Raw genomic sequence first — 72,089 nt, 5'->3', positions numbered from 1 at the left:
TTTAACTTTGTGAATAGTTAAAGTAAATTTATATGAGTGACTAGATTGGCTTGAGTCTGAAGGAGTTATTTAGTTTAATTGTCTGGAGGTCTACTTAATGTTGTTGTTGTTTCTGTACCTGTTTTACAAGACTCTCCACACTAATTCAAGTTTTAAAATAAATCTCTGATTCAACTCCTTTCCTTTGGGTTGTATGTTAAAGGCTTATAATAAAGGTTTAAAGCTAATTTAGGAAGACATCTAAACAAATAAAAACATAAATCTACCCTGAATATTACCACTGTAACAAACAGCATTGTAAGATTTATACTATTACACATGTATTTAAAGAAAATAAAATATAAAATCACTTAAATTCTTATAGCTAGCAATCGTTTGTAAAATCACTTTCTTTTCCAATACATTTAGGTGGTCACATGTTTCTTTCACTTCACTAGATTAGACATAGCTTATCTTATTCATTATTTTCAAGAGAAAACAATCTTGGTTCTCTTTTGCTATTTATATAGTTTGCTTTCGATAGTACAAGGTTGAAATAATGGTGGTTTCTCCTTTTGCTTATCCAAACAGAATGCAAGGATGTATGGACTATGTTGCACTCGCATATGGACGTCACATAAAGAGGAATGAGACAATGTCAAAGGTAGACTCATAAATGAGACCTTTTTGCATGAACACCCAGGAGCCTCTGCTATCCTTTCATTATCTTACCTAGAAAAAAAAATTAAATCTTTTGTAAGTTTATCTGTTTTCCTTTTTTAAATTTTCTCCATGAAATATTTTGTTTAGTGCTTGATATGGTGCCAACAACTTTAAATTTCTTAGGCTTTATGAATAATTAGACCTCAGGTAAGAATGGATAGTCAAGATTTATAATATGCATATATAATATATGCCTGGCAATGTTATAATAATTTCACACTCACTTAATCATAATGACCCCAACAGGGTTGTAGATGCAGTAATTATCCCTATTTTTGATGAGAAAACTGAAACATACAACAGTTAACTAACTTGATTAAGGTTGCATACCAGGGAAGCTGAATATTTGGAGTAAAAACTAGGTAGTTTTTCTTCAGACTCCTGGTCTTTATCCTAAAAGCCCTCAGGGTAGATGGAATTCTGTCACTACTGTTTCCTGGCCTTTGAAAAGTTACAAAATTTTTCTCTGACTTTCTTTTTGTTTATACTGGTAATATTAATATTTGACCATTGAGTTGTTCATGTTTGTGGATTTTTAAAAACGTGTCTGTGAATTGGAGGAAATATTTAAACAATCCACTTCCTGCCCTGACCCAAAGCAATGGGACTGGTTTGAATGGAAAGAAGTGCTGATATGTTCTGCTGACTGTATGACGTCCTGTTATTCCTACAGGGCATAATCACTTTATAAGTTACTTTATGAAAACCAGCGGAAAATCATTTTCTTACATAGTTTCACATTTAGTAGACATTTGTCTGATTCTAAACTGGGAGTGCTGAATTCTTACAAGACAAAGAACCTGTAGCTAAGTATTCTCTCTTCCTGATATAGCTTTCCCACCTACAGCAGCATGTTTGAAAATGCATGTTTTCTGATTAGCTTTATATAATTTAACATGCATTATTCAAAAAAATTAAAAACTAAGCTTTATATAAATCATACATAATTATAATCAAGTTTTATATCTTTTAGGGAGATAAAGTGAAAACAATGTTTTGGACTGTCACCTACTCAAAAAATAAAACTGATCCAATTATTTAGATTTTAAAAAAAATTAATGAGGATGCACTGAGAATGTGTGTTTACATGAAGAGATAATCTTAAGATGCAAAATTAACTGCATTCTAGTGTCAGATTCCCAGGGGATCTTTGACACCATGTCACCATTTATTTTTTGGTTTGTTTCTTTCCTTTTCTTTGTCTTTTTATAAAGAATGAATTATGGATAAGGATAAACAGCACAGGGATATAAAAAAAAAAAACAGCAGGCATAACTTTGATGACAACTTTTATGGCATATGTAGCTACCTTCCAATGTTTTTTTAGGCAGCTTTCAGATAGAAGAAAAAAAAAAAATCACGTTAAAAAAAAAAAAAAAGATGAAAAAGAAAAAGTAAAAAGAAATCCACATAATTATCTCAAGCAAAAACATCTGTGAAAGTTCTCTGGTACCTTGCCTGCATCTAATACTTAAGAACTTTTTTTTCTTTAAATTAAAAGTTCTTTCCATCTTCTATCTAAATAACATGAAGTAGAGAAAATGAAATAGTGTTCATTCTGCAGCAGGGATCAGACAACTTCCTTATTCTGAAATTCAGGCATAAATTGATGTTCAATCAGCCTAGAGCTGAGCCTAAAAGGAAATTCCTGTGCAGCAAATGTTTCACCATTATATAATTAATTATATATATATGTGTGTGTGTGCGCGCACATTTGTGTACATATATGGTTATATAATTAGTAACCTAGTTTCTAAAATAAAATCCAATCCAAATACAAAAATAATTAAAATAATTAAAATTATAATTAATAATTAAGTTAAAATAGGTTGAAACATCTATTGTATGCAAGCAGTTTACAGAAAGGGATACGGCCTAATGCTCTCTATTACCTCACACTTAAAAATTACAAAACTCAAAATATTGTAAAAGATGAGTAAGCAAAATGAGATGAGTAAGTTACCTGTATGCATATGTGTGTAATTGATAGAGAGTGAGTGGTGGGAGTGGTTAAAGTTCAGTGTAAATAATAGAGAAATATCCATGGAGTAGAAAGCATGGTGCTGGTCCTTTACAAGTATGTAGGATTTCTAAATGTAGACATAATAGCTATCTACAATGTGTGCTGAATGCATAGGGCAGAGATAACTGTTTACCTCTTCAATCACATTTGTTTTTCCTTTTTCAATAGCCAACAAGATCTTGATGTCCATAAGGCAAATTTAAACATTTAAGGAAGTTTATAGTCAAAGTAAGATCCAAACAATTTTCCCCATGAAGCAAGTAAGTAGCCAATAATACCTAATTGAGAGAAACATGATATTATATCACAGTCTAATTAGCTATCTTATTTGCCATCTTTATTCCATATAGGATTCCTACATACAGAGGTAACTATAAAGTCATTATTATTTAACATTTTCTTAATTGTATTGGCCATTTCATGTGTAAGCTTAATGTGCTTTCAATAATGGAAAATATGAAGAAATATTTTTTAAATTGATTTATTATTTAACCTCAGTCGTGACATCTTTTTTGATTACAGATTAAATTATTGCCCAGAGAGACTGGGCGCTGTGACTCATGCCTCTAATCCCAGAACATTGGGAGGCCGAGGCGGGCGGATCACAAGGTCAGGAGTTCGATACCAGTCTGACCAACATGGTGAAACCCTGTCTCTACTAAAAATACAAAAAATTATACAGTAATGGTGGTAGGTGCCTGTGATATCAGCTACTTGGGAGACTGAGGCAGGAGAGTTGCTTGAACCAGTAGACAGAGGTTGCAATGAGCCAAGATCATACCACTGCACTCCAGCCTGGGTGACAGAGCGAGACTCCATCTCAAAAAAAAAACAAACAAAAACAAACAAACAAACAAACAAAACTTACTGCCCAGAGAATAATTCACTTACAGATTTCCTTATGACTACTATAAGAATACTTGAGCAGTTAAGTTACATTTCATGGAAGAAAGAGGCAGAGAAAGAGGCAGACAGGAGAGTCACTTTGATGTAAGGAATACTGAATCACAGTTCATGATAACTCAACAACTAAACTAACACCTATGCAAAACACAAAAAACACTGTTTTCAAGTAGTTGAAATCATATGATTCTGAGATTAATACAAAATTTAAATAATAAAATTCATTATGAAACATTATTGGTGTGTTACCACTTCTGGAAAATTTGTCTCACTTAAATGGATAGGTTACAGTATTTATATTATACACACCACATTTGCAAGTTGTGTTTGGAAATCAAGTTTAAAATAAACATAAAATTTGTTGATTAATATTTTTTTAACTATCTTGCAGAGCAAATAGTTTAAAAATCATATAATCAAGCTTGCAAATACTATTGTGCTGGACAACTTTAGAAGTAGGATAAGGTAATAGATACTCTGTTTTACAAAGTTTATAACTAAAAATGTAGGTAAGATGGCTAAATATGAAAAAAATAAAAACATTAGAATTATATTAAAGTACACGAACTATAAATGGTACGGGAATTATTAAATTGATTAGAAAATTTCTAGCCAAAATCCTTAAATGGCGTTGGAACTGGACCTTGATAGATATTTGGTACAAGAATAATAGTTTAGGGGCTGGATGCGGTGGCTCATGTCTCTAATCCCAGGCTTTGGGAGGACGAGGTGGGTGGATCACGAGGTCAGGAGTTCAAGACTATTCTGACCAACATGGCGAAACCCCGACTCTACTAAAAATACAAAAATTAGCCAGGTGTGGTGTCGGGTGCCTGTAATCCCAGCTACTTGGGAGGTTGAGGCAGGAGAATTGCTTGAACCCGGGAGGCGGAGCTTGGAGTGAGCTGAGATCATGCCACTGCACTCTACCATGGGCGACAGAGCAAGACTCTGTTTCAAAAATATAAAAATAAAAAAGAATAACAGTTTAAAAATACAAATATTTAATTAGGCATATATAGTAAAATATTTTATTCTGTTATTCTCCTTTATGTCTGAAATGGTCCAAATAATGGTAGCAGATAAATGGAAACTAGAAACAAAACTCAAAAAAAAAAAAAAAAAAAAAAAAAAAGCAGAATCCTGGTGACTTTAATGGAAAAAATAACATTCAGAGAAGTGTTAGGAGGACCAACTTGTTAGTGTCTGGTTGTTCGACCTACAAAATTCATTCTAAATGTATTTTGTACCCCTAGCCAACCAGAGTGGACAGTACTGAGAATTAATGAATAGAAATCAATAAATTAAAAGTGAAGAAAAAAGAAAAAATAATCTCTAGGGTGCAAAAGAAAAATAGTTACACAAGGAACCTCAAAATGAGAGAAGAAAGAGGGTAAGGTTATAACCTAACACTTAATCATGGATTGTAAAGATAAAGACAAAATGGTTTGCATTATTAAGGTACTAGCTCTTTTAATCAGAGATAATTCTTTAAGCGATAACGTACATTCCACTTTACAGTTAACTCTACTTGGGATAGAAGATATGACTATGGCAAGAAGTGTGTGCTCTGCAGATAAGTTTGTTTCATACTGGAACTATTAAATGCCACGAAAGACCTGTGGAAGTGCATTAAGTAAGGAAGCAGTTACACAATTTCTAGAGAGAGGCAGTAATGAAATGGGCTATATTGGACTGGGTGGTAACAACTGATACATTATGGGAAGTCTACTTCTCCATCTTATCACCCACATGAAGCCACATTGATACCTGTGTCTTTAGTATCATAATGAATTTGGAGAAAATTAAAAGTACTTCAATCAAATTTGAAAGTACTAGGTGGTAAAATCAGTGAGTTTTAAGAATAGTTTTAATCTGCCAAAATAAATGGCATTCACATTTTTTGTCTTATCAAAAAATAATGCCAGACTTTCTTTAAGCCTTAACCATTTATTAAAGAGGAACTGGTAAAACAGGTTTTAACTTAGATTTTAATGGCATCTCTACTGCTTTTATTCAGTTATTCAGATAAATTCCATTTATATGTAATATATAAATACGTAAATTTATATATTAAATGTGTATTATATATTCATATGTTTATAAATATATATTGTATATTATATATATTTTAAAGCTCTGTTCTTGAGAAATGGGAAAGCTAATAAGCTAAACTAATTCCCTCAATATTCCCTTTTATGATAGAGATATTGGGAAATAAAACTAAATACAGTAGATTGTCTTGGAGCTGAAAGTTTGATTACATCAATTAAATGAATTTGCAGGTCTCTGATTTGCAAATGAATCCTATGAAGCAGGAGGCAGAGAATTGCATAGATCGTTGTGGGGGACTACTACACTCTTAATGGTTAGCAAGATCTTGGGGATTGCTGTATTGGAGAATGTTAGCATATATTATGAATTTATCTACCCACTAAGTATGCTCACTGCTATGGTTTGAATGGCTGTCTAAAACTCAAGATGAAATCTCCAATGTGACAATGTTGACAGGTGGGTCTTTAAGGTGGGGTGGTGATTGGGTCATAAGGGCTTTGCCCTCATGAATGATTAATCCATTCATGGATGAATGGACTAGTGGATTAATACGTAATCACAAAAGTGGGGCTGGTAGCTCTCTAAGAAGAGGAAGAGAAACCTGAGCTAGCACACTCAGCCTCTTCTCCATGTGATGCCCTGCACTGGGACTCTGCAGTTTCTACCAACAAGAACACTTTCAGATGAGGCCCCTTGACCTTGCATTTCTCAGCCTCCATAACTTTAAGAAATAATGTGTTTCTATATAAATTACACAGTTTTATGTATTTTGTCATAAGGAACAGAAAACAAACTAAGACATCCACTAACATGGCTGTGAGGCTAACTGCTTTACAAAGCCACTAAGAATGTCATTGGTAAAGGGAGCATTTGCACCCTACAATGTGCTGTTGATGGCTGTCTTCTGTGGGCAGAGGATAAGAACAAGATGCTTCTGTTGACATACATTCCCCAATGTCAGTGTTAATAATGGTATTTTCATGATTGCACTTGCAAAAATGCAGCAATTAATGACAATTAACCATAGAGGTGGTGATTATTGAACAACATAGCAGATAAAATATAATCAGAATGCTCTTACCTACAGAGATTTTGTTAGTAGCTAGTAGATTATATAATACCTAAGAGAATATATCAGTCCATTAAGATGGCACTTTATTTACCTAACCAAATATTTCTTCTATGTCTGGGGAAGAGAGAGCCCTGAATTGAATTATGAGATGGAACTTTCTTATACCTCACCAAATTCCCACACTTTAATTACTTTTAAAAATAGACTTATTTGAATCAAGGAAAAGTTGCATAGCTGGTTAAAGGATTCCACACAGACATCTGAAGTACACAGTACATCTTTTTTCCCAATCTTCTGCTAGGAAATCTATTTTGATTTACTGGAGCAAATTACACTAGAAAAAGAAAATTATATAGACTTCAGTGGAGTGATTCAACACTGGCTCTAAACTAACTCGGTTCTCTTGAATCTACAATGTCACACTATTTCATTGATCAGACAGAGGGCTTATGGGGGTCAGATGATAAATAGAGTTAACTCTGTTTATGCCCCCCCACTATAGTTATTTCCTCAGTTCGTGAGTGTATGGTTAGACTATAAATACTCAGACACTGGCAAACTTCCCACAATGCTTCTCTGTCGAGTGGGAGACATTGGTTGGCAAACTAATTGGAAGCTTTTGGAGCCTCCCTTTCCTTACTAAAATAGCAAATCAAAAGCAATAATGAATCCCTGGAGGCTTCATAGAATACAGGGTTATTATCAAAGACATCAAAGAGAGAGAAGAAATGGCCTCTGACACACCCCTGTTTTTTTTTAATCTTTTGATCTGTGCAGAAGAAAAATAACTCTTAGAAAATAATAAAGGATTATTCCAAACTTAGGTAGTGACCATTCGTATTTATTTTCATTTTTATTGTAACAAATTAACATGGTTCCTAATATTTATTATGTAGTAATGATTTGTTAAATGTTATATTTTTTTCTATATCCCAATAATCAGAAAATCATAGAATGCATTATGCTTTTCTCAAAGAGGTACAATGTTAAATCTTTATTGAAATCCTTAGGGCAATGCAAACACTCTGCTTCATGGCTGTAATTTAGTCTGTAGACCTTAAATGCTTCACCACATCATAGGACATAGCACGCTCCTGCCAAGGTGTCCTATTGCTGATAGTACCTGATCAGGAAGTAGTATTCTGGATGCCAAAATACAGTATTCAGGCATCCTATAGTTTCTGACATCTATAGTTCTATGTATTAGATCACCTCCTCCAGAAAGATAAGTTGCTTCAGTTTACTTTCTCTACCACTGAGAACCAGGCATAATTGTGGACCTCTTTGAAGCCTGGAGGAAACAGATATCATATTTAATTGTATTGCTCTGACACATTTACTAAGTGGCTCATCAGACTGCCAGTTTTTAGTTGGACTGAAAGCAAGAAAAGGCTTTCCAGCTGGCTCAGACTTGATCTACTAAAAGACAGTTTCCACCCAGCCCTTATTAGCCGCCGAATGTGATGATGCTTAAAACGCCTGCCTGATCAGGATGATTCATGATGCCTATCACAGGCTTAGTAGATAAGTGAGAGGAGCGGCTTCTTAGATTTCAGAGCAATGCTAAACTTTCTTTCAAGTGACCAGAAATTATTCTTCACTTGTTATGGTGTGAAGTGGATTCTGAACACTAGACAATGGAACAAATGACAAGTCTGGAACTTTCCATTATAAATTTGGTGTAAGTCAGGAACAGGAAACCAAACACCTCATGTTCTCACTCATAAATGAGAATTGAACAATGACAATACATGGACACAGGGAGGGGAACATCACACACGGAGGCCTGTCGGAAGGTGGGGCCAAGGGGATGGAGAGCATTAGGACACATACATAATGCACGCGGGGATTAAAACCTAGATGACAGATTGATAGGTGCAGGAAACCACCATGGCACATGTATACCTATGTAACAAACCTGCACGTTTTGCACATGGATCCCAGAACTTAAAGTAAAACAATACATAAATACATAAATTTGGTGTTAGTTCTTCTGAAAGTTATAAAGTCATTCACTCCTAGAAGAACTGTACGGGAACTGAGTGTGCTATATTCAAGACTCAGCTTGAACAGTTTTTAACGTTCCTGTGTGCTTACTTTTGCCACTTCTTGCCGAACCCGTATTTATAGTCTCATGGGGATTTGCCCATAAAATTTTTTAGCTATACTTAGAATGTTGCAGTCGAACAGGATAGATGAGAAGAGATTGGGAAAGAGAAATCTTGGCAGTAAGTAAAACTGTTACAAATTGTTTTCTACTTATCCTGGACTTAGGGACTACTGCAGGTACAGATACATGGTGAGTCATGGGCAGTAGCTCATGGTTTATATGAATAATGAGGAATTTGGGAAGAACAAGATTGAAGTATTAATGACAAGACAGCTTGTGAAAGAGGAATGTGGATAGACCTCACTGAATGGGCCTAATGAGTGAGAATACTTACTGCTGACATGAATGTTCTATAGAGGACACTCTCAATAATTGGATAAATGTGGTACCCTAACTTAAGGATGTCAGTCACCTTCTTTCCACATCCATCCTAGCTTTTGGTTAATGGGTTTATACACAGTGTGACCATGGTTTCAAGGACAGATTTGCATGGGCTCAATAGCATCAACTTGTTCACATTAAAGCATATCGAATACTAGCAATTAAAAATGCCAATCAAGAAATTGCAGAGAACTATCACTATGGTGCTATATCCTAGAGGATTCAGTCGACCACCTAATAGCAGAATTACTACATTTGACTTTTCAGGGAGAGTGCAGTAATTCTTCCTGACTCTCATAAACATTTGCTTAGAAAAAATAATATATCTTTTCTGTGTATCATGTTACTGCAAACACATCTTTAATTGATTTATTAAATACTTCTTGTTTTTAAAACTTCTTTCATTGAAATGTGAGAATTACATCCCTTTACCTTGAAACCACCTTTTAGAGACTGTTGAGACTAATAGAATATGTCAGAAGTGATGATGTGTAATTTCTGATACTATTTTGTAAAAAACAATGGAGCGTCTTCCTTGCACACTATAGCAATTGTGCCTTGAGTCCTGTGCTGCCACACAGTGAGGAAGCCAGGCCATATAAAGAAACCACTTTAGGACTTTTAGTCTACAACAGAGGTTCCAAAACCAGCCATATGAATAGGCCTTCTGAGTTATCCATCTCAGCAGAGTTTTCAGATGACTACAGCTCTAGTCAATATATGAACGAAAATGCATAAAGACCCAAGGCAGAACAATGAGAAAAACAAAATGGCTGTGTGAAGATGCTAAGCTTTGGGATGATTTGTTTGTCTGCCATAGTTACTGGAACAGGATCTTCACTGGTGCTGAGTATCCAAAGAGGTGGTGAAGGGAGGAGACTGGCGGATACACGTGACACCTCTTCCAATGCCCTCTCCAACCTACTTTAAGCATATGGATTCTGGACTCTATTTGTATTTCCTATATTACCTTACAGCAAGGGCACCAAACATGATTTGGGTTTTCTGTAATTAGATACACTTGTCATGAGTTTGTTTAATAATTGACTAATACAACCAGAATAGTAAGACTCAAGACTGTTGACTATTGTGATGACTTTTTAAGTTTTTTCAAAGAGCTTCCCAATTTTCGTAGTTGTTGGATTGTCACAGAAAGGAAGTTATTCCAGAGTTTGCATCTCTATGAGCTGCCTCCTGTTTTGAAAGTTCCTGACTTTGTTTATGCAGTGGATTGTCTACGATCCTGGAACGTGAGCCTAGCATCTCTTAACCCCTCCTAGTGACTTAGGGACTCTCCACCTCTTAATAAATCCCTTTCTACTTAAACTATTTTTGATTCTGTCTCCTAAAACAGAATATTTGAACTGTTAAAACAGTTATTTGAGCTGTGTTAAAATAGTTCAAATACTATTTTGAATTCTTCTTCAGTTTCCTGAAAAGATAAAATGAAAAAAAAAGAAAGTCAGCTGTCTGTAATACACGGCTCACAAAAGATTAATTTTTCTTATCTCCTATTATTTAACTCCTTGGAAGTTTTAGTAATTTTCCATTAATATGTTAGTTTATTTCTGATAAAATATTTATATTTTAAATAAGAAAAGTAGAATTTCTATTATACATTTTAGAAAACAGAAGAATCACAATGCACTAGTTTTGAAAGTTCTACTCTTTAGAAAGTATAATTTATGAGAATAAGACTTATGAATAAATATGCCTATTTCCTCTACTTCTAATAATGTTCTAATAATGCTGCTAACTATAAGATTAGAATCAGAAGAAGTTTACTTTTCTGTTTAATAAGAATGTCATAACCTCTTTTCATCTTTTATTACTAAGGTTTATCTTTCATAATCATGTTCAATCCTATGGGTACAGGATAAAAAGATTTGAAGTAGCTAGCACAGGAAAAAGTTCATTATAGAAGGGAACTGATTGTCAATATTGGAAAAATAATCTAACAATAGATTATCATCTTGCATTTTAATTTAACTTGGCTAAGTAGACAAACAGGTCTAAGGATCTGCAAATATCTTTAATATTTGAGGAGGAAAAAGAATTTGAAGGTAAAATCATGTCAGCTTTTTGAAGCTGTACACATCCTTTGCCTGTTAAATTTCAGTGATAAAAATCTCCCTTTTATAATAGAAGTTTACTTCTAACTATCCAAAAGAAAGACAAGTGTTACTGGATCTCTTATAAGAATCAAATCTGTCTTTCAATATTCTACATTTTCCCTTTGTTTTTTGAGAATGCAATAAGGAAATGTAATAAAAAGTTCCTGAAATACTTTTTTGACTTTTTAAATATATGCTATAAAAACATAAGTATATTTAAGCTATTCATATTACTAGTATTTCTACAGTTTGAAATAATGTTAGTCTCACACTTAGAGTAAGATTACTAATTGTGTTTTGTAAAATTGTACACCAGGTCTAATTTTTTAATGATAATTTATTTTGTAATAAGGGAATTTCTTTTTTAATGTGGAGATATATTATTGAATCTAATTATATTTCTTATATAATGGATCTGTTTATCCCTAAAGAGAAGCAATATTTCCAACTGCTTTCTAAACTTTTATTTGTTTAATATATACACAATCACACAGAGAGACCTCTGTAAAAACCTAAATATGTCAGCATTATAGAACTATGCAAAATAATATAGCATCTGATGTCAGATGCTATAAGTCACTGCTTGATAAGAAAATAAGATATTTGCAAGAAAATTAATATTGTATATAAATATTTTATGTGAATAAACCACCCAGTGTTCAGTGATGGAAACAGAATATTTTATTCCTTTTTATTGCTGAAATATGAATAACTTTAATTTTTTTCATATTTGCTTTGCTGAAATAAAAGCTGGCTTTCTGGAAAGCAATGCTGGGTAATAGTACCCTAAGCCTCCAAGACTGGTAACCATCAAATCAGCAGTAAACTAAATCTTTTTTTCTGAAGAAAGAAAAATGTTATTTCAGATATAAATTTGGCCATCATATCAAAAACTGAAAGTGTTCAATAAATTCATAAATGCTGTCACATTGGCAGTACAATTGGCAGGGGACAAGGAAAAGCCAACGTGGGCAAGAGTGGAATACATCCATAAAAAGGGCCAGCCAGCACTAATTGCAATTACTATATTATACTTAACAAGTTGCTTGTATTGTTATATTTCAAAAATTTTAATGTATCTTACTAGTTTATTAAAAATAATTTAGTACATACCAATAGCTACTTAGGTACAATTTTTTAATGAAGCATAAAAATAAGTTTTTATATATACAAAATTGTCATATTCATTAATTCACTTGCAATAAGCTGGCTTATCAATCTTGTGTTTGCTATTGTTGGATAGAAAAATCCTAGAGGCAATTCCATTAAAATGAGGATGAAAATAACACTGCCATCTGTAATGGTTTTAAAAGATGTCAGCCAATTATTTGACAGTCTTTCCATTAAAAACTAGAGTCTCATATCTCTCTCCTTGAATATGAACCAGGCTTAGTCACATGTTTTGATGAATAGAATGGGACAGAAGTGACACTGCATGGCTTCTGAGACCATATGATAAAATGCAGCATACCTTTTTACTGTCTGCCTCTTTTCTCTATTGTAAGTATCTTAGTTGGAACCCTGGCATCATACTGTACTTAAGCCAAGCAGTGCCATGATATGGGCATATGTATGTATTCTTCCCTCAAACCAAGCTAATGTCCAAGTTGACAACTAATACCAACAGCCAGAGACACGAGATGTGCCTTTAGACTGCCCCAGCCCCTGGGATATAAGCTGCCTCAGCTGATGCCAGGTAGGGTAGAGATGACCTTTCTGGGTCCTGCCCAAATTCCTGATTTGTAATGTTTTAAGCCACTAGGTTTTCGTGGCTTTGGTTATATAGCAATAAATAATAAACACAAGCTATTACTAGTATTATTAAATGTTGTTCAGGACATTTTCATCAGTTCATTCTTGCATTAGTTTATTCATTCAACAAATACTTGTTGAATATCTACCCTATACAAGGTGTAGTTTTAAGCATTCCAGAGGGTACAGCAGTGAACATTAAAAAAAAATACTATCCCCATGGAAGTCATGTCTTAGAGGCAGAGACAGAAAATATATAATGTTTAGCAGAGGTAAGTATTATCAGAAAAAATAAAGATGAGTAAGTAGGGAGAGAGTGTGACAGAGTGATGCTTTTCAAAAATATTTTTAAAGGCATATCTTTTTTGTAATGCTGTTTTAGATCAATGTTCAAAAAAGTCATCTCTCAGGCTATGACATTTCAGAGGAGACAAGGAAAAAAGGAGGAAGCAAGTGATTTTAATATCTGGAGTAAAACATTGCAGGTAGAGGAAAGAGAGAATATGAACAAATAAGGAAACCAGAGTGGCTGGAACAGAGTGAACAAGTGGTCAGAGACAAGGTCTTGACCAGATAACATAGGGCTTTATTGATTATCTTAATGGATAATCTACATCCAAATTAATATATAAATTTGTACTTATAAGTTTAAAGGAAAGACATTAGAAAGTTTTGAGAAAGCACCTTATATATTATTACACATTTGAAAATTAAAACTCTCCTCTCTGTGCGAAAAAGAGACTCAGAGTGCAGGAATGAAAGTACAGACCCATAGTGAGATGACTGTAATACCACAGGCAAGAGAGAGCAGTAGGTAGGGAGGATGGTAGCTAACTATGCAGGTGGGGATAGTCAATGAAAGAAAGACATTTTTTTATTTGTGACAGTGTCTCACTCTGTTGTCCAGGCTGAAGTGTAGTGGTATAAACACAGAGCACTACAGCCTCAAACTCCTGGAATAAAGGGATCCTCCCATCTCAGCCTCTCAGGTAGCTAGGATCGCAGGTGTGTGCCAACATGCCTGGCTACTTTTTTAGATCTCATCATCTTGTCCAGGCCTGTCTACAACTCCTGGGCTCAAGCAATCGTCTCTCCTCAGCTCCTCAAAGTTTTGGGATTACAGGAATGAGCCACACTGCCTAGCCAGAATATAGATTCTGTAAAACAGAGAATGATTCCTCACATGTGGAGGCATCAATGATAATTTTAAAAAAAAAAATATGTGATATAAATAAACAATGTAACAAAGATGTAGGTGTGATAATTTGAAAATGACACAATTGCTTATAAAAACAACTTAAAATTAATGATCACAAAAGTTTAATGAGATACATAGTATTTAATTTTATAAATTGAGGTATTGAGGCTTGGAAAATGTAGGAACTTTAAGGTTACATAGGTAATAGATGATTTGGGACTTAAATACAAGTTGACATCAAGAGGATACAATTATTGTCCATTTTGCCTCAATTCTAATATTACTATAAATAATATTTTAGTATTTGTCCTCCAGTCAATAAATTGTGAACAAAAAGGGCAATCATAGAGAAATAAAAAAGACTATCAACTTTGTCAGAGTATTCAAGAGTCTTAACGTTGTTTACCATAAAATCCATTATTCTGTATCTCGTAGCCTAATCTAAGTAAATTGTTGGAAAAAGGTTTATATATGTAAATATTTGACTCAACATTATTATTATTAATCATATTGAAATTAAATATGTATTAACACTAGGGTTAAGTAATAATAAAAATAAAACAAAGCTGGAAGTTCTTGATGTTGAATTTACTAAACAATTATGCTAGTGTCATAAATGTACCTGACCATAGCAATCATTTCCTAAAATAAACTCATTGTAAATGTCATATATTTTTAAAATTAAAAAGTAATTTGCCATTTTGGAAGTTCTTAAACTGATACTTTTTTTTTTTTTTCTGAAAATGACAACTCTTATTTTATACCTATTACTGCCATTCAACATCAAAGTAGGATTCCTTAGAATTTCTAATGGATATTTTATGTTTTATTGCTTTTCCTCGTTAGCTTCATTTTCTGATATATTATAGCACTATGTATCGAAAACCTTAGTAGGTATTTATTACCTTTTTAAAATTTTCTGTCTTACTATAGACTACATACCACAATATAATATACATAGTCAATGAGTGGCTCTCAACTTTAGTTACAGTTGGAATTCCCTGAGGAATTTCAAAAATACTGGCATCTAGAGCTCACTCTCAGAAATTCTATGGTCCTGGCATTGGAATGTTTAAAAGACTGTTCAAGTCATTGTAATGTATCTTCAGACTTTAACTACTATGATACATTATATAAATGGCTTATTAATGTTTACCTTGACAGTTATTTAACATTGTAATATTTTCTATAATCAGAAAGACACAATTTAAAGTTTCCAAGCTTCAAAAATACTTCAACAACAAATTAAAAATTTGGTGGTGAAATTCAGGTACTCATTTTCTTTTTTTTTTTTTTTTTTTTTAATTTATTTATTATTATTATTAAACTTCAAGTTGTAGGGTACATGTGCACAACGTGCAGGTTTGCTACATATGTATACTTGTGCCATGTTGGTGTGCTGCACCCATCAACTCGTCATTTACATCAGGTATAACTCCCAATGCAATCCCTCCCCCCTCCCCCCTCCCCCCTCCCCATGATAGGCCCCGGTGTGTGATGTTCCCCTTCCCGAGTCCAAGTGATCTCATTGTTCAGTTCCCACCTACGAGTGAGAACATGCGGTGTTTGGTTTTCTGTTCTTGTGATAGTTTGCTAAGAATGATGGTTTCCAGCTGCATCCATGTCCCTACAAAGGACACAAACTCATCCTTTTTTATGGCTGCATAGTATTCCATGGTGTATATGTGCCACATTTTCAATATCATCTGAATTATATTGAGGCAGAAACATATTATCAAATTTATGTTTCTAAAATTCATCCTAGTAATCTTTAAAGAAAATGATTGTTTAGTGGAGAAATAAAAATATATATATAATATATTGCAAACATAATATTATTTTTAAGGATAAATTGAATAATTATATCAATTTTATATAAATATAGTCAGGTGGATAAAAATAACTTACTTTAACAATAGTTCCATTTTCAGTTTTTGAGAAGATATGAAACTTAAAAAAAGAAAATAAAACATAAAACCTATAATTGTTTCAGGATGCAATGGCTTTAGAGAGAGAGATCTAAAATTATCTTTGAAAATGAAAATAAAGGATAAAATAAAAAGAAATCAGTGATAATGCTATGAAGATGCATGCTGTAGACTACATGCCATAAGAGAATTCCATTGTACTTGGCAACTTTTTCACCCTTATCCATTCTGTGCCAAATGTGCCAGTATTATTCAGATTTAAGAGGAACTACACAGTGCCTCTTTTGGGGGAAGATAATGGTACACCAGATACAAGTTTACAATCTCATTCTTTCCCCATGGTGGGCTGGGAGGAGATGATATTACTAGAGTCTCTCACCCAAAGTTTTGGAAATTTCCAAAGCAGTAAAGCAAGAATCTCTGAGAGTTCCTCAGAAATCCAAATATGATGAGATCTGAATTTCTGCAAAAATCTACAGCCAAATACAGACATTTATAACTGACAATTGGGTCTAGTTTTCTCAGAGTCAGTAAGACAAAAGCAACTAGTGCATGAGGAGGCAGAGAATATTTGACCAATATAGTAAACAAAATTGAGATGAGAAACAGTAAATCATTACACATACAGAGATGCTAAATTATAATACTAAAAATAAAACTATAAACAATACAACTTGGTAACAAGAAATGGAGAAATGGAAATTCTGAAGCATCAGAAAATATCATGCACGCACACAAACACACACACACTCAAGATTATGAATAAGGTTAAAAGAAAAGTCCTATATTTATTTCCATCCTGGCTATAAAGGCATGTTTAATGTGAAAAGTCACCAATCTGCTCATTTCTCATACATCTACTTTTCTGTATTCATGTCAACTTCAATAAATAAGTTTTAAGTGTTGGCCGGGCGCAGTGGCTCACGCTTGTAATCCCTGCACTTTGGGAGGCCGAGGCGGGCGGATCACGAGGTCAGGAGATCGAGACCATCCTGGCTAACATGGTGAAACCCCGTCTCTACTAAAATACAAGAAAAAAAAAAAAAAAAAAAAAAAAAAAATTAGCCGGGCGCGGTGGCAGGCGCCTGTAGTCCCAGCTACTCGGGAGGCTGAGGCAGGAGAATGGCGCGAACCCGGGAGGCGGAGCTTGCAGTGAGCCGAGATGGTGCCACTGCACTCCAGCCTGGGCAACAGAGTGAAGACTCCGCCTCAAAAAAATAAAAATAAAAAAAAATAAGTTTTAAGTGTTATTCTTTCCAGGTAATTCTAACATTCATTCAAGGGAAAAATATTTCCCAAGGGGCATCAGATTCAAATATACAGATATAAGCTGGGATTTTAAAGCTCTCATAGGAAAAATAATTGAGCGCCTTTTTTTTTGCATACAGTAGTATTTGAACTACTTTTCTATATAAACCTGAAAAAATGAAGGATTCTCCTCTCCTAGAAATAGCACTGAAACGATTAGGTCCACCAACCTAGACACTTGGTGGCAAGTGCATTGGCTACCTGACTGGAATTATAAGTGGATGAGAAATGAAAAATCAAAACGTCTACCACTTGTGAGTGCAGATACAGATTTTTACAGCCTAAGAAGAAACCAATATAGAAAAGAGCCTTGAATTAGCAAAACCTGTAGAATCCATGAAGTGAGAATTTTGAAACTATGCCATGTGGAAGATTCTACGACTCGTAGCTTTCTGAGTTGGTTTACCATTTTGGGGGGTTTCAAAAGAAAAACCCCAAAACTAAAGATAAGACCACTAAAATATATAAGCCATATAGAGAAATAAACTATGATGAAATATTATGCCCAGTGAGAAAAAGGCAATATTGATTCCTAAGATATAACACAGTATTCAAGTATCTTTAAAATATATATGTTTACAATGTTCACTGAGTGGGGAAAAAAAGAAACAAGGGAAAAACAAGATATTATAAGAGAAAATAAGGTATGAAAAAGAATTAAATAATTAAATATAAATTCTGTAAATAAGAAATAATAGTCATAGACATTGATAAATAGGTTAAACAACAGGCAAGAGGAAATTGATGCGTTGGAAAACATTTGAGGGAATCATTTATAATAGAGCTCATAAAGATATTCAGATGAATGTATGAAAAAGAAATGAAGAAGTATGAAGGCTAACTTGAAAGGTTAGCTTGAGAATATCTAATTTATGCCTTTCTAGGGTGTCAGAAGAAAAACAATAGAGGGACTAAGAGAGTCAATATTTAAAGGAAAAGTGGCTAAGAATATCCCAGAAGTGAAAGAAAGTATGAATTCTAAGCCTGAATGAAGATACTGAGTCCCTAGTAAATGTTTATGTCCATATAACTGCATAAATTTATATACTTTTATCAAATATTAGTCATAAATGTAAAAAATTCAAAGACAAAAATATTAAACATAACATGGTGAGTAGATTATTTAGTACAAAAATTATGAATAGCTGAATTAATATTAGAAATAGCAGACTCAGTAGCAGGTTGAGTAATATAGTTAACTTATTAGAAAATATCTCTCTCAAGTCAGACAGGTATACTGGCTTAACTATCTTTGAAGGGCGATTGTACAATAAAGATGCCTTCAGATAATAAAAACCCAATTGAGTTTACTACTTCTAGATCCTGAGTGAAGGAAAAATATATACTACATAATTAGAATGAAACTGAGCTCAATCAGAGTGTAATGAAGCAAGAGAAAATCATAACATGGTAGTAACAGTAAATATTGACTATAACATCCTTAAGCAGAGCAGAAAGAAAATTCTGCATAACTAGATCATGTATGTTAGAATAGGAGACATTTAGAAGTAAATTTTATTGTTTGAAGCTAACTGCCTTAATGGGAAGGATGATAAAGTTCATCATTAACTTTACATTTTCTTAGAAAAATGTAAATGTATGTATGTGTGGTGGTTGCCTTCCTTAAAAGTTCTATTACCCAATCACAGCTAGGATTCTTATGGGAAGTAGCTTCTGCTAATTCAACACAATTTTACTTATCTTTGGAATGCGGTAGAGAGGCAGAGTCCATTTTTCTGCATGTTCTAATGGAAAACAGAAAACAAAACGGGACAATAGTCAGATTAACTAAAAATATGTCAGTAATCTTAATACAAGTAAATAGATTATGATATTAACATGCTAAGAATTAAGTTTGTCTTTTACAATCCCAGCAATATTTAGTGGGCTCTTTGAAAAAGCTCAAGTTGAAATACAAGAAATCAACAAAAAATAAGAAGAGCAGAAGATAAGGTCTGGCACATGTCAGAACACTTAGGTTAGAAATCCTATTAAATCATGTGATTTAAAAAAAGGGCTTAGTTTCAATATAAATTAAAACTGATGCTAGAGAAAATAGTGCCATTGCATAAAGATTTAAAAAATTAGCAGGTGTGTGCTAAAGGAAAAAAAAATGATAAATAATCAAAAATAGTAATCTATGTTCCTGTAGCTAAATAATAGATGTATGGAAATGAAAACAAAAAGTATACAACAAAATATAATTTTCTCAGAATAATAACAGATGTCATTCTATAAGTTAAAAGGTACATAGTGTTCCAGGAAAATCTGATATTCAATCAGCCTCAGTTAGTTTATCAAACACATACAGAAATGATTGAAAAATTATCTTTAAAGAAATTAGTGTTTTGAATATGATATGCTTAGGTATAGAGAGATTAGTTTCTATTTTGCCTGTCTCAGAACTCTGATGAGGCCCAGCATACTCTTGATGCCTGGCACTACTGAGAACAAACAAGAGTTAAGTAGCATGCTGCTATTCCAGAGGACATAAACTAGAGCAAACAGAGGCTGATGAAGTTTGGTGGTCTGTCTTTTGGTGTGGGGGATTGTGGGGAGAGTGTGAATAGGCAAGCACTTTGTTCATTGTACTAAGGAACTCAAAATGATAGGCTTTTTGTCACCATTAGCTTCCAGTATCTCTGTTGCATGAGAAGAGATAGAGGATCTTGCACAAACAATTAAATGTTCTAGCCATAAGTAGCGCAAGTTATTTTTTCTTGAAATGTACTGCCTATAGCCATGTGGTCACACCTTACTTCCAGAGGCTAGAAACTAGAGTTTTCCCACAGTCTAAGAATGAAAGAGAATTAACCATAGTAATGCATGGCCCTCATACCATGGATGACTGGATAATTTTAACAGAACGAAATATGCAAGTTATCAACTTTTTGTATAAATGTTCTGTTCTCATTTATGTTAAAATACATTAATACAAAAAATACGTATCTTTTTAAATGAAGAATCATTGAACTTCTAGGTGTATTGGGATAATTCAGTTATTAAAGAGAAGAGAAATTGGAAAAGCCTCTTTAAAGCCACATAATAGCATCTTTTGAAAAATCGATGGCTATAAGGCTTCTGAATAAGGTCAGGTAAGTCAACTTTTAATTATGTTTAACCTTTTCCTCTTCTTAGAATAGGTCTTCCGTGGCATTCGGGAGCAACGATGAAGATATGGAAAGTAGCAATCATAAAGAATAAATATGTTATTGTATAAGATACAGTGATATTGGAAGGAGTCTTCATTAGACTTGTGTAAGTGTTCTTGAATTTTCACTTTTTCAACAATAATCATTTAAAATAAAAATGCAATTGAGTTGAACTAAAAACAAAGACATTACTGTGTCACTGAGCCACCATTTCATCCCCACACTGCCCATTTCTAGGAATGTTTATTATGTGAGACAAATAGGCAATTTAATTGTTTCAGCCACTGCTGATATTTTGTTATTTCCAGCTGAACACCTTCATTGTTTTGTATACGTCGAATTAATATGTCAAATGAATAAACTTAGGAAATGTAGTATTACTTAGTAAATAACATTTATTTGTCAAATATACAATTTCATCATGACTTCATGTAAAAGATGAAATAAATGTCATTTTGCTAAGAATCGAGAAAACCGATTCACTATTTCTAAAGTTGAGCTAGCTTTCTTACAAATTACTTGCCAAATGAGGTCCAACTATACCTCCTGCTCTTCAGAAGTCATTAATCTCGTGACCTGAACACAAAAGTTCTAACTGAAATGTTTAATTCAGTGACACGCTATCAGCGTGACAGAGGTAGACAACTTAGTACAATTAAGTTTTGAAGTGTAAGACCACCAATTTTTCTCTAACCAGAGATGTTTTTGATTGGGGAGCAAATTATCATTTTATGAATTTATGACAGCTCAGATTTTGGGAAAATGCACCAGGCCCACCTAACTTAAACTTTTATAAATAGCATGCTCTTAGTTGTAAATCCATGTGAGCTAGAATAAAATGATATGATACAAAGGCAGAGAATTGATAGCTGTTTCAAATTTGGAAATTAAAAATAATTGTCAATCATAAGCGCGTATTAGTATTTGTGAAATATCACAGTTAAAACTGTACTATTTTATCTTCCCTAGTTTAACCAGTTCCCTAGCTAAACAGTTATAACTTTTCTAACTAGTCTTATGACCACTTTGCCTAAAAATTTAATTCTTATCACCCCTTCTGGATTTGGAAAACCAAAGTATTTTATTTCATAAAGCAGTTACCATATACATAGCATCTACGTCTGAGTTGCAAAGAACAAGCAGACAAAAAGGCAATTTTTTTTCTTCTAATATTTCCTTACTGTGTGTATTTTAATGTTTAGTGAACTGCTTTTTTTTTTTTTTTTTTTTTTCTGGAAGTAGAGTAGAGCTCATGTCAACAGAGTAGCAATACATCCTATACAGTCTATGAAAAGATTTTGATGTTCAGTTATTGCAAAACGAGGGAGACAGAAGGTCTGAAGGTGTGGGAATGACACATCCAAAAGTAAGGAACAAAGATGAAAATGAACATGCAATATGAAGTCGTTGGAAAGAGTTTACACGTAAGAAGCCACAACAGTTAAATAAATAATAAATGAAAGCCAAACTCCCTGTGAAATATTTTTGGACTCTCAATATGTTGACAACAGATCAAAAAAAAAAAAAAAAAAAAAGCTTTCTTTCAGCACCACCCTTCAGTTTAATTGTTGGTATAGAACTGCTACTGGGGTAGTTGCTTCATTTCTAAGTCATTTGCGCTATTCTACTAAAAGGAATGCTTAAAATTTTGTTTCTTTTATGACCTTTAACAACCATTATCTAGTTCTCAAAATTAATTATTTATAGCAATGAAAGTTGGGATTCCCAAAGAAATGAAACATTTATTTGTGACCTGGGTGGCATGCAAACATTAACCTTTAACTATATCCCATTTATTCTGATCCCTCTGTTGGCACAGTGACAGAAATTATTACAGGAAGTTCAATACCTCATGCTTAAATTTTGTAAATTAAAGGGTCCTGAAATTGTGACGCAATCTTCCAAAACATATGTTACTTTCTGGGGATATTCTGGGTATTTTAAGAATCTACTTCCATGCTTTCTGTGTTCTGATCTATTAATGAACAAAAATATTCTCATGACATTTTTGTTGTACTTACAAATGACGGTAAGCTGTAGTATTGATAAGCAAAATATATGATCTCATTAAAGACTTGAAAAGTATACACAGAAATGGTTTGAAAGGTCTGGTCACCCTACAAACTGATTTTACAAGGAAATGTGGATGCTTAATTAAAAAGGGATTAGGGTTTTTCCCAGAGTCTTGTGGATTTCAGCATCATAGACAGAAGAATATGAGCATAAGGGATGATGTTTGAAACCTTTTGTGTGTAAAAGAAGGTAGAAACTGGGAAAAAATTAGGAGTTGAAATATGGTACAAGTGGTATAATACAAATATATTAAGAGAGTATATGAATTTCCTTATATTCAATATTTACATGCGACAAAATAGGGAATGCACTTATGTTAAGGATCAAGGGAAGAAAATGAAAGATGGAGAAAGTACTTACTAGTGTACAACAGAAAAAAGGGAGTGGGAAAATTTTAATATTGAACAACAAAAGAAGAAATTAGAAACATTAAAGATTATGAACTCAGTTACTTACATCACAATGCTCACAAAATGGTTCATCAGTTAATAATAAGCAAAATACTGTTATATTTAGAACCATTGTTTCTCTATTGTGATGCTCCACATAAATTTAATAACTTGTTATTAATCTTACAAGCGTCTGCCTGGTATTCTATTTAAGGTATCTAATTTTTAATATTCTTTGGAATTTATTATCTTATTTCTGGCCTTTGGTATTTGACAGCTATGAATAAAATTAAATTACAACTCTACCTTTTGAAAAAGTGTAGTGCATGTGTTGATTATTAAACTGTTTCATAGTCTTCAAAATGCTGTACCTACTTGTCTGATGCACATTCAAATTTACTCTGCACCCAATGTTTCATTGTGGTAAATAAACTTCAGGAAGGTAAGTTTATTCAGAATAACATGCATTTTCCACTGCTCCTTGGGCACATACCTATTTTTGAAGATAACAGAAATATGTCATTAATGTCTCTATTTACATAACTAGTTGCAAGTGTAGTTATGCACAAATTAAAGAATAGAAAATACATGATAAAAATAATTAGGTCAGATTACATATACAAATAAAATAGTAAGCTTGTTTGGATTACAGACACAGGGCTAAGCTTTCAACTCACTACTTGGGTGGCATCGGGCAAATTATTTACATGCTCTGGACCCATGCTCTATCCATAAAATAGAGGAAATGTGGCTGAAGATTATTATTTGAAAAGTGCTCTGGACAATAACTGTCACACAACAATAAATTATTAAATAAACTAATTGAAAATTGCCATAATTTTGAAAAGATGTTAGTGGTATGTAATTGCAATATTTTACATTACATAATATAGGATAATCAATAATGTGTGATATATGACATAACATATAATCATCGTATATTCACATATACAATTACTAGTTGAATTACACAATTTACTAAGCTTCACAAAATAAGTTCATACCTCAATGCATGTACCATTTCCAGTTTTTACAATTTTTTTCTTATCTCATCATACAAATTCCAATAATTTTATAATATTTATTGTAAATGGTACTTTATTTTTTTAAAATTTTTTAATTATTATTATACTTTAAGTTCTAGCGTATATGTGCATAATGTGCAGGTTTGTTACATATGTCTACTTGTGCCATGTTGGTGTGCTGCACCCATCAACTCGTCAGCACCCATCAACTCGTCATTTACATCAGGTATAACTCCCAGTGCAATCCCTCCCCTCTCCCCTCTCCCCTCTCCCCATGATAGGCCCCGGTGTGTGATGTTCCCTTTCCCGAGTCCAGGTGATCTCATTGTTCATTTCCCACCTATGAGTTAGAACATGTGGTGTTTGGTTTTCTGTTCTTGTGATAGTTTGCTGAGAATGATGGTTTCCAGCTGCATCCATGTCCCTACAAAGGACACAAACTCATCCTTTTTTATGGCTGCACAGTATTCCATGGTGTATATGTGCCACATTTTCTTAATCCAGTCTGTCACTGATGGACATTTGGGTTGATTCCAAGTCTTTGCTATTGTGAATAGTGCTGCAATAAACATACGTGTGCATGTGTCTTTATAGCAGCATGATTTATAATCCTTTGGGTATATACCCAGTAATGGGATGGCTGGGTCATATGGTACTTGTAGTTCTAGATCCTTGAGGAAGTAAATGGTACTTTAAAATGCTTCTCTGATTTATTCCTCCTTTCAGATATCTCCTTCTACTTGCTTTTAAACATGCTGTGTTTATATTTAGCACATAGTATTATAGTTTTCATATGTATTAGTTGATTTATTTTTATTTGCACATCATGATTTCTTTAAAGATATGGACCCTATCTTATTATAAGGTTTTAAAATTCTATTGTTCAATAAATATCCCCCTTTCATATTGTAAATTTTTAAAGAACCGACGAATGATTAATACATAACATTTACTCTTTTACTACCTACATAAGCCCTAAGGCCAAAGCGGTATTTCATAAATATACATTTTATTAAGAAAGAAAGGAAAACTATATTACATCTTACCTGGTTTCCAGTGCATTGCACAGGGGAATAATTGCCCTTGGAAAAATGACTGAATCTCTATGGCTACTCACTTTGCAGCACACTGAGGAGATCTTCTGTTGAAGCAGTAGCTGGATTGTGGGTCAAGCTCAGCTGTACAGAACATCTGGCCTTATGACTTTCAATTTGGGGCAGGAATTTAAACTAGAATTTGTGTTCTCCACCTATGGTATTATAACATATACACATGGACCCTGCTTATAAGCAAACATGCTACTTGTTCTGTTTTACTTTCTGCTACTCTGGAGCAGAAATTTGCAAACTCTTTTTTTTACCACAACCCACAGAAAAAAAAAATATGTATTAAAACTATGAAAAACACCACGCATGCACACATGTACACACATATAATTTAAGCACAAGTGTAGGAAATAAAATTAATTTTGCAGCCTGTGATGTACTTTGATTTTTTGTTTGTTTGTTTTTCATTGTACTAGTCTCGTTTTATCTACTTCTCTTTCATATTCTTTTCTATTTTATCTCATTTTATTTTTGAAGTTGTTTGTTCTGATTGAAACAGAATGCATCTGGTGCTTTGTAAAACTTTCCTTTAAGGATGACATCCTATATCAGGAATATCACACAACACTCCTTCCCCTCTCTGCCCAAGTGAAAATTTTATATGCTTAATAGTCTGTGTTCTTAATCAAATCATCTATAACACACCCTCAAATGTTTAATAAAATCTCTTCAACCATTTCATATAGTGCTCAAACTCACTGAAAAGCATGAGGTTAAGTTGAAATAGTTACAATAACAGATTTTTTTTTTTTTTTTTTTTTTTTTTTTTTTTTTTTTTTAAGAACAGAGCTCTCTCTTAACTTTTGAAGCCTGGTATCAGAGTTTTATGTTTACATTGCGCACATTTGAACATCTTCAGTATTTTATATGTTGCTTTCTACTCATATGCTTTGTAGAAACTCATTAAGCGGGAATTGAGTTCTCTTCCTAAATTTTACTGTATAGGAAATTATCCTTTTCCATCTTAACAAGAAAGGTGCTGCAATGGTTCTTTACACAAAAGTGAAGGAGATTGAACATCCCTACCTCTGTCTCCAGCTAGGCTGCTAAATGAAACAAAAGTCTTTCTCATTATGATGAATGCAAAAAACCTGGCTATCCCTAAGAAGCTAACCACTGGAGGGTAAATAGCTAAAGCTCCTTTTTAAGAAAATATGATTTCTCCATAGGAGAACAATGGAACAGGGAAGTGTCTGGGCAGTGGCTGCAGTTCTGTCCCCAATTTGTCCCAGGCTGTGCTTGATTTGATGCTCTGCCTCCCATGGAGGACATAGATACAGAAACTAGCTTATCCTGTGCCTTTAGCTTCTAATGCACATGGCAGGAATTGGTTTTCCTTCCTCAAATGAGCATTCAACCTCTATTTAGTTCATTTCAACAAAACTTGCATTTTCTGTGCTAGGAAAAATGAAAAAAAAATAGTCATATGAATCATTTAAATGCCACATTATATTAATTATGATTTTGTGCATTCAAAATTGCTAATATTATGAAAGCTATGATTTAAAGCAATTTTCCTAAAATGTATCAAGTTGCTATGATTCCAGAGTAACAGACACACACAAAGTAATTACAAAATGTAAGTGTTCCCTTTTTGTAATACACTATTTGCCCACATAAAAGCATCTAAACCAATGCATTGATTTTTAATCTTTTACTTAGTATTATATAGAATAACATTCATAATAAAAGTTAATAAGAGCTGCAAGCACAGAGAAAATTAGACCACCAAATATGGCATATTTTACTAGTGAGGTCAGCATTTTATACATTTACAAGTTTAATTACTCTAAGCTAAGTTTTTATTAAAAGCCTTTGTAAAAATACTCCTTTCATTTTCTGTAGTTAACATTTCAGCAAATAGAAGTTTATTTGTGATAATAGTGTACTTACAAAATGGCTAACAGCTGCCTATGTTCAAAAATTATTTCAGACTCTTTAAGTTTAAGAAATTACAACTTGTAATGTTAATTGTCTATATGACAGCTCTTTATTCTAAATGAGTATGGAAGTAGCTTATTTGTACATTAATAAATTTCAATAACTTCTAAAAAGATTGTATCTTATCTTCATTTAATAATTACTCAGAGCAATATTTGATAACTTTATACACATTGAATGGCATAAATCCTAACTCAAAATATGTCTCTTTGTCATTAACGAAAATAAATATAACTCTTAGGATAAACCAGGTAAGTATGCCCTGTTATCTGAGCAAAGCAAAGAAGCAGTGACCTACTTTCCTTTCACATTTTGCCTACCAGCAGTATTAAATCAAATGGAACACATTAAAACCATCACGAAAGGCAGACAATAGTTTCCCTCTGATTGCCTGCCTCAGCCTGGTAGCAGTGTGAAAGTTACAAAAGTCATTTGTATCAACTCATTACCATGTCACCTCATTTCATGCCCCTGCTGGATAAGTGGCAATAAGCCCCGTGTTAGCGTATTCCACATTGTCACCATTAGAACAAATCCTAATAGCACCCAGCTGTCGAAGATTACCCCAGACAGTTATTGAGATTTAGGAGGGGCAGCTTGCTACTGATTTAGGACATATTCTTTCGAATGCCCTATCATTTATTCTAGAATAGAGAAATAAAGCTAATTTTATGAAGAGTGCTCATGAATTATTTTCTTCATGTTGGATACTATAATGCTCCCAACAGAGTGTTCTTCTTGCACTTTCATTCAAGGTAATGATGTTGTTGCATCTTACGCACGCACTTAAAATGCAGTTTAATGCCACAACCACTGCCAAAGCCCCTGTGTGAATTCTTAGGACATTAAATTAACTAAAAAACTGAACAGTAAAATGAAGAGCTTTAATGTATTAAAACTTTTCTTTCTTCTTTCAGAATGACAGTGAACAAAAAATTGGCCCTCTGAAATGGTAAGGAAACTGGTTTATTCTAGTAATTCAGTGGTCTGAGGGAGGCGCATGAAATAGAAACAATGACAGAAGTGCATTTTCATAGTCCCTTCATGACATGTCTAAGAACTGATCTTCTAGAATAAGACTTTCAGCACTCTCTGCAATCTGCCCATTGTACAGACAGTTTGTGGAAAGAGTAACTACTCTTTTAAGATATATTTTTATAGCACAACATTCATTTTACTGTGTTAATGATTATAGATCTTACAATTTATCCCACTTTCTATATACACGTTTTATATTCATTTATTAAATTGGAGAGAGAAAACTCAATAAAACAATCTGCTTAAGTAATTAAACTTGCCTTCAAATTTACCTTCTGCTAAATCACTACTCACGTAATACGTAAACACACAAATGGTTTATCTGCTTGTGTAGCGTGTAGAACATTAAAACTGAAGTGAGACATTATGTAATGTAAAATTTTTACTGTAACTTTCTTTTGCACACCAAAATATTACTGATAATGATCTGCCTTTGAAGATGTTTATAATGGCAATGGTTAGGGTTGTTCTTTAATCAATGCAAAAACTTCAAGAAACTGAGGAATTGAGAAGTAGAGGGAGAAAGAGAGATTAAGTCACTTTTGTACATGTGAAAAATTATGATAAAGATAAGATTTAACTCACAGAGTCCTTGTGATAATTACATTACACAATAAAATCTTATTAAAAATGAGCTCGTATAGGAATACTGTATAAAATTTTATACAATCTTAACTTTTGAATTGAAGCAAATATGCATTTAATTACTGAGTAACTTATGATTAAATTACTTCTCATTTCCATTTGTGCTTATATATTTGCAAAGCAAACCGCATTTGATTAATTGTAATGCCCAGTTTTGCAAAATACCCAGTTTGGTCTTTTGGGTTTTTGCTTTTCAGGGAACTAAATGTTTCCATAGCATTCAAATAATTGATGACCTTAAATTTACATAGACATATTCGCTTTTTATCAAATATAAGGGGCTAAGCTGGTACATGAATATAAGGACCAAAGTTTAAGTTAGGGCAACAAACTTCAGATTTTCCAGACAGGTACATTTTAAAAATTAGAAAAAAAAAAAAAAAAAAAAAAAAAAAAGGAGATATAGGACACTGAGAATATTTTCTGATAAATATATAATTACATAAGAAAAACACTTTCTATTCACATATTTATTTTTTCAACCATTTAATAAAAAGTATAACACATTACCAGCTATGTGTTAAGTATACACAATGAGGATCCAGGAGTGCTGGAAATTCATTGAGGTCCCTCTCCCCACCATGTATTTACAAATGAATCTGTCTTCTGAAGATTAAACTATGAAAATCATGATCAGGATAGATCACATTAAAAGCAGTCAAAATCTTCTCAAAATTGGCTTTGATTTCAGGTCAGAGTAGGTTTTGTGGCAAAGGTAAAACTCCCATATTTTGAGTTGATATTTATAAAGTGAGAATTATAATTTGATTTCTACTATCTATAATTTACCTATGGAGAAATCATTCACTTTCCAGAGAACTTGTCTTTAAATCTCTTTGGCATTATAGTCCAAACTGAAAATTAATAAAGTATCATTTATATCTAATGGGTGATAATGATGTGTCTCTATTCTAAAAAGAATAATCCAGCATTAGTGGGTAGATGAATCAGATTCCTAGCATGGAGATATTTATACTATTGTTGAATTCAACAACTGAATCTGACCCTCTCAAAGTTCCTGATAAACAGACTATTAGCCTCTGTAGTGAAACTCAGATTTTGCAATATCTGTAAATGTGTGTGTATGCATAGATGCACACCATCTAAAATGTTCACCATACATAGTCAAGTTTCTCCACTATATGATAATTCCTCCTACCATTGTTAGATTTTAATATCATTTTCCTTTTGTTAATTCAACAAAAATTTGTTATTCCATTTTGTAACAAGCATTAAAAAAATAGAGAAATACAATATGTACATTTTCTTAAAACTGCATATGTATATATCCAAAATAATTATGTATCACGATATTTATTTTGAGAAGCATTAAAAAATTATTGAAGTCATAAAAACTACTTTTCAATATAAAATTTGGAAATTAAAGGCAGCAGTCTTTAAGTGTCTTTAAAAATATTGTTATTACTACTAGTAAACATTTTCAAAATTCTCTAAAAGCTTGCTGTCTGGAGCTATGAAAATCACAAATATGGCTATTTCTAGGGTCATCTGGTTCTTCTTTCTATTGAATCATAAGTGTAAAATCACACCGTTTAAATACCTGCTAAATCCTTTAAGCGCCATCTATATACCAATAGAACTCTAATACAAGAGTCTTTCTCTGAAAAAAGAAAAAAGGGGGGGCGGATTTATTTTGTTGATGATTTATGTATGAAAAAATATAAAATACTTTCGCAGTGAACTTTTAGATTTTGTGACTACTATTAAGCATATATAATTTATGATTCATCTAAAAGAATACCATTAAGAGCCCTGAGCTTTTCTATCTTTATTTCTTTTTTGCAACTAACATATAAAAGAGAAATTGAGGCTCAACCACAATCCCATCTTTTTCTCACATGATGAAATGTGAAATATATATTAATCATCGTCTGATGACTATGTCAGGAATAAGCATGTCAGTTTCTATGTAATTTAAAGTAGAGTCTGCAGCCTTAGCATAGATTTACTGTCAGAAGACTGTTTCTTAGTATTCTCAGCTATATTTATATCCAAAGTTACAGGTTTTCTTGTAGACTTCAATATATACATAGCATTCACAAAAGGTTTTCTCATGCATGCATTCTGTCATAAATATTACAAACAAATTTAATGAGAATTCACATTGCTGCTGAGCTTAGAAAAGGGCAATTTTAAAACCACATTTTGCAATTGGTATCTCTGACTACCTGAAAAAATAGAAGGTCAAATAACTGTCAGCAATGAATTGTTTTATGATCAGATAGTTTTAAAGTTAATCCAAAGCTAGAAATACACATAGTTGTGAGAAAACAAGTCAGACAAGAAGTAGTATAGGATTGTAATTATGTAAACTCATACTATGGCTATAAGAAAAAAATATCAATTGGTTGGGTAGCCTGACTTTTCACTTTGTATGCAGACAGGTTGTCAAGGATCCAGGTTCATATAAAAAGGGAACTCCTTTTTCAAATATTCACTTTTGAGGAAATTGCATTTATCACTTTAGAAAACTGGGCTTCAAATCCATTTTAGGAACTCGGGAGTCTGAAGCAGAATGGCACGAACCCAGGAGGCGGAGCTTGCAGTCAGCCGAGATTGTGCCACTGCACGCCAGCCTGGGCAAAACAGGGCAAGACTCCGTCTCAAAAAAAAAAAAAAAAAAAAAATCTTAATCTTACCTTTATCTTCTCTAAGCCATCTCATCCAATATCAGAAGCATATACTTCACCATTTTTTTTGTTCTTCTTTACCCTCTTTAGATTTTCAATGCCAAAAAATAATTTTACATTTAATATATCAAGAAAAATTGGTAGAAGTAATCACCAGTGGTATACTAAATATTCATTAAAAATGAATACTATAAATTGCTTTGAGTTGTGGTCATGAACAAAGTAGATGATTCAAAAATATGTAAGAAGTAAAATTAGAAAGAAAGAATGTTTAGGATATATAAGGAGTAAAATCAGAAAGTTTAGAATGAAGGAGGTATTTCACTGAGGAATTTTGTAAAATTCCTTAGCTTTATTAAGAGATCATTTAAAATAAGAACAGAAATAAAAGTTTTAACAGAAAAGAGTCATTAATATTCTTTCAGTAGAGCTGTGTTCTTAGAGGGACAGGGGCAGAAGACATATAAATCTATGTGGACTGAAAATGGAATTTGTGATTGTGAAATATTCAGAATGTGTGATGAAAACTGTTTTGATAATGTTTTTGTAATGGAATATATATTATATATGCTATATACATATATCTTCCATATATTATATATATTCTATATATATGTATTCCATATATATTAGCATGTATAGATAAGATATATATTATAATACAAATGTATATAGTCATTGGAAAAGATATGAAAGTTGATATCAGGTTTTATGTTGTCGATGTTTGGTTTTCTGTTATATTTTTAGGTTTCTTCTTTCAATAGGAAACATTTTAGCATGGTCGCTTCAGCTATTTACTGCTACATAAGTAGCCACCTCAAAATAAAGTTTATTAAAACAGCAATGATTTGTTATTTTTCATGTGTCTATGGGTCTATAAACTGGACAAGATTTGGCTGAGTAATATATGTGCTCCACATGATAAATCAGTGTAGTCATTCACAGTTAGAATCTGTTGCTTATTTGGCCTAGTTGAAAGGTTCCAGGTTTTACTTCATGAAACTGATGTTTCCGTACTCCTCCACCTGACTTCTGTCTTACCATAGGATTTAAATCTGATTTCCTTACGGTTTAACAGCTGGATTCCAAGAAGGAGTGTTCAAAAAGAAACAGTTCAAATGTGCAAGTGCTTATCAAACCTCTGCTTGTCTCATGCTTGCTAATGGACCATTGACCAAAATAAATCACTTGTTTAAGCCCAAATCCAATGAGAGAAGACTAGAAAAGAGTTTGGCTATCTTATTCAGAGGCATGATTCGTTGGTAGAATGCTAACATTACAGTCAGCCACAGCGTTTAAAAATCAACACAAATGCGTCAGGCGCAGTGGCTCACGTCTGTAATCCCAGCATTTTGGGAGGCCGAAGCGGGTGGATCACGAGGTCAGGAGATCAAGACCATCCTGGCCAACATGGTGAAACTCCGTCTCTACTAAAAACACAAAAATTAACTGGGTGGGGTGACACGCACCTGCAGTTCCAGCTACTCAGGAGGCTGAGGCAAGAGAATCACTTGAACCTAGGATGCGGAGGTTGCAGTGAGCCAAGATCATGCCACTGCTTTCCAGTTTGGTGACAGAGCAAGACACGGTCTCAAAAAAAAAAAAAAAAAAAGAAAAAGAAAGAAAAGAAAAGAAAAAAGTCAATACAAATTAACCAATTGAGAGATTGAATATTTGAGAGAGAGGTTTCAACTTTTCAACATTTCACCGAATGTGGGAAGATCTGAGTAGATTTTATTTAGACAAGAACAGGCAGAGCTTCTTTGTGGCAACAGAAACAAAGAGAGTGAAGATAGATGTAGATATGTAAGTACGTTTGTATCTTTAATCCTAGAAGATGTTTTTCTTAGATAGTTTATTTATTTATTTTTTTTATCCAAAGCAGGAAACAGAATTATCAGTTACGTATGATGAAGAAGAAAAGGGGTTGGACTTTCTAGGAGAAGAAAAGGGGCTTAAAACGGTGACAAAAATTCAGAGAGGGAGTAGGAGTGAGAAATGTATTTGAATTATCAGAGAATACTACAGGATTATTAACGTTTCGTGATAATAAATTTTAGCAGAAACTGTCAGTCTTTTTGTATCACGTAGTGTATTTTGCTAAGAATTTTGCTAATGATAAACTAAAAATAAAGCCAAAATTGAAGAAATCACTGATCATATAACATCTCTATTGTTAAACCTTTACAACTCTGTGAGACAATATCTCCACTTTATTGAAGCACTGTGAATTCCAAATCCTCACGGATTGCCAAAAGTTGCATGCCTGGCAGGAGGAAAAAGTCACTCATTGCTCTTTACATCACAAGTATTTCCCAGAAATTCAGTGAAAAAATTGCTGAATAGAACTCCCATTTGCTTTACTAAATAGAAGCTGTGTAGCTTGGTGAATAAGAGGGAAATTCCCAGAAGTGATCATGGTAGTAGGGTAGCAATGTTTGGGTTTGCTTCACATTTGGCAGCTTCACATTTACTAATTATTTAACTTTGGAAAAGCAATGTAATCTGCATATCTCCTTTTGTCTTTGTCCCTTCATCCATCTCTCTCTCTCTCTCTCTCTGTCTCTTGCACTGGGACCATCCGCCATTTGATGTTTTCTCGAAGAAGTGTCCCTTCATCTCTTGAATCAGAATTTTCAGAGTGTACAATGCAAGGATTTAATTTAATAAGATAACACTGTAAGACACTTAACTTAGTGCCTGACACATAGTACACATTCAGTAAATGATAGACATATTGTGGTGATTGTTAGTAAGTTTCCAAGTTTAGTACCAATCCACATATATTTATCATTTTAAGAAGAATAAAATGTTAGAGATTACAAAATAATAACTGTCAATATTTCTACTTGAAGCAACGATCATTTTCCTATAATCATTTATAAAGTACCTGTGATGTATCAGTTAGCCTATTAAGTATTAGAAGCTGCTTATTAAATTAATGAAATGAGACATTCCTATATGGTATGTTTTCAAGTTTATTTTACTAGTTTGGCTTTTCCTGCCTTCTACTGTATTCAGGAATTCAAAATTGATTTGATGTAACTGAAGCAGAAAAATTATTAGTAAAGTATGTAAGTAAATCTGGCAAACAATTTTCCATTCAGACAGGCACAAATGGAAAACGGATCCACAAGTAATCAGTCCCTTCGTTCCTGAGCCTAGTAAAAACCATAGCCAACAAGAAAAAATAATTAGAGACGCTAAAATCCTCCAAGGCATTACAAAATGAAATCTCAGTTAATTTGAAATTATTATTAATATTCAATTATCTACAAAATCCTTGCATCCTTTGCAGTGTGTGTGTGTGAATAAACCATATCTAATGGAAATCTTGATCGACTAGTTAGTAGATGTTTGATATGACATATGCATATCCATATTGCATATACTGACTACACATTACTATGAAAGTGTAAATATAATTTAATTATGATAATAAACAGTATTCTTTCATTTACGATGTTTTGTTTTTTATCCTTTTTTTTTTTTTTTTTTTTACCTTATTGCCTGTGAAAGAAGAAAACTAGCTCTATACACAGAGAATGTGTGCTTTAATTCAGGGTTTGGTTTGGGGAGTTAAATGTGAGAGAGTTGGCAAAGGAATTAGAAAGAACAGCAAGCTCAATGGTTAGGAGAGAGGAAATCATAGCATATATTCATGTGATATGCCTCAGGCGTACATAACAATGTGTCTGAAAGCCATTAATTCAAAATTAGATTTTAGAGGTTTGTAGTAACTGCATGCATGTGTTTTATACTTAATTTGGATCACTTAGATATGTGTCCTTATAAATCAGCATTTGTAATACGGAACCTAACTAAATAGCCATTACAATTTATTTTAGAGGAAATTATGGCTAATCAGTCATAATTTTATGTGGCCACATTTTGACTTGAGCAGATTTACACTAGGGAACTGTGGTTTGTCATAACCATTGAATTATATTCACAAGGAAATTCAAATTAATATTTAATTATGTAGTTTCTACAGATGTTAAGAAAAGATATAATGATCATACCAGAGCCGTGATAAACATGGAGTAAAACAACCTCTTCTCATAAATTACTTTTTATATTTTCCAAAAATACTAGGGAAAAATATCAAAACTGATTTAACATATATTGCTTAAATAACAATGAAATAAACAACAATGCATCAAAGGTAGTCTACGTCTGTGAAATATACTCTTGAGTGCCAGAGTAATCACCAAGCAACACATTGTTGGAAAGCATCACGGCCTCACACTCCAAGGCAACCGCGAGCTTTCTAGGAGGGTTACATTATGCAATCACTGTGAGCTGCCTTGCTTTGAATCTCAGCTCCACCACATACCAGCTGTTCTACTTTGGGCAAGTTACTTAATCTTGTAAGTCTGAATTTTATTCTTTGCAAATTGAAGAAAATAATGTCACCTTTGTTCGCAGAATATGGAAATTTAATAATAAAAATAATAAATTTAAAACTAAATTTGTTATATGCAAACTGTAGAGTCTGGCACTACTTCAGGTGTCTTACATATATGATGTTACATAATCTACTGAACAATTACACAAATAAGACATTATTATCAGTATTTCAAGAATGGGAAACTGAAGCCTGGAGGGAATTAGTGATTCATCCAACACACAACTTAGAGAATACTTAGAGATCACCTGGCTGTCCCATTCCCTCTCCCTCAACCTGATATTTTTCCTTCTGAGATTTTAGTGCCTACTAAATTTCCTTCGCAGCCAATCTTTGGAAATCCAAACTGCTTTCCCATTTATAAATAACTTTTGCATTTTCCCCTTTACAGAAAAACTCAAGTCCTCCTCTCCAACATGCAAAGTAAAGTGAATTATTGTAAGAAACTAAACAATAGAAACTTAAGCCTTAGGTGTGTGTCATTCAGAAATGGATGCAACAGTTATGTATTGAGCTCTCACATAGTGAGAATTAAATGTTAAAATCACTTAAACATGTGAATGATTAAGTTTTGAAGACTAGGATCACAGAAACTGAAAAGCAGGTATCTCCATTTAGAGTATCTGATTTGCATCCACCATTCTCAGGGAGAGTGGAGGAAGTGAGTAGTAGGCCAGAAGTAGAAAGAATTCAGTGGCATGTTTCTGATTCATAAAGTGAGCATGCAGATAAAAGTAAACATTTGCATATTATTTAGTATTTTTTGGTTACTTTCAGATAGATAGCTGAGGTCAGTGCCTCTTATAAGTCGTTGGTTCTACATTTCACATCAGAGATTCTAAGTTTTACAATCTCTTTCCTGCGTCAAACGTATTCTCCAGTTTACAGTCAACCCAGGACTCCACCACTTATGACTTGAACACACTGTTTACTTTCCTTAAGCCGCATTTTGGCAACATAATGCTTGGTGATGATAACATTTAAATTACAAGTTAGCCAAATTTTAATAAAATATATTTAAAGCACTTCCCATAGTGTCTAATATATAGTAAACACAAGTAATCACTTGTAAACACAAGTAATCACTATTATCTATTAAGAAGATGATAGACCAGGACTTAGGAAGCACCAAGACTTAGGAAACCAAATCTTTTGTATTGGATAGGAAGTTTGCCTGTCCTTTCTTCTCTCTTCAAAGGCTACTCACTACAAAAATATCCTTGCTGGGACAGATCAAAATAAAGGTCCATCAGTTTTTCTGCTGGCAACATATGCTGAAATGGCAGAGTCATGAAGAGTTATCTCTAAACAGATATCAGCAGTATCAAGAATGGTTCCTTATTTGGCGTCAAGGTCAATATCATTTTAAGTCAGCATTTAAATCAGAACATGCAAACTCAAATGCCTTCAGAAGTTAGAAAAGTTACAACGAAAAGAAGCTCATCTATATGTGGTATAAAACAGAATAGTTATTTTTATTTAAAATATTTTGGAGGACCAGATGCTATAGAAATATTAGCTCATTTAATTTTCAGAATAAATGTAGGAAAGAGGTACTATTATTGCTGTTTCTGTCTAACAGGAGAGGAAGCTGACACCTAGAGAGGGTAGGTAAGTTGTGCCAGGTCACATTTCTAATAAGTAGTAGAGCCAGGTTTTGAGCACAGGCAGTTGGGCTCCAGGTTCATTAGTCTAACTGCTATCTTTCTCTGCCTGTATCGCAGTGAGTGACTCAGGCAATCTAATGAATCAACATCTGTTAAAAATTACTCCCTACCCTTGCCCTCTTTTATTCTTAACTGCACTTTGGAGAGGAAAACATGCATATATTCTGAACCAGTTTCGTATCAATTCTTGACTTAATTAAATTTAAGCTTTGATGGTGAAAATCATATGCAAAATAAACTATCTTTTTTTATCTTAAAGGAAAATAATTGGCTGTTTTGAGTTATGTTTGGCGATGCACGTATGTGTGGTAGGAAGACACTGCAAGTAAGGGAATTTCTAAGGTTTTATACAAGTTGGATTTTCTGAATAACATAAAACAAAATGTTTTGTTTACAAAGCCTCCAGGATAGGAGACAGAATGCACTTATTTGAATCGAGCATTTCAGTGGATTACCTTTTCTGTAACAAGTGTGGAATACAGCAGCAAAACCAATTAATAGTCATATTTCTGTAAACTTATCGGTAAAGTATAGAGGAAGAAGGAAGAAATATAGCAAGAAAGGTTTTCAATCTCAGCCAAATTGTATGGCCTCCATACACCTCATAAGCTCTGCTCCTAGCCAAGCAAATGATCGAATATTAATATCTGTCATACAGAAAGGCAATCTTGTCTTTTAATGATGCCCTTTCTAGCTCTAGAGTTCAATTCTTCCTTCACACATTAAGACAGTGTCAAAAAATTATAATGACTAATGCAAGGTTGAATTTTAGCACTCCTTGTTAAATCCAAGTTTCCGAAGCATGTAGTTTCATTCTCATTTTATAGCAGCTCCCTTCAGTTACAGAAAAAATAAATAAATAAATAAATAGTATCCAGGTTTTAGTGGTTTAAAAATTAAAATTATCTGATATTCTCCTTGGAAACATGTATTCAGTTATATAAAACCTTAGTCTTAATATATGGCATTGCTTTCTAATGAAAAAAATATTCAGACATGTTATTTTGTCTGAATGATGTGTTACAAAATTCACTTTTCTTTGCTATTTGCAAAATAAAAGTCAACTTCATCAGATTGGCTGCTGAAGACAGAAAAATAAAGACATTATCTCATCAAGGACAAGTGTACCTCTTCCCCTCCTTGAAGAGCCTAAAGAGAACACTGAAGGTGTAGAGCCTGATTAAGATATAACTTGCAAGTACAACATCTGATTTTAGATTTCTTAAGCTATGTTACCTACCTCATTGTAGATGCTTTCATGCTTCTTTTTCTACCTCTGTTACTAAAATTAATTTTCAGAGAAGTTTTCATTAAATCAGAGAGGTTTATAGATTGAATGAGATTTAGAAATTAACTTTCCTCTCTCCTAATATGATCTTTACAATTTTACAGTTGTAATTACATTGAATTGAATTGAAACTGAAAATGGTATTTAAGAATGGATGGTTCAAACATATCAGGTTCTGATTGACCATTAATGTAGTCTTCTACATCTAACACACATCGTATGTAGAGAACTTAGCTTGATTGCTAGCACTTAAAGTTTTCTTTAAATTTTGGACAAAATAAATAGTACTTTTACAGAGACAATAATCTTGAGAGAACAGAAATAAAACTTCCTTGAAGAGTGGAATATAGATATTGGCAGGACCCTAAATTACATACATGAACTTTTAGTCTCCTATGACTATGAATAACACCAACTCATTGAGGTGGCTATCACTGCTGTGAGTCCATTGGTCATGGTAGCCATGTCTTAGAAAATGGCACATATTCAAAATGTCTAGCAAAGTGTGGATACCGCAAGGCTGGAACAGTCCAGAACTATAGTTTTCCTGACTTTTATAGAGTTCTAGGCTGGTGGGGGAAGTGGGGCTAGGATTGACTGGTGACATGTCAACCTTGATACCTATATTGATAAAAAGAAATTTCCAGTCATCCTGTAATAACATACTTCTGAGTTTCATTGTTAATTAAGTCAGATCAGCCCATGGCTTCTCATATTGAATCTTTAATAGAGTGAAAAAAACTAAGATAAACAGAAAGGCCACATGTTCAAAAAAAGAAGAGATTGCAGTCCTTATAGAAATGAAATATTTTGTTATGATTAATATTCCAAATGTGTTTCCGTGGCTACTACAAATAGAAAGCAACCCCTTTTGGAAGTTTAAAATGAAAAAATATGGAAAATGAGCCTAACAAAAATATTATACTAAACTATAATTTTCAATTTTAAAATTCCAACACAATTTGTTCTGATGTGTTCATAAAACATGTAGTATCATTAGAAAATATGTTAACATATAAATTGGAAAATTGTATATGCTGTGCTGATAAACACTGAGCATTTGAGAGTTTTTGATTTCCTTATCGTTGTCAGGTATCATTTTTTTTTTCTTCATCTATAAGTCTTTCTGTCAAGGCTGTGTGGGGGATTTAACAGCAGGAAAATAAGGAAGTAGAAGCAGATTCAGGAGGGAAGAAGGATGAAAAAGGCCTTGTTAAGATAATGAAAATTAATTACGCAAAATGCATTTATTTGCTAAATAAATTAGAATTATTATCACTCATATTAGAAGTTACCATAAATTATTCCTTGTAAATTTCTAATCGGACCCATTTCAGATCCTTCCTTCGATCTACAAAGGAGATGATATTAGTTATCTAAATGTATAATGTTCCTCAGTGAGGAGAATATATGATATGACTATAAAATAATGAGCCAGATATTTCCATAAGAAATATAGAAAAACAGACCTGTCTTTTAACATTAGGCATTAGAGATTCAAAGTAATGCTTTACTCCTGTCCATGACATCAAGTTTTGTTGCCTGTTACCACTGCTATCGCACTATTAGAAGAGTCTCATAATGAGACCTCTGCAGGGCTCTCTCCCCCATAGATTCACAGTGTGACAGCTTGTGGAGTTAAATATATCTCCAATGCCTTCTCACTGCAGGAAACTCTCACAGTCGGAGAGATATTCCAAGATTCTTCCCTGTACGGGGGTATAAGGAACCCTCAAGTGGAAGAAGGTTATAAGAACTTCTGCATACTGAGCAAAAATATCTTTGGATGTTTTGCTAGAAGGGCAAGAGGGAATATTTTGAGACATCCTGCTGAGTCCACTTAGATTTATCGAGAGCACTCATTTAGAAACGTTTCTCAGCTACTTGAAAGGTAAAATAATATGAGAATACCAAAGTAAAACACATTGAAGTGGTTTCTACTACACAACAGAGCAAATATCATTTAATTCCATACATTGTGTATATACAGACTTGATGTTTGAAGTATATTACTGTGAATCTTCTCTTAAATACAATGTAACCTATGACTTATATCCTGCCCTGGCAGAGTCTAAATTCAAAATTACTTTTAGAAGTGACTAATGAACACAAAATCTTTGTTCTGTGTCTAGTCACTAAATGAAAGTGTTAAGAATTCACAGAATGCTAAAACTTGATTTCACAGTACATACATTTCTGACATAGAGAGAGTGAAAAGAAAATACAGCTCAAATCTATAAAAATAAAGATTCATCTTCTTCAATCAGAGAATAAAAGTGAATTCATGCAGAAGGATAACTAATTCTGCCTGAAAAAGGGAGCAATTATCTTCACGAATGAAGAAGGATCTTCATAACTATCACCTTTACACTTTCAAAAGTTATTAACTAGATATTCCTATACAAACGGGTAAAGTTGTTAATGATTAGTTTAGACATATCCGAATAATGTTACTGAAGTATACCTTAAAATAATTCATTCTATTAAGTTTTATTCTACCTTGTATTCACTTTTTTCCTCTCAAATATATATTTTTATTTTAGCAAAACTGTTTAATGTATCTAATATTACTAATGCATACAATGAAACACTTTAGCTGGTGTAGCATACATTTCACATAATGTTTAGAAAAGTAAAGTTGTTCATTTCTGTTTATATGTGTGATCACAAATGCATTACCTAAAAGTAGTTCCTCCCTGTTTTAGACATTTCTGTGCATCCAGTGGAGCTTTAAGTATTCAGATGTTAAAATAATTTACTTGCCAAGTATAGCCAAGGAACCCAGAATTCCATGACCTATATCCGTAACCCTGACTGAGAGGCTATGAGTAGCAGCCAATAATGCTATAAAACACAATTTTTACTTCTTTTCTTTCATTATCACCTATCATTGCTAAATACAAAATGCTAGTTTCTATTACATTTGCTACCAAAGCTTTTATCTCTGCTCTCTGCTTCATAATAGCAGATGCTGCTGTGATATTCTATAGTGTCTTTTTGTGGTTGTCTATACTACAAAGCATCGTACATCATTTTATTACAGAGAGTGGATCAAGAGCCGGTTAGGATAAATTAATCAGTTATCAACAAATGCATGAAACACATCAAAGTTTTATAACTTATCCTGTTGCTAGAGCAATATCCATCTTTAGGACACCTATTCACTTAGACAGAAACATGACAGACGAAGGCAAGTTTTGCTATTTAAAATCTGCTAAAGGTTATATACAATGTCATGATCTCGGTGGGGAATTCAGAAAAAAACGTTATGCTTGTTTGTAAATTTACAGATGTTCAAATTTCCTTATTATTATGTTACCTGGTAATATTAAAACTAGATTTTTGTTTCACTTCTAACCCTACCAAATGTGCTAAAAATATTTTACTTGCTTAGAGCCTCTCTAGAGAATTGGAAGAGTGTGTTATTTTCATTTTATAAAATCAAACACTGATTTCCAGAGAGCTTATATATTTAAGTTCAGGAGTTGATCACAGCCTTTTTCATTCTCTGTACATACTTTCAAAATTTACATGAAGCCCAAAACTAATTTTACAGATCCATCTTCTAGCAACCACTCTGTTTGTTTTATGTTCTATAATACTACACTAAGCCAAAAATTAATGTAATGTAATCTCTGAATAAACTGTAGATTTCTCTCTTCTTCTGAAGAACAAAGGTTACAGCCTTATATATTACATTTCAGTTCATCTTGGTTGCTCATAAAATAAAAGCATTTTATGTTATTAATTATTAAAAGCAACTCCTAAAATATATATTCCAATCTGAATTTTCTTTATCTACCTATAAATCTAGACTTGTGTGAACATAATTATCCTTAATAGCCAACACTTAATATACAAATAAAATCTTAAAAATTCAGAGTTGTCTAATAATAACGCTGAAGTGGCATGAATCTGTGGATCAGTGCTGTTCTTCTTTATGTTTGTTCCAAGTTGAAACACAAATATTATAGGCTAAATATCACAACTATGATTAGACAAATTTGCTTTTGTTTGCATAAATATATGCTGTTTGGTAGCAGTGTTTCCCTATAACATATGAACTTAACAGTTTTCTTTTGTTAATTATTTTGATAATGAAAACATAATTGTTGGCAATGAAAATTAGGTAAATTATTTATTAATGGTCATTTTAGGTTAATATTTTATATGCCTGAGCTTGTTTAATCATCGAAAAAATATGTGAGGTAGACACTATTTATATACCCCTAAAACAATGAGAAAATTGAGACAAAAATTATATGTTAGATATAATACATAAAATTAACAATTAGATAAAAAAAGTCACAAAACTAGTTGATTAAAAAGCAAAAGGTGAACTGAACTCAGGTCTATGTGGTGAGACAGCTTCTACTTTAAGCAACATAGTATTCTGCATCCATATTTTCAGTTTATTAAGTAATATACTGTCTCCTAGAATTAAATTGTTTAATACTTACACGTCACAGTCAATAAATTATGTGTATCTCCTTCATTCTCATGAGGGAGGCACACATAATTTAAAAATTGAGGAATACCGATTAATATAGGGAGGGCTAAGTCTCCAACTTCCATTAAACTCATTGAATGGTACAGATTTATATAGTTTTTAATTTTTTTAATTCAATGGTAATATGAGGATGAAAAACGCTGAAGTCATTCCCAAGGTATAATAATAACAAAATCCAGAGCAGATGACTTTTAACACCCATCTCCTCTATAAACAAAATTATTGTTGTTATTATAAAAGTAAGCAGATAATATTAGTAACAGCACAAAGGGAATGCAACTGTTAATATTTTTATTGGGTGTGTTTATAACAGAGCCAATGGATTTAAGTAAAAATAAGACATAAAACAAATTTCATTATTCAAATGGAAAAAGTTATCAAATAATACTTTTAATTATATTAGCATATTTCTAAAAATGTGTATATATATACATTGCACCCTTCACCATTTTAAATATTAAACATTAATAAAATGATAATTGATAAAAAATATTAAAATTTCAAGTGGTCGCAAATAAGAGTATTGAAGCATTGCATATTCTTTGACTGTATGCTCACAATCTCTGTGTTTATTTCAAGTTTACAAAAGCACTGTAAAGTTTGGAGACATAATGGGTACTCAAAATTATTAATGAAATATTACAGATTTGAAGCTTTTTAAAGACTGCACACACTTATTGCCAGCATCAGGAAGATGGCTCCTGTTACTTCACCCTTGGTAGCCAAGTGCTTACACCTAATTGTAATTATGCAAAATTATTTAATGAATGTCTCCTTTGTGTCAGGCAAGAATATGAAGTCTGGAGACATGGTGGTAGACATAGTTCCTGACAGGAACTTTCTGAAGAGATGGTTTTTAAAATTAATATTTGAATGATGGAAATTTGTGTTCCATGGAAAGACAGAGAAAAAATACATTACAGATAAAGGTGTAAAGCACATGTACAAGAGCTCTGAGCTTGAGATGTCTGGAAATTTTTTTTAAAGGCTATAATAAAGAATTTAAAGGTATCAAAGAGTTTGTTATTTCAAATAGAAGACTGTGATATTATTTATATTTCCAGCCTATTTGGAGCAAGAAATTGTGTGGATCAAGTGAGACAGTAGAGTTGGGAGCCAAGTCTTAGAATGCTTACTTAAATATTTTTAACGTCATGCAAGTCATGAAAATAAGGCAATTAAATAGGACCACGTAAAATAGTTCTAAATATTTTGCAACTAACTTAAAGCTAAGTGATATTTCATGGTTTCTGAGATTAGTAGCACAAATATGTCTTAAAACTAAATACTTTATGCCATTTACTTTATCAAAAACCTTTATCTATTCAATTTTCTAATACTATATTTGATGTTAGTTTGAAAGCTACTAACTCATTTTTAAATATTCATACAATAAATGTTTTATAGCATAGACAACATTCTTACTCATTTCAAGTGGATTTTTGAAAAAGGCCAAAAAATAATAAATGAGAGCTCTAACCAAGACATAGATACTGTATGAATGCCTATTTTCTGATTGAAAGATTTCCTATTTTAACAAAATAAGATATGAAAGTAAGTCTATGAAAATGATCCTATCTTGTCTTGTTTCTTGTATTTTTATATACTGAAAATTAGCAATTTGACTGCTAACTTTTATAGATTTAGGTTAAAGTCTACAAAATTATTCAGTAAGCGTATCTACACATTTGAAGTAAGTTGATGTCAAGTTCAAAAGGAAATGTGATTGCTTCTATACCTGTCTTTGTCTGTATTTTGAGACCAATGTAATGTGATTAATGTGATGTTCTTTTAATACAATGCTAAAATAACTAAATATAAAAACTTAACTAATGACATAATTGTTTAATGCTCTTAACTTACATTTATTTATAATTTATTCTCATATAAATATATGTATATATATGTGTGTGTGTGTATACACACACACACATATATATATACATATAAAGATGAGAAAAAGATCTTTGGATTATGGGACTGACTTTCCAAGAAGAGGATACTGTCACTGTTACATTCTTTCCAGTCATTAGACAGATGCTTCCTGGAATTGCATAAACTTACCCTATTTGATAAACAGGATTTTAGAAATCTGGTAATATTTCAAGGAATTTTGGCTGCATAGTATTCCATGGTGTATATGTGCCACATTTTCTTTATCCAGTCTATCATTGATAGGATTCATTTGTCAATAGAGTATTTCATAGCAGCTCTAAAAATTTGAAATTAACATCCTAGAATTTAAACAAGGTAAATATGGCCTTACATGAAAGACCATATCTATCATTCATTCATATATTTATGGACATCTACTAAGCTCTTTCTATGTGCTAAGACCTAAGGATGTAGAATACTAAGCAGGATGAGGTCCCTGCTCACAAACAGGTTAAAATTGGCATTTAGAAACAATTATATAGGCATTTAGAATTCACAATGTTAGGTCAAGAAAAAAAATAATGTAAATATTACTTTTGGTAAGAAATAAAATTCCATGAGGAAGTAATAATAGCTAAGATCAAATTTTAACAGGAAGTAGAAATAAATCACTGAAAGCAGGGGAGACTAAACCAGAGAGATAGAGAAAAATGGGCAAAGGACAGCAACAATAAAAATGAAAGCACGTAATTGGCATAATCTATGGAGGAAGTTGTGTATGAAGGAGTTCAGAGTGTGAAAGGAGCCTAGGAGGGTTACTGAAGCAATTTAAGAAAGACCATATAGACTACATTAAGTAGTTTACATTTTATCTTCACATAAATGAGAAAGCATTCTCGGTTTTATAAACAGGGTATCAAAATAATCAGATATGAGTTTTAGAAAAATCACTGTCAATGTAGTTTCAGTTTTGGGAATAGAATCTATTTTGTTTCTCTTTAAAAGCAACATTAACAATTTTTTGACCTATGACACTGAATTTTAAAAGCCTATATAAAAGGTAGTTTGTTAGAAGCAGTAGATAAAAAGGACACCTTCCTGTACTTAGTTGTGTACTTGTGACTAAGTTCTAGCCAATGGTATCAGCATGCTACTTCCAAACCTGGGTCGTAAAAATTTTAATCACTCTTCCTCTTCCTCCATTTGTTTAGTAGAGAGGACTGTGAGGAGAAACAAGGTGGAGGAAGGCTGAATTGCATATGATTGCATTTAGCAGAACTCCTCCAACCAACTAATCCACATTGTGCCTCAATATGAGTAAAACATTCATTTTCTATTTAATTATACTACTTAAAATTTAGAAATACTTTATTTCAGGACTAATCCTATTCTAAATTATATAAAAATTATATGTTAAATGAGGTTATGCCATGCAAAATTATAATAAAATAATAACAATAATAACAGAAAGAAGGAAGGAGGGTAATATGGTTTAGCTCTGTGTCCCCACCCAAATCTCATCTCAAATTGTAATCCCTATGTGTTGAGCAAGCGACCTGGTAGGAGGTGACTGGATAATGGGGGGGCAGTTTTCCCTCATGCTGTTCTCATGACAGTGAGGGAGTTCTCATGAAATCTGGTAGTTTTAAAAATGGCAGTTTCTCCTGCACTCTGTCTTTCCTGCTGCCATGTAGGGTGTGCCTTGCTTCCCCTTCACCTTCTGCAATGATTGAAAGTTTCCTGAGGCCTCTCCAGCCACACAGAACTGTGAGTTAATTATAAATCTTTCCTTTATAACTTACCCAATCTCAGGTATTTATAGCAGTGTGAAAACAGACTGAGACAGAACGGAGGGAGGGAGGGAGGGAGGGAGGGAGGAAGGAAGGAAGGAAGGAAGGAAGGAAGGAAGGAAGGAAGGAAGGAAGGAAGGAAGGAAGGAAGGAAGGAAAGAAGGAAGGAAGGAAAGAAAGAAAGATGGAAGGGTAATTGGCTTAACATTTAATAACAGCAAAGAAGCAGATATTGACAGGTCCTTTTATTTCAAAGTGAAAACTTTGGCAAAACTGTTGCATAACTTCTAGAGAATTGAAGAGAGTGAAATAATAGTGAGCATTGCTTCTTATTAGCCATATAAAATATGGTATGATATAAAGAGATAACTTTAGATAAAAATTGGCTATTGTGCAAATGGAAATTAAAATCAAGAATGAATTTGAAGAAAATTGTGGTCTTTAAAAGGCATGGAAATACGTGTTTTGAAAATCAGAAATCTGTTTTTTTATTGAGGCCATGGAGGTTCCTGAAATCATCCAAAAATAGTATGCTAAGAGAGACAAAAAACAGTTTTGGATGGGAAAGCAAAGATGCTCTAGAAAACCCTAAACTTTGATTATGTGGCAATTGTGTAATGAAAACCTATAGCGAGTTTTTGCTCGAGTTTTGTGTTAGTTTGGTTCTACTGAAGGCATGTTATTGAGAGCTGCATTTGGGGTTTGTGAAGACAACATAGTATCTTTTCTTTGGCATATCCTCATAGATATGAATATTGTGGAGACAGACAGAGAAGTTAAAACTCCTACTGTCTGTGATATATACTAAGAAATATCTTCTTCAAGAAAACACATAAAGTAAGAAATTTTCCCCATTTTTCATTAAGCAAAGAGTAACTTTAGATCAACGAAGACTGCAACATTATTTTAACATTATAAGGTTCTCAGCTTTAGGACAATACTATAACTAATCCAGCATAAACACAGTGTTGTAATCGTGCAGAGAGAAAGTTCTGGGGAAGTATCACCCTTAAATCTACTCTTCAAAGAAGTATTTGGAATGGAACTTTTTCTGTCATTTCTGATTAAAATCCTAAACCATTATGTCTAGAAACAAAATTTACCTTTTCCCTCCAGAAGCAGCCTTCCCCCTTCCCTCCTTCCTTCTTGAATGTTCTGTTGTTCAAGGGGCCCTACCTTTTCCACTTCAGAAATAGTCACTGGGAAAAAAATACCCTATTCTCCAGAGATAGTTATTGATACAGGGCAAAGGATCAGGATTTATACACCTTGACATAGATTATCTCTTTCCCTCTAGTCAATCCTGGCACTCCTTAAGAGCTTTCTCTTCTTTATGAACAAGATTTAAATCTTCTTTGCTGCAGAAACTATCATCAACTGAAATAGTATATATGTCACCCATTTATTTATTGTTTCTTTGTCTTCCCTTACTAGAATTTTAGCTCTTCTGTAGAATAAGTTATTCCTGGCACTCTCTATGAACATTCTCTCCTCTACAGAGAATTTTTCCCACTGAATTTATCACCACCTGAGATATTACATATGCTAAACAATCATTTTTTATTGTTGGTCCTGCCTCTCTAGAATCTAAGCACCTCTGGGTCATGGATTTTTATCTTTCTGATCTTGCTGAATTCTCAGTGCCTAATCAGAGCTCTGCCACTTTGTGGAACCCCAGGATCAACATTCCCTTATTATCATCTGCCTGAATCATGTCTGGCTTGGAAAAAAATTGTTCATCTTAACCACCAGGTGCAGAAAAGCTACCTGCAAATAAAGCCAACATGTAAGGAAATTGCAAGTATAAGAGAAAGATTTAAAAAGGCATTTCTGGAAACAACGAGAACAGCACAGCTAATTCAACTTCATGATATCCAATTAAAGAAACAAATATAATTCACCTTTCGGTTAAAGCTAGCTAGCTATAGACTTTTGTCGCTTGCACCCAGAAGAATCATGATAGGCAGAAAAATTATAAAGTATTAAAATTATTGTATGTGAAAATTTCCAAACTGTAAGATTGGCTCAGTCACAGTGGGATTGCAGCGTAGTGATTATAACCCAACCCTTACCTCAGAGGATGGCAACCTTTATTCTGAGACGGCAAAACACCTTGTTAGGAAGGATATTTTTCTATTTAGGAACTCAAAGAACAAGCATATTGAAATTGAAATTAAAAGTGAATTGATTGAAAATATAATGATGTTGAATTTTCTTGGTTACTGCTTATGGTCACACTACAAACATGACCTAAGTCTCAGTTCAAAATAATAATAATAATAATTATCCCTGCTAGGTAAGGCCCTAATTGGTAGAAAACCACATACCAGGAAGGAGTCACTGGATAATCCTGTCCTTTGAAAATGTGTAAAAGTTACCTTCTTTGCTCAAATATAAGGCCAGCATAAGAAGAGCTAGAGGAGCAAGAAGCCTAGCTAGAGAGGAAACCAGAGCACAAACTCCATCTTCCTGGCGAAAGTGATAATTACACATGTCTCCCCACACCTCGCCCTAGTTAATCAGCTCAGGGAAGCAGGCTCTGATGCTCTCTCTTAACCCATGCCATTCTTCCACTAGGAAGAAGCTAACTGGAGGCTAAGCCCTGAAACTTGCTGGCCAGACTTAGAATCTTCAAGGGCAAGGTTTAATTTCAAAAGTCATGATATTTAAATAAATATTTGATGCTCTTAGTTCAAAGAAATGTTGGTAGACTTCAGCTTAAAGGAGGTCCATTGTCACAGTTCTAAATTAATACCTTTATGTTAACCTTTGCAAGTGCTTGAGGTAATTCATAAGCTAAAGAAAAATTCTCTCAATAGCCATTGCACATTTGCCTTTGGACAAGATTAATCTCTCAGGAAAAAGCTCAAAGAACATAGATTGACTTAGCAATTAACTCCCCGCACTGTCACATTAGAATTTCTTGGAGTTTTGTATTTGTTTGTTTTGTTGTTGTTTTAGTTAAAAGGCTAATGTTTATTACTCCATCTCTGAAATAGATGTGGTATTTTTCAGTAATTATATTCCCTGTAGCATTATATAGAGAGTGTTTTTGGTAGACGTATAGTGTACCACTTAGGATGAGAAGTAGAATAATAAGAGGCTATATCCAAGACTGAACAACATCTCCAGATCTTGGACTTCAAGCAAGGTGTAGTGATTAGGTAAGTCTTTGGGTTGCCCTACACACATAAAATCACATATTTGTGCATATTTCATGTGGGATAGTGACATTTTATTTGGCAGAATTCAAAAAAATATTATAATAAAGCTGTGAATAAATGCTCAGCAATGAAAAGAGATTGAATTTATTGTACAACCATTCTTTTGGCTGTCAAGACTCATATTCTTTTTCACTTTCTACTTACCAAGTTTCCCTTTCCCCTCTGCCCCCAGCTCTCTTTCTCTTTCTCTCTCTCCTCTCAACTATCTTACTTTCCAAAGAACTAGAAATGGGTACAATGACAGATTCAGCCTGGTCAATCAAGGACATCCATGAACACACATTTCCCTGAATTTAATGACTGATCAAAGCCTGGATGAACACCTGTCCCAAGTGGCAGTATTAAACATTTTTAAAGCATTTATATGAATTCTGAGAAATTATAGACCTTGTATGCTTGAAACTATTAGTATCCATTTTTCCATCAAGAGTAACATAGTGAGAATAAAAATATAAAACACACCGGGGAGGCAAAATTAAAAGATGAATAGAAATATAGTCAAAATGGCAATATTCTAATGATGTATGAATATCTAGATCCACCTGAATCTGTTTCCAATATAACCATCAGGTTTTTCATTCATATAAGCCAATTTACTTATTTTCTCTTCGTATAAACTACTTTAAACTAGAGTCCCTTCATTGATTAATAGAGTTTGTTAGCCAGGAATACTAATGCAGCTATATTTCTGTGATTTTATTTTTACATACAGACCCTTATGGCCTGGAAATACCTTGCTAACTTTAGAGACCTGGAGAGACAGAGAAGCAACATACACATGAAAGTCTCAATCATCTTCAAGAAATTTGATAAGAAATCCAGGGCCATTTATAACATTGGCAAACCTAAGATAAGACATGTTTAGGAAAGCAGGCAACATCCTCTTTTTAAATGTTGTAGAGGCTCTAACAGGATTCAGAAGCATATATGAACTGGATTTAGTAATAACGAATTTGGTGAGAGGGCAATTTTAGTGAAATCAACATATGAACAGTGCTACTTATATCCAGATTAAGTTATATGTTCATTTCGTATATATTTTAAAACAATTTTCAGGAATTCCTTACCTTTGGAGACTGAAGTTATCAGTGAATTAAGTTTATTTCATTCACACTGTGACACCTGTCCATTTCTCAGGTTGAAAAATGTAATGTTATTAGTGTAAGGGAAGAATATCAAGTATTTCTGTGCTGTTGTGTCTAGAAGACCAACAGCTTCTCCTAAATCTCTCTTCAGTAGTGTCAAATACAAAACCAAGTCTGAGATAAAATTGAAAAACCAGTTTACTTGTAAACATAAAACAAGGACATTCATCTGCAACCACTTATGTTTCAGCAGGAGTTAAAAGAGTTTGAAAGGAGACTATACTCTAGAGAGTAAAAAGAAAAAATACTGGAAAAAGATTTGTTTGGAAACCTTTCTATTAGGTAGACATTTTAGAAGTGAATGAGACGTCCTAATTAGTTCTCAGGTATATTTGAAAGTCCTCGGGCAACTGAAAAGGGGCATGTGAGACAGTTTGGGGGCATTTCAAAAGAGAAAGGATTATTTAATGTCAGGAGTGGAAAGTGTAGAAAGTTTATTCATTCATTCTCATTTAACGAATGTGTTTTGGCTACTATAATATGTCACGTATGTCCTCTGAAATACAGTAGTGAACAAAGTGTTTTACCTAATAGAGTCACATGCTACTGAAACTGGTAGATGACAGAACAAAAACAAAGATAATTTTAGAATATGGTAAGTGTTATATCAGAAAGAGACTGGAGAGAGAACTTGTTTTTGAAAAGATATTTAGAGTAGCGGTTTCTGAGGATGTGACATTTGAGCCAAGACCTGATGTTATGAAGGAATTATCTGAATGTTGAGAAAGAATGAGCCATGCACACATTCCAAAAAAATAATGTAAAAGCAGAGGAAACAGTTAATATAGAGATCCTAAGTCAAGAACAAATTTGGAATTAGGAAAGAACACCAAAATATTAAGTGTTGTTTTTATGTCGTTAGTAGAGGAAAGGAACAATGGTAGACAGGAAAGTGGACAGATGATAGCACTTGATCATGTGATATCTTGCAGACGCTTAGAGGAGGGTCTAGATTTTATTATAAATATAAGGAGCATCAGTTGGAATATATTATGGCAAGAGGGTGTTGTGTTCCAACTTTAAAAACTTTTTGTTTTTAAATATTGTTTTGACTACTGTGTGAATGAAGAAATGAATATAAACTGGAAAGCATGGATGTAGAATGACCAAATACAAGTTTACTATCAACATACAGACAAGAGATGTTAGAAAAGTGAATAAATGTTAGAATAATGAAGCTAATGGGATGAGTTCATATTGGTATATGCTTTGAAACTAGAAAAATGAAGATTGATGTTGGATTGGATATAGTGTGTTGGAGAAATAAAGTATGTCTTCAATATGCAGCAACAATGATACCGTCATGAGGCTGAGATTTACTGGGATGAGGAACACCAAGGCAGAAGAAAATTTGGTACAGTTGTGATTATGAGCTCCTTTTGACATATTGACTTTGAGATGTATATACCCAAGTAGTGATGCTGAGTAGAGAGCTGGATACAGAAGCAGGATCATAGAAGAAAGGAAAAGACTATGATGGAAAATTTGAAGCCATCAGTATAAAAATCATAATTTAAGTCATTGAATTACCTACCAAAAAATAATAGTTGGAAAATACATGAATATTGAGAATCAAGCTGATATATGGATTACGTTGAGGAAAGAAGATTAAAAACCAGATTTGGCAAGATGGAAGTTTTCATTGTTCTTGAAAAAAGCAACTTTAATCATATGCTTAAAATAATGTTTAACATTTAAGAAGTCAGAATTGATTCAATGATTGTTTGAACTTCAAGAATGCTGAATTATAATGGAAAATCTGAATATTCACGCACAATGTTTTTAAGCTACAAAACAAAATAATTTGCATTATTGCATTTAAATTGTTTCAAGTATTATCTCTGTGCTTTCTTTCATGCTTTCATTTATTAATGTTTATAGAGAGGTCTACTCTGGATCAAGTAAAATGCTGGTCATGAAATATAAAATTAAGTAGCAATTGTGTGATAAGCCCACATATGTTTATTGTATTGATCTATTCACTTTTTAAATTAAGAAACTATAGATTAATGGGAAAGTTTTAAGTAAAATTTAATAATCAAAGCCACATGTCTGTTATATGAATGTCTTAGAAATGCACAAGGAATTTCAATACATGTTTTAGTTTTTGTACTCAGATCAAATGTCATCCTTAAAATATGTATACTTTAAGATTAAAAGCTTTTCAATTTTGTATTAAAATGACCTCAGATATCTGTACAGCAGTCCATCAATTCATGTATGCATATTTATTATTAAAATCTACATATAATATGGAAATATTAATGTAATATTTAAAAGTTGTACAAGTTTACATTTTTCCATTTACACTGTGAATTAAAAGATTATATTTATGTAAACACCAAATTGAATAACCAATTTTTTGATTCACATTTTCAGGATAGATAGAGGCTTATCAACATTACCCTAAATTACAGCAACAGGAAAATGACCAGTACTTTACTACTGACAAATAATGACTGATATGTACCGAGTACATTTTTTTTTTACATTTTACTTAAATAGGCATTTTAAAATTACAAGTGAATATGGAAATTTTATTTCTGGTTCTTAATATGCTTTCTCTGAAACACTCTTCCTTTTCACCTCTGAAAAGGCAATGTTCTACTGTTTATCTCATTTCCAGCTTTCTTCTTTACAAATCAGCAAAAGAGAAAAACAAATTGGATATAAAATGACTACACAATTTGTAATTCTGGAAAAAAAAAATAAATGTACTGATTTTAAGACTTAAAATGTCCCGTATTAGTTTTTGATGGATGAGGAAGTATATAAGCTTTCCAAAGCATATGTGCCAATCAACTGATTCCTGACTTACAATACACTTGCCAGGGCCCAGACTGGCAATCACATTAAACTGCTATAAATAAAGAATGCTGCTTTTTCTTGTATTATAATTTTCAGAAAATTCTATACATATTATTCCACATTTTATTCTTTGCTATTTAATATGTGACTGTAATAGCCATTTGTAGAATGAATACTATCCAATATAAAATTATATTTTCTTTGTAGGAAGGTTAAATTGCTAAAATACTCATTTTCTATTGACTGTCTATTCCAACGATTTTCAAAAATGAAAAAGAATAATTAAATTCATAGCACCCAAACATTTAGTGGGCTGGGTGCAACTGGTGAAAATATCAAGGTGGCTTTCCAGTCCCTTATTTCTCAAATGCTAGTCTCACTCTAATGGGGACCTCCTGATCTGTCACTATACAGCGTAAGACTCATAGTATTTGAATAGTTTATTTTCCTGTAGATTCCTTTGCCATATTTTAGTCTTTAGAGGAGAATACATTGAAGTCACATCTGTGACAGGAAGAAAGTGACTAGTCATTATTTTATGGATTACTTAATAATCATTGGTAAGTGGAAAACAAATACAAATGATAGAAATTGTAATTTGTGCCTACACATGGCATATAAATTTTATTTGAGGTAATCTTATAAATCTCTTGCAAAATACATTAATCATATTTTGCTATTGCTCATTTGTAAAAGAGTTTCCAACTTGATTTGAAAAATAAAGTGTGGCTGCTTGTGCTCTTGAGCCAAGAAATATTAATATTTTATTCTTCTTTATGAGAAAAGAAAATAATTAAACAATATTTCCTATGCAAAATGACAATAATTCTCTATGATATGAAGCACATCAGATTGAAATGATATTACTGCATTAAATGAATGTCCAAAAAGTCAAATAAAAATACACAGTATTTTATCAAAAGCAATTAATCCTTTTTCATCCAGAGGATGACATTTCACTATGTAATTGCACAGGAAATTAAAACTCTTTTCATAGGTTTAATAATGGATGAGATATGGGCTTTGGAATAATTGTTTCTATTGAACTTTGTCATCCTAAGGTACGGCATGCAAGCTGTGACTTGCAACTTGCACCTCTGTCAGCTCCAAGATGGATTAAAGAAAAACAATAAGAGGCTCCATTTGGAGCCCACCAGGACACAAGCAGGTGCTAAAACTTCAAGCAAATTTATAACATTTTTATTTTTCCTTTCAAATCAATTTCTTTGCCTGGCACAGTGTGCGATGCTGCTCTAATACCCGACATGACAAGTTTACATATCAACCTTCTTTTATAAACTATATTATCATACACGATGGCTATTTTCCTCATACCTTTCTATGCACTGAATGTTTAAAAATACTTAAAAACCTGCATTTCAGTGTCAGCATGTTGAAATATAAACCAACATGAAAATCTCGTTAAGTACTAAAAGTGCTTTTATAAATATGTATCAGTGTCAAAGATTTACACATTACATATTTAAGTGGCTAAATTTTATAGATACATGGATAGATATGCATTATATAAAATATATGATTATACATAGAAATAACCTAAAGACAGAGAAGCTTCATTTCTTATTCAATTTTGAAAGAATATCTGTTTTTTTCCTCATCCTCCCTAAACTAATTTTTATTATGAATCAAATATATAGGTAATGTTTATTAACCAATATTGGGAATAAATGAATTGCAGTGCCGTTTTGAGAAAAAATAACCTAAATTTAGCAAAATGCTGAGAAGCAAGACATAGCAATGTTCAGTTTCAAAGCTTTATACTCAGCTTAAATCCAGATATTCTGGTAATAAGAAAATAAAGACTGCTTTAAGTTAAATTTATTTCAAATGTTGTACAAAATTTAAGAGCAAAGAACCTTACATCATTTATTCCATTTATGACAGTTATTTTGTATGTAGTAGCTACTCAATTAATGTTTCTAAAACAAATTGAAGTCAGCATAATTTTTCCTGGAAAATTAGTTTTATATTTTGTACCAAACATATTGAAACTATACATAATTTGGAAATTTCTCAATTGTATGTTGAAAGCCAATAAAGGAAACTTCTCTTGTATGTACCTGAGGGGAAAAAAATAGTGTTATTTTCAAGAGAAACTATGCTGTTGTGTTGCTCTATTTTTGAGATAAGAGTTAAAATGTTATTTTTTGTATTTCCAATAAATGATACAGCTGTATTCCACAATATGCTTTAAAAACTCTTAATATTTTTATATGTAAATTATGAATAGAAAATGAATTATGCAGAAACTTCTCAGACCACTAATTCCAGTAAAGACATGGAACACATTCCAGTTTTCAGAAGAAGAGAAAGTAGAAACTGAAGGATAAGAAGAAATAAAAAGGAGAGAGAGGAGGAAGAACAGTAGAGGAGAAGAGAAAAATGAAGGAAAGGAAGAAGAAGAGAAATGGGGAGTACAAGGATGAATAGAGAGTTGCAAAGGGAGATGAAAGCCAGGTCACTTGTAAAATAATAAATTTTTGATATTTACTTAAGAGCCAATTAAAATTAATTGAAAACGATAAATTAAATTAAAACTCTTCTGTCAATAAAATAATTTTATTAAAGAAAAGATAGTAACGCATCAACGCTAAAATCAAGGGCCCTGGGGTCTTAATTCTACTGGTCTTGGACAGTTTGTTAAGCTTCACCGTGATTCTGTTTATCTAACTGGATAAATGTCCATAAAAATATCTGCTCTAGGGTTTCTGTGGGGATAAAATGAGAAAATTAACTATTTATTATGTTAGTCCGTACATAGTAAATGCCTGAATAAAAAGGGGGAAGAATCACAAAGAAAATATCTATGAATATGTGTATATTAAAATGGAACATGGTATAGTAGAAAGACACAACTGAGAGTTAATATTAAATTTTATTTAATTTTAGCATACACTCTTGTTAAAACTAATGTTTTCCATTAAGTGATTTATTTAATTATTTGAGAAATCAGTTTCCACATCTATAAATAGAAGGAATTGTTTTATCATCTAAAATCATTATGTTAATTCTCATTGTATAATTAAATAGACATTTATCAGCAGATACAAAAATAAGTATATTCTTTGTACTATTCTTTGTACTATTCTTTATAATCTGAAATTACTTTGATAATTTTTATTTATCTTGTATTCTATTCCTTTTGTCATCCTCAATTTATGCTCATAATTAGCTTTAATTAGAGCCTTAAAGTAAAACTGATGTTGAAATCCTTTTTGAACTTGTTATGGAATATTAGAACAATCGTTTTACTTTCAATGTCTCAATTCTTTTACTTTTAAAATGTAGTAAAAACATAAAGTTTTTTTAAAAATTATATTACTGGATTTGAATGGTGCCCAGAATATAGTAAATACTTGGTAAATGTTTGCTTTTTTACTCAGTTATTATTGCTAATGTCAATGTCTGTACTATTGCTCCTTTGTGATTATGATGGAAATAATTGAGTAGAGTCAGAGAAGCTAAGATGTTAAAAATATTGTTGAAAATTAAAGAAAGCTCATTGCATGATAGAGTGGCCATGTTTGGAAAGGAAAGCGTGACAAAGGGGTATTGAGAAGCAATTCTGACGAGCACATGGGCCTTTTAGGACTGGGCATACTTGTATTCTAATTCTGACTCTACCATTTCTAAACAATTATTCTTGAATCTTACTTAAGCTTTCTAGACTTCAGATTCCACTGATGTAAAATGAGTATATTCTTATCTCAAAACTTCTGTGTGAATCTTAAAGGAAATAATATACCAAAAGTGTCTATTATTTAATAATTAATCATTTCCATTCTCAAAAAAAAAATTCTTTCTGACCACATATTCACAGGATACCAACTTACTCTCTCGCTGACAATGATTATAAACCTAAGTAATATATGAAACAAATAATTTCAGGAATCGAAAATCTTGCAGTGCTAGTCTGTGGTTCTTGAGATAAAAGAAATGCAGGTAAACGCCACGTCCACATGATATTTGCAACAATTTCCAGACCTTTACAAGCAAAGGTAAATGCCGCTTAAACTGAGAACAAGGGTCTAGCTGGGCAGAAGAAGCAGAAACTGAAGGTTAAGTCTAATGAGGTGTTTGAAATTTGTAGGCCAAAGTGCCAGAAGTAGAGAATTGATCAGAGAAGGAGACCTAGAAATGTACCTAGTGGTCTCCTTGAGTCATTAGGCAAATCCTAAACTGTACATCCATAGGGCTAGACTCCTAAGGGTTTTTTCCTAAAGGTGGCAATGTGTTAAAGTCATTAAAGTAGAGAAAATCTTGCTGAACACTCTGGGTATTTACATGAATCTCTGTAGGGCCATGTCTTAGAAATAGGGCCACTCTAGGCTAAAATTATGAATTACTCTCATTAAAACTGAGTGAAGTTTAAACTGATGCCTTCGTAGAATAAAGCTGAGATGCCAGAATAGGAATTTGTGCCAGAACAAAATACTACACTGTTTTTTATTCAAGTTTATTTATAATTAAGACTTTGAAAAATATCCAGCCTAAAATAACACAACTATTAGACACATAAGGAAGCATGTACATAGATCCATAGCCTGGATATAAAGCAATAAATGGAAACTAACACAGAGATAAGTAAGATAATGTATCAGATAAGGACATTAAAACAACTGTTATGAAAAGAAACTTATGTATTGAGATTTCATCAAAAGATAAATAGAAGCTATAAAAGTAAGAAATATAGAACAGAAAAAACGATAGCTGAAATATTCTGTAAGAGCTGAGCAAACTAGGACACCTAAAAACAGAGTGGATATAACTGTAAAAGGTATACAGTAAGTTTGAAATAATTAAAAATGTTTACATTAAAGAATGAAACTTTTATAGAGAAATTTAAGATATTTTACACATTTGGAAGTTTATTAGGAATAAAAAAGGCTTGGTAAAAATAATGAATTATACTGGTTATGGATGTGTCATATTTTTAAAATTATATTTTATTCAATTTTAAAATATTTTGTTTATATTTCTGACACATTGATGAATATTAACTGGGATGCTCATTTTTTAAAATAAAGGTTTTTGTTATGTCTATGACTATTTATTAGTGACGTAAAAATAGTTCATTTTAATGACAGTTTCTTAGTTAGAAATTTGCCAATTTAGAACTCACTAACTTTTCAAAGTAAATAGTATTCAACTTTCACTATTCAGCTGAAGTACAGGAAACTTGAACACATTGAAAAACAAACTATTCCTAAATGAAGTTGGTCTTCCTTTAATTACAAAATCTTAGCTGAGAACACTGATGAAACAAATTGAAAATCTTAGGGTCTTATAAGGAAGCTGGCATTCTTTCTTCTATCCATCATGATCAGGCATTCTCCTTGATCCAACTCTCACAAAATCATATTATTTAATCTCCCTTGATCTAAGCTTTATAACCACGCATCTCAATTTCAACAACTGATCTCAACTGTTTGTATTTGAATATAGTAGCCTTGATATTTCCCAAACACCTCATCATGAGGTCATTATAGATTTATAAATTCAGAAATATAAAACAGATATCGTATTCTTTGAAACTGTTAAGTGTACGTAAATAAAAATAATGCTTTATTTTATGTGATTGACATTACTTGTTTTCAATGACACAAGGTTTTCTAAAATTGTCACATTTATCCTCAAATATTTAAAAATGCTAAAGATACATTATCTGGGTTAGATATACAGAACACATTAGACATATTATTATAGGACTTATATTTCTGCATGAAATATAAGATATAAGATTCCTAAAAGCATACATTTTGAATTTGAGAGCAAGGCTTATAGATGCAATATCATTAGTTGGATGAAAAGTACTAATTCTTGGTGATAAAGTCATCTTTATGATTACTATTTTTTCTAATCCAAAGCCAATGGACACCAGTATACTTGTTTTTGTTGATAAAATCTGGATTGTTTCCAGCAGGCTTCTTTCCTTCATATATTAGGAGAAGCTTACCTACACATATGATCAAGACTCTTTTTTAATCTAAAAGCCTTTGCAGTAAGCTTTTCCTATAAGTTGGATATAATATTCTCATTTTATGGTGACAAAAAGCATTTCCAAATTATCGGAATAGATTAATACATGTGTCATAAATAAAATTTTTATTTTGTAGGTGTACTATTTGTATCATTCTGATTTTCTTTTTATAGAAAACCAGGATTAGATTTATTATTTAATTCATTTTAAAACAAATTAGTGTTTGAGTGTCATAATTTTATAAAGTTCAGTCCAGGAAAAATGGCATTTTTCATGATAAAAGATAAATTGTGGCATATTCTTTTCAAATATGTTCATATTATTCTATGAAATTAAATATAACAAATGTCAACTATATTTAATCCTCGGTTTTTATTCAACATTAATCTTTGAAGCTTCTGCTAAATTATTTTAGCAATTTAAATTTGGACATGGATTTATTTTTCTTAGCTAGAAGCTATTCATAATGTAATAGGGTGTTACAGACAAATATATTTAACAAGCAAAGTCATCATAGTTGAAAGAAATGCAAAAACTTACTCTATACTTATTTATTGACTATGTGGTATTTATGATTAAGTCAGAAAACATAAATTTTAAAGTAATTATGAAACTGAGCTTTCAACTGTAAAGATTTTCTGAGATGTGGGGAACCATCTAATTGATAGTCATTATTTATTTTTTATTTATAAAATGTAAATGTTTATACTAATGTAGATGAGTTAATAAAACATGAATATTAAAAGTTCAACATTTTCTAATCCAATGTATGCAGTCACAAATAAATATGTGCACATATAAGTGCAATATTTGATGCATACATCCTATAAAATTCAGGTGGTTATTATTTACTTTAAATCTGTATAATTAAAAATATTTAACCATAAATTTAGCACACCACATTGCAAATAATCAGTGAGCAGTATAATAATTCTGTATCAATGATCAAAGTGGTTTTATGGAAATATTTTCCCTTAGAATCCATAAAATCTTAACAAAATATAAAAAATAAAATTGTACAATCTATTCTAAATAAGTAGTGAATGAAAAATACTTATGCTTAAAACATGGAGATTCCTTAGTTACTTAATGTATACCAGTTTTCATAATAAAATCAATTTTTAAAATTCTCACACAATTTATATCAATTTCAGAAATGCATGTTATTTAAGTAGTTTTGTTTCATTTACTTCTTAAGCTATATAGATGGTCTCATTAATAATCACAAACATTTCCATTACAAATCTTAAGAAGCTACACTTCAGTTTTAGAGCTGAAAAGTTGATAGCAATCAGATTTATTTTATTCTTTAGGACAGTAATAGGGTTGGTAAAAATTAAAATTAAATGTTAATAGAGCCAGAAATATTTTATTTCATATTCTTTTAAGCTATGAGAAATATATGTTTACTTTTAAAGTAAGTCAAAATAAGCATAAACATAAGTTTTTCTAGCTTTTAATACGCTTGAAGACAATAAAAATGTTTTGCACATGAATAATTGTGATACAGAAAGCACAGTGTTTCACTTACCTTATATGTGAGCATAAAAGATAGTAGCAACATATATTAGATTTAAAAAGAATTTCATATTTAAATAAATTCAAATGATAATTCATATGTGACAGACCTACACTCATCAAAATTCATGAAAAAATTTTTTTCTGTACTGATAAGTCTTATAAATTATGTAATCAGCTTGATAATAAGAAAGTTCTCATTTAACAGAAAAGCTCTCTCTTAACAAAAGGGCAAAGATTTCAAACATTTGGAAATTTTTAAAAAATTGATGAGAGAGAGAGGGAGGGAGATGCAGCATTGAGCAATATAAAAATTAGTAGCAATATGATTGTAATTTACACAGGAAACTATGTAGATTATTTTTCACTGATTAGCAATGAACATAAAGGTCAAACTTTTCCCTAGTTTGTCACAGAGAATGATTCTAGGATAGAATAAAAATGTCTGTGGTACTGGGTAGGCGGACAATTAAGACCTGAGATTTTCTTGGTTTTTACAGAATTTTGGTCAGGTTATATTTATTTGAGCATATATATCCAAAAAAATAACCTGGTGTATAAGGTTGGTTGAGATTCAGTAATTACATGAAAATTAAAGTTAAAAGTAAGCGGGGGTTGTGTTCTTTCTAAACCAGTTTGATACGCAGATATAAAGAGTATATAGAAGGCATTAGAGAGAAACACTATGGAGAATGGAATTGTGGGCAGAGGGTATAGTTGAGGTAAGGATTCTAGGAGGCAAATATAATAAATCACCTTTCATTTTATAAAACAGACAGAAAGATATAGATATAGTGAAGGTCACATCAAAACAAAATCCAGAGGCTTTGGTGGGTGTCTAGCAATAATAGATTATGCCATCTGCTCAGAGCGGATATTTAGTTCTAAGAGTGGAGAAAGGACAACAGAGCTGGAACATGTTAGAAACTAATGTGAAATGATCAAAGTTTTTGTGAGACATGGAGAAAGAAGTATGTGTTTTCTCGGATATATATTAATACAGATAATTTATTAGAAATTATATTCAAAACCCAATCATTCAATCAAAAGAATTAAGAAATATGTTTGAGAATGATATCACATTTAGTTAAAAAAAGTTCTAAGATATGTATAGGTATTGTGCTAATGATGGTGTTTGTGTGTCAAGAAAGGGTTAAACAAACTCAAGGATTTACTCTCAAAAGAAGACTTCAAAATAAAGGAAAATAAAGCAAGTGAACTTTTGTTCACTATTTGTTCCATGGAAGCATTTTTTATCAAAAAGTGTTTCTCATGGAGGAGAAAACATTGTCAGGAGATTAAACAGTGGTAACTGGACTATGTCTTACCTAAGAAATAAGCAGAAAACCTTTTCACAAGTAGAATTTTAGAAAATGTGCTTAGAGACAAACATTTGCAGTATTGTTTCAGCAATGACTTTCAAATGGCGTGGTCCTTAAAAAATAAAAATCTTAATGCTACAACCTGTAAGTGTTTATTAATATAAATGCTGAGAGTAACTAATGATCTTAAAGAAGTGATCCAACAAAGTGTCAATCTCTACAGTAGGATTTTCACATTTTTGTTTGTTTGTTTGAAAAATAAAAATCCTGTGACCCATGGGACAAATTTTAGGCAGTCCACAATATTCTGAAATGGTATAGGGAAAACATCAATTAGGTACACTGTGGGAAGTTAATTTCCTTAACCCCGTTGGATATGCAATAAGTTGTGCCACCCCAAATAGTTAAGATCCCCTGTTCTATAGTAGAATTGTAGCTATTGGTAGGCTAGTTTCCTTAGGGAGTATCGAGCCTTATTTACTAATAGGAATATAGCTTTTATGGGACTATAGGTCTATGTATTCATAGTTTAGATGCTCAGATTTTACAAAGTCTCTCCCAAAGCCCAAAACTAAAAGTATTCATAGTGTAATCCAAATACGTAGTTCCGGCAGATCTAACATGAGAGCATTCTGTATTTTAATTGAGGTGAAGTAAATCACCTAACAAAGTGTCTGGTGTGTAATAGTTTTTAAAATGTGTATTAATATCTGCCTTTTTTACAAAATTTTATATTCATGATATACTGAACTTAATATCTCTTTGACAGATACTTCAACTATTATAGAACCATACAACTGAATATCTGATGTTAAGGCAGTTTTTGAGCATGTATTTTCCAAGACTTGCTCTTTCAAAAGATTAGTTTAATACACAAAGCATGGATTCTGTATTACAGTTCAAATCTAGAGTCCTGAAGTGGGGGGAAATCTTGGCATGTTCTAATCACAGAGGAAAGCTACTATGAGTATGCACAGTATAGAGATTTCAAGAGAGTAAAGGAAAATAAAGTGATACAGGTGGACTGATTCTAAATTGTTTAGGATAGATCAGACCACAATACAATTGTGTTTTCCTACTTGCAATGGAAAATCACTGGTAGGTTTTATGCAGACTACTTCATGTGTGATTTAATTTTTAGAATACACCCTGGTTGCTTTAAAAAGAGTGGATTACAGGGAAGCTGATAGGAAGCAAAATAGACTAGTTAGGTCTAATCTGTATAATATTATAATAATTCATGTAAATTATTTAGATATTTGGGGCAGGTAGGAATTTGAATTGCACTTAGAAATACAGCCAGCAAGGATAGCTCATGATTTGAAGGCAGAATGTACAGAATATTTTTCTGAGCAACATAGTATATGGTGATGCTAATTACTCATATAGAAAAAAATTAATGGAGAATTTATTGCTGAGAAGAAAAATCAAGAGTTCTCTTTGAGTCTATTAAGCTTCAAAAGTCTTTTAAATGCCGAGATAAAAATGTAAAATATGCAGTTAAGTATATGAGTTCAGAGTTAAATGTAGAAAATGTTACAAAATATATTTTAGTATTTTGGGTCTGCAGGATGTTGGCAGGTAATACATTCTCTTGCAGAGGAGAAATTGCAAACTACAAGAAGCTGGAGGTTTGCACTGTATTTTTTTTAAATGAAGAAGAAAATCAATAACTGCAATAGCTGGAAATTACTTGAAAGAATGCATGCGTCTATATTTAACCTCTATATATGTCTATACATAAAATACTACAATAACATTTGAAGAATAGGTGGTTATATTAATTATTATAAGCAGGTACACAAAAATTAGAAATTTTAAATAATATTTTTATGTTAACTTGTCTTTCTAGCATTCAAAGCTTTCTACACAGGCACAGAGTTCAATTGAATTTGTGTAACTATCAATAGGCATTTATAAATTTGTATATAATGAGTAGATTAACAAATGTTTCAATGTGTGTAAGTTTCGTGGTCTCATGAATGATTTGATACATTACTATCTTACAGAGGGCAGATAGATATAGTATTCACTGAATCTCTTCATCACCATTTTGATGAAGATTGTCAGTCCTCAAAAAGGTTAAATATTCATATAAAGCATGCATGTTTCTCTTCCTTACTCTAAATCATCTTATCTTTTAGCTACTAGCATTGAAATATTTAAAATATAATTATTCATCAACAAGATAATTATCAGGCATTAAATATGTGTTAGGTAAATAAGAATTATTTCAATGCATTTAGTAAATCTCTAATTTAGACACCAACATCTTTTTTCTATATTCCACTCTAGATCTCCAATTAGCACATCTAGAAAAAAGATAAAAAGTGTATCCTCAAAGAAAGGTCCAAACTGCAGTCAGAAACCCTCCTTCAACCCCACCATGGCAGCTTCATGACCTGAGTTAGTGAGCCACAAAATGAGAAGACTTCAAAGAGCTGCAAAGGTTGTGCTACAGAAAAGGGTTTACAGATGTAAAGGGTAAAACAGCATGAGGAACTACGGAGGTGAAGCTCACATTAGCTGTAGACTATGACACAAAAAGAACATTTAATCTATCAAGGAAAGAGAGTAGAATTGTAACAATGAAAAGAAATACTACCTGCTGACTAAGAAAACTAGAGAGGAAAGCAAAATGAAATCTTTCAGGAAAGGTTCTGCGGCTATTAGCCGACAAAGTAAATTGAGAATGCCTTTTTATATTACTTGTAATCATAATGCATAGGAAAGAAAAGAAAAAAAAAGAAAAGTAGTATAATTTGCAAGATTGACAACCATCTTGGCAAAAAAGAGAGTATAATGAGATCATAAAGGTAAGGTGGTTTCACTCTTTTTTTTTTTTTTCTTTTTTTTCTTTAAATTTAATTCTGAATTCTACATTTTTTGGAGATAACTATAATGGTTGAGGACGTCAAATCTAAGGTTGAGCTGATTAGCAAGCATAATGAACAAAGTCAATTTCAAAAGAAGCTGAAGAATATTTCTGGTTCTCAAAAATAAATCACCTGTCAAAATTTTATAGCAAAGAAGATCAAATGCCACTTATATGTAGTGAAAAAGCAGGCAAAAAGATAAAAAGTAAGCAACCTCAATAAAGTGAGAACTCGGCTTAGGGAAAAACCTTGAGTAGACTGACACAATAAGGAGATAAACAGGATAACTTTAATGTAAAACAAGACGTTTTACATATCCTTAATGGCAAGTATGTTAATAAATTGCATAAAGATGACAATAGTGGAATCCCATGAATATTAGGTCTCCAATTGTGTCACTGCGAATCAGTTATATTGTTTTCTTAAATCAGTTTCATGTGCTGTCTGTGGTTATTGTGTCACAGATTTTTACTTTAGAAAATACTGGCAGTAGTAGTGAGTGGACTACATTTGAGGAGAGTGACAACTAGGAAACAAAACGAGGGTCAGAAATTTGAACTTAATAATCTGTATTAATTTATATACAACAGTGAGCAAAATCCTAGCACAAGTTGGCATTATATAAATTTGTTTAAAGATATAAAAATGATATAAATTTACTCACTATCTTCTCATTTGAATACTAAAGAGATGTTCACAGATATAAAATAATATACACAACAAACCGCACTTTGCTCTAATATAAACATCTATACTCTCAGTAATTATGAGAACTCGAGATTACTGATCTGTTTACAGATATGTTTTGCCTTTCTCCTTGTAATGACTATTAGTGCTCTGGTCAATTTACTGGAGAAATTAATTGAAGTAAATTTTACCTAAAATAAACCTAAAAAAAAAAACGTAATTATCCTGAAAGATATTTTATAATATTGATAATTGAGAATAAAATTCTAATGGACTGATTTCAAATATGTATATATTTGCAAAACAAATTTAAAAAGAAAAGAGCAAATCTTCTGTTCCTTTTAGTTTTTGCTCATTCTAATCCCTCTGCATGATTGCTTATTTTAAGTTTTAAAAAATTTTTTCACTTCCATGCACCTCAAGTATGACGTAAATGAATGTTGAGAAGTGTTGCTTGGCCAGTGAATTTTTGTAGCATGAGTTCACTGCTACACTTCTTTTTTTATAAAATTTGTTCTTTGGAAACATATACACAATATCGTTAACAGTGAGAAAAGTATTCAATAAGGTCATAGATGGTAATGCTAGCAGAATCCTTGCCATAAGGGCATAAAAATTCTTATTAGAACAGATTTCTATAGCAGGGAGGACAAATTGTCAGTTCTTCCGTGATAGAAGACATCCAAAAGAAAGAATTCAATATAATCAATCTGCCAGAAGCTGGTTAGGTGAGTGATCCTCACTGGGCAATGGTGCCATAGAGGAGCACAGACTTAGCTTCTGCTTTTTGCAACTCTGGTATTTAACAGTAGCAATAAACCACTGATAAGGCCAAATTTTGTTTGTTGAGCTTCTGCATACCCTCAAATTCTGCTACCATGCCCGCCTTGTACATGGGCCCATTGTATAAGCACCTGAGAGGTTGATCTGAAAAAAAGAAAATAAAAGAAAAAGAAAGAAAAGAAAGGAAAACAAGAAAAGAAAAGAAAAGCAGACTAACATTCAAAGAATGAACATTGTTCTCCCCGATTATTGATAGATTTATCTGCAATGAAGAAATGTAAGTAACCATGTACCTTTTCATTATATATTCTTGTTGAATCCTACAATCAATCATTTTCTTTCTAGCCTCTTACCAACTGGCCAAAGCAATAGGCTTTGCACATGATTTAGCATAAATCTTAAACTCTTTTTCTCTTTACATAAAAAAGCCACAACCAGGCATCCTGCCAAAATTCTGCCCAAAGAAGTATTCCTTTCACCATTGTCTTTTAGGGCTAGCCACTAGAGGGACTGAAGGGCAGAAGGAGCCCAATTATGCCCAATGACAGAACTTCATATTGACCTGTGAAATATTCTGTTCCTCTTTTAACTGTTCGTATAAACTGTTAGTGAGGTCCTAAGTCTGGTAAAGGCAAGAGCAGCTACATACCTGTAGTAGGTGTTGTGAAAGTCTGAGTCATCCGCTCATACAACTTGCTTAAGTCCTACTTGTGTGAAATCTCACTTCTTTTTCATAATATAGAGCTGCTACTCATCCCCAACTTCATGGAAAAAGAAAGAAAACACTTCATAAGAGCCTGCTTTGATCAAATATTATTTGGAGTTGCAGTTAAAGTGTAAAGTCTCTAAAGAGGCCCAGGAATGATACCTAAGCTATCAATAATTTTCTAAAGGTTATTTAACAACAAAAGAAGTCATAGTTTGAAAACTCCCAGGGTATGTGCTATAATTCTCTTCTTGGGTATTCATTTCCAGAGGTCCCCTACTGTGTACTCACCAGAGACTCCTGGAACACCATTAAAGATGCTGTGCCTAAGGCTTAAGTGACAGGTAAGCATGCATTGCAGCTTTGTTCTGCTGCACCAAAACCTAATTTTTTTTAGTTTTAGGAAACCTTGGAAATTAGAAAACACACAAGTTACTTGACATATGATTTGAAGGCCACCTAAATAGTACAATTTTCTTCCTAAAATCCAAATAAGCTTACATAGCATTGATTGTACCTCTTTCTAATTGGTAAGTGATGCAAGATGCAGCAATTTGTTTTAAAATATAGAACCTTAGCCCCTTCCTCTTTAAAGTGTGGTTCGCTCAAAAATGCATCAGGATTACCTGGTAGTTTGTGAATAATGTAAAAATGCAGGCCCATCCCCAGACCTAATAAATCAGAGTATGCCTTGCAAGAAAATCCCTAAATGATTGTGTGCATGCATGTTTAGGTTTGAGAAGTTCTGCCCTTGAACACGAGATGAAATTCTACTGTTGTAGAAAAGTTTTATTTTGAGGTTTTGTCTTTTACTCCCGGGCAAATACATGCTTCAGTAAAGTATCTAGCCTGCGTGTCACCTTCTTCTCACCACATCAAAACAGTAAAATGTCATTAATGTAGTAGACAAGAGTGACATTTAAAAGTATATGTATGCAATTGATAACTCCGTATACCATATTTTGACAGAAAGTAGAATCGTTGGTATAATCCTAAATTACCATTATGAAAATCTACTGCTTTTCCTCCCAATAAATATGAGCTACTCCTGGACATCCTTGCTTATTTATATGAAAAAAAATTCAATCACCAAATCAATAACTACGTAATAATTTGTTCCAGGAAGTTACCAAAATTAGAGTAGCAGGTGCAACTGGAGTTACCGTTTGACTATGTTTAAGATAATCCTTACTGTTTCCGGCTAATCAGGACTACAGTTGATATCACAATCCTCACATATTAAAAACAATATTGCTTTGCCTTCACTCTTTTGAAAGAAAGTTCAGGACCAGGGTTTTAAAATTGGCTCTTTCTAACAAAAACAATAAAAAACACTACTGAAGGTGCTGAGGATTATACATATTGTCATACATTGCCTGAACTAGGAACCAGATTATAATCACACTGATGTGTGAATCTAATGAATCCCCTCTTATGATAAGAACTTTAAAGTAAAACTCCATGGATCACCAAATGTTCACTGGGCTGTATACTGACTTATGGGCCACCCAGGGCCAACCCAGAAGCAGTGTCTAATAATCCCCCAAGAGCATGAGTATTTCTCCAGTGCACAGTTAACTGGTATTCCTCTGCCAAGTCCCTTTAAGGAAGTCTATAAGAAAGATTTACATTATATACTTATGACAGTAGAGCCTGGGTTCTTCTTTAGTTGAAACTAGGCTATCTCACAAAGAGCTCTGGGCCTTTGAACTCCTTGGAATCTGGAGACTTTTGCAGCACCTACACTTTCAATTATAATCATTCAAATCAGATGCATACTGACCCACTCTTAAAAAAAAAAAAAAAAATTATAAAGAGTAAACTATGTTTTATTACACCAAATAATTGCTTATCTATATCCCTGTAAAATATATCTTCAAGATCATGAAACATATTTATTTTATTCACTCTCTCCAGGCATCCCTTGCAATTCTTACCTTACCTCCAGTCACATAGACTCTGACTTCTAGTTCTAGGCCTCGAGGCAATGAGAGAATGGAGTGAATATTGAGAAGAATGGGTGGTTCATTGCCAACCAACTGCCTTAGGCAAGGCAATCCAGGTTTTCAAACAAGAAAATGCTAGTATCTTAAAAATGAATGATGAGGCCAGACTGGAGGATAGGAGCAAAACCCCAAATACTTTCACTGGAAATGTATTGAGCAATAACTTTGAGCTAATCTATTGATAGATTAAATGATTTTGTAGAGTGAAAAGAGAATGTGTCAGACCTATGCATTTGTTGTTTCTTCTCTTAGGAATGAGATAGCCAGAAATTTAGAAGTGATATTAAAAAAAAAAAAAAAGAAAAAGAAAGAAAGAAAGAAAAGAAGGAAAGAAAGAAAGAAAGAAAGAAAGAAAGAAAGAAAGAAAGAAAGAAAGAAAGAAAGAAAGAAAGAAAGAAAGAAAGAAAGAAAGAAAAAGAATCTTTCGGTTTTTTAAAGACATTTCTGTTTTTAAAAATGACAATTATATCTGCAGAAATAATAAAACAGACATGATTATAATATACCATATTAGATTTACTTATTGATAAAGTAAGAGAGAAGCTATATATTTAAATCTTTCTTTGCTAGATGATAGATGATTTAAAAATGAACTTAACAAAGAGTGAAAAATAAATGGATGCCCAAAAGTATAAAAACAAATTCAAGCAATAAAAATGTGAGGTTTGGATCCTGTTATGGAAAAGGATAGCAACATGTGAATTAGTAAAAAAGTTTTTGATGGGTAAATGCACAACTTTTAATGCTGAAGGTCACAATCTACAAAAAAAAGTCATAATATTTACAAATACCTATGCACCAAACAACACAGTATCTACCTTCTTTAATAAGAAACTCCCTTAAAAAGGAAACATTATTTACCCTCAGGTGAGAAAAAGAAAAATAGACAAAAACGGCCACATAGATAAGCACATGCCATCAGTTCTAAAATGATGAACAGATTTGTGTCAGAGTCTTAGAGGAGGAACAGAAGAAACCAAAACATGTACAGTATAAGGTCAAGCCATCCTGACAAAATAATCTGATAAGTGATTTTTTTTCTAATCATGAACTATTTGTAGGCTGTTCAAAACAAATTGCTACTATGTCAGTGGGCAAGTTTTTACATGGCAGAAGTTGTCTATTGCCATCATATGCTATGCATTGTCTGGGGTCCCAAATGACCACCCTCATTTTCAATATTTCACTAGAAAAACTTATAGAGCAAAGAAAATCAGTTATACTCATGAATATAATTTATTATAGCAGAAAGATAAAGATTAAAATCAGCTAATGAAATAGAAATATAGGGCAGAATTCAGGAGAAACAAAACACAAGTTTTCAGTTGTCCCCTCCTATTGGAATTAAGATAAGCCTTAACTTCTCCCAATAATGATAATCAACAATACATATTAATTACTACCAACCATGGAAGGCTTGTGTCCAGAGTTTTTATAGGGTGTCAGACATGTAAGCATGAAAAGCTTGCAATGGCTATTCTTAGTAACTTAGTCTCCAGTCCCTCCAGAGGTCAAATTGGTACTGTGTACCCCAATCCCCCATACCATAAATCACATTTTAGCATAAACTACCTGGCATGGCCCAAGGCCCCAGGTGAACAAAGATAGGATCAGGCAGGATTTTCCAATGGTTTAGAGGCTATCTCCCAGGAGGAGGTCAAGGGCCAAAACTTTCTTTGGAATGCACAAGGTTTGAATAATCAAGCCCTACTACATTCACCCTTTACCTTAATGCAAATCCTTCAATACTCTGTAAAAGCCAACCTAAAACTTAGTGGCTTAGAACAATACACATGAATTTAACTCAAGTGTCTGCATGTTCCCAAATTAAGGTGGATTTGATTGGACAGTCTTCTGATCTCACATATATTGGGGGATTGGCTGCAGATCAGCTGATCTAGGATGTTGT

This window comes from Chlorocebus sabaeus, chromosome 7 (assembly GCF_047675955.1).
Source record: "Chlorocebus sabaeus isolate Y175 chromosome 7, mChlSab1.0.hap1, whole genome shotgun sequence".
Lineage (NCBI taxonomy): Eukaryota > Metazoa > Chordata > Mammalia > Primates > Cercopithecidae > Chlorocebus > Chlorocebus sabaeus.
The sequence above is the reverse complement of the archived record's forward strand: the minus strand, read 5'-3'. Positions refer to the sequence as shown.